Here is a 72089-nt window from a genome sequence, read left to right as displayed (position 1 = left end):
TTGGATGGAGCAAGTGATGCTAGCAAGGTAGATGGAAAGTGTCAGAACTGGCTCCTGCAGCTAGATTAAAGAAAGGGCCAGAAAATTTGGCTTCACCAGTACTTTTATTCCCAGAGAAATCTCCTGTAGCTCCCTCCCCCTTTTGGCACATGTCCTGAAATTATTCAATGAATCTTCACATATACTCAGGCCCTTTAAAAAATATTGCTTCAGTGCTGGGTATCAGGCTGAATGATACAGCTTGCTGGTCTTTTAAGAGTAGAGATGGTTTCCTATAGTCCTTTGGCCCTCCCAGAGTTAAGCCCCACTGACTTTCAAAGGCAGATGTTATGGGGGCTTCTCTTCCTGGTGCACATCCCCAGGACTGGGCCTTCCTGGTGTGAGGCTTGATCCCCCTACTCTTCCATGACTGTGTTATCTCTCCCGATTATAGGTCACTGTGTGGAGAACTGGGTTCCCAACTACATCTCCGCCCTTCCTGCCCTTTTTTTTTTCTTCCTGCCCTTCTTGATGTGACCTTCTCTCTATGTCTTTAACTCTGCCAGTTGTCAGGTTGTCTTCATAATGAATTGCATTACATGTAGTTGTTGCCTTGGTGTGTCTGTAGGAGAAGGTGAGCTCAGGATCTTTTTACTTCACCATCATCCTTTTCTCCCTCTTCCTTAAGCAGTTTGAATATATTATTTCACTCTCTTCTGGCTTGCAAAGTTTCTGTGGAGAAATCTGGTGAGATTAATATGGGGGCTCCTTTGTATGTGAGAAGTCTCTTCTCTTCCTGCTTTGAAAATTCTCTATTGTTGACTTTTGACAACATGATTATAATATGTCTTGGTTGAACTTTGGATTCTTCCTTGTTGGGTTCCATTAGGCTTCAATAATCTGGAAATTCATTTATCTTCCTCAGATTTGAGTTTTTTGAAGTTCTTAGCCATATTTCAAATAAATATTCTGCTTCTTTCTTTTCCCGTTCCTCTGAGACTTTAAAAATGCATATATTGTTTGGTTTTATGGTATCCTATAATCCCTTCAGTCTTCTTTCTGTCTTTCTCATTCATTTTTGTTTTTGCTCTTCTGACTGAATAATTTCAAATGACCTGTCCTCACATTTGCAGATTCTTTATACTTATTGATCCAGTTTCCTGTTGAACTTCTCTATTGAATTTTTCTATTCAGTTGTGTTCTTCAGGTCTAAAATTTCAGTTTAGTTCTTTTGACATATTTTCTATATCTTTGCTGATATTCTTATTTTGTTGATGGACTGTTTCCTGAACTCATTGTCCATCTTTATGATAGTTTGTATTCTTTGTGAGATGAATCATATACTTCTGTTTCATTAGGGCTGGTTTCTGGAGATTTATTTCATTTCTTTGATTGAGCCATGTTTCCCTGTTTCTTTATGTAGCTTGTAACTTTGTTTCAGGTCTGCATATTTGAAAAATGACCATCTCTTCTACTATACCTGGACCAGCTTTGCACAGGAAAAGATAATCTCAAATAGCTTTGTGAGAGATTCTTGGGAATCTTGATCCTTTTCTGTAGATACATCTTCTCTTGACATGCATAGTCAAATTCCCAGTTAAAGGTATTTGCTTGCCTTTTTTTTCAGGAGTTTTAAATTTTTTGGTCCCTGTGGTTTTTATCTGCAGCATTGCAGATTCTCTTGAGCTACCACAAACTGCTCACCCTCCAGGTTTCTAGAGGATGCTAGATCCTATCAACTTTCTGTGTCAGGTAAGACAAAAACAAGTCCCATGGGAAGTTCCTCAAAAAGTCAGAATGTTGGATGCATGCTTCACTATTCTTTCCCCACTGAGGAAGAGGCTACTGAACTGCACTGGACTTCATCTGCTTTACCTTGGGTCTCCTAGAGCAGCATGAAGACTTTTAGCTTTCTTGTTCTTAGTAGCACCTAGATAATCTAGAGTATGTAGGTCCCTTTCAGTGATCTGAGACAAGTGAGACAGAGTCTAATCCCTGAGGCAGGTCCCTGAAAGATCAGAACATTGGATGCATGCTCCAATTCTTTTTCTTCCCTGGGAGAAATTAGGAGTTGGGAATTTTCTCTTACTTATTCAATGCTGAGTTGGGAAGAGAGATTATGATGTATGAGTGCCCCAAATCATTGCCTTTGTTCTCAATGGCCCCTAACCTGGCACCCTTTCCTTTCAATGCTTAGATTCAGACAGAACAGAAACTGGTTCCTTGGGTAGCCCCCCCAAATTTGAACATTGGATGAATGTTTCAGTTTTCTCTTTTCTTTCCCAAGGAGAAGCAGGATCTGGGAGTTTTTCCTAATTGTGCCATGCTAGACTATGAGAAGGGGCAATGTTGAATGAGTGTTACAAATTTTCCTACCAGGTTTGATGCAGCTATTTTCATGCTCACCTGGGTTGTGTGAGGCTCTTAACTGCTATCTGGATTTATCACAAAGGGAACTGGTTTGTGTATTATTGTTGAGTCATAGTCTCTGTGGGAGCAGGAGGGCCTGGAGATTCCTATTCCACCATCTTGTTGATGTCACTTCTCAGGACAGATCATTCTGGTTACAAAGAATTAGACATCAATTTGGTTAAGCAGATACAATTTAATAGACCAACAAGTGACCATCAATGATATAGTGAGTTGTTTTCAACTGTAAATCCTAAAACTAAAATATCATGGTTGATTAAAACTTGGTCTAAAGGAAGCACTTTCTGTGCTGAAAACAACTTAGAAGTAAAAATGCTACTTCTAAATGATTTATGCTATATTAGGATAGCTGGGGATCTAGAACAGGGGCATAAAGTGCCTAATGGGAAGATCAAAGCAGTAGCTAGTTATCAATTGATATAGACGTATTTCAGCATTCTAACAATCAGATGCATGTCGGCTGAAAATCAAGCCTCTGACTGCAAATTCTTGAGGGAGAATGGACAAAGATAGAAAACTATCTTATTGGCTGCTTTTGCTAGATGGATTCCCCCCCACTCCCACCACCCCACACCTTAAACTTTCACTGAGGGTATAAACTCTGGATATTCCAACTCTAACAAGGGTCTTAGCATCAGTTCCTCCACTTTGCTCAGACCTAAAGCCTAGTCTCTCATCCTTCCCCAACCAATGTTAGCCCTCAGAGTAGTTGACTCCTGACGTCAGCATTTCGTACCAAGGCAATCTCAACTTCTATGTTTGCCACTCTAGATTCAATTTATTCATTTTTCTTTATTTTTTAAAAATATTTTATTTATTTATTCATCACACACACACACACACACACACACACACACACACACACACAGGCAGAGACACAGGCAAAGGGAGAAGCAGGCTCCATGCAGGGAGTCCAATGTGAGACTCGATCCCAGGACTCCAGGATCATGCCCTGGGCAGAAGGCTAAACCACTGAACCACTCAGGTGTCCATATTCATTTTTTTTTAACAAATTTTATTTTTATTTGTCCTTGGTAATTGCCCCATTTTCTTGTGAGGATAATAATGCATTTAAATATTATTTGTGTAATTACTGTAGCATCTGATTTTTTTTTTTTTTTGTGTGTGTGTGTGGATAAAGAATGTTTCAGAATAATGGATCCACAATATTATAGTTGTGGAGGTCTCTCTTTAAGTACTCTTTGTAATACGGTGTGTTTTCTGACACTTGGAGTCTTAGTGAGGTTTAACTAAAATCTTGGTAAAAGGTCATCCATCATTGATGCTGGTATCCATGTTGTTACTAGTATTCTTTACAGAGAATTCCCAGAGGAGCAGGGACCTCTTGCTACTTTCCTAGTCTGGTACAAAATAAAACTAAATAAGTATTTGTTGAAAGGCATTCCTGGCTGTATTCTTTTCTGTCATACCTTTCAGTGCTCCAAAGATATATCCTTATTTTTAGAGAAGCAACCTTAGTTCAATAGGACTTTCCTACCACCATGTCTTTATACATGTTTCCTCCCACCCAGAACCTTACTATATAGCTCAGGGTCCAGTTACAGTTCTTTTTTATTTTTTATCACTAACTCTTTAGTATTCACTCAACTCATTTTCTCTTTTTAATAGATTTAAGGAAAGACCATCAACATAAGGTCACTGGGTATAGCAAATCTGTCAATCTACCAACCACAAATCTTGAATTTTTCAGGACAGTTTCATTTGAATCATTCTATTGCATTGTCAAGCCATAGGTTCTTATGCATAATTTAGAAATTGTTTTCATATTTCCCTGACCTCAATGTCTTCATGTAAAAAAAAAATCAAAGAATGTCATCTTTAAGGATATACAAGGAGAGAAAGCTTGTAAAATGATAGTGATTTCTTGGCACATAGTAGAGAAGACACAAGCTAGTTTTCTTCCCTTGCTAGCCTGTAGTGATTATATTGTTACAATTATGCTGCCACTTAATTAAATATTGCCTTTCATTTTAGTACCATTCTGCAACCTCCTGTGAGTCCTTTTTTCTTAAGCAGTTTGTAAACTCAATCTAGTCTTCCACTTTAGTGGGTACTCTCTAGTTTCAGTGTAGTGCTGTGAACAGTGTTCAAAACATACGTACTGATTTAAATTTAATATGTGTTCTGGAATTGGAAGTTAATATTCCTTTTCTTTGTTGCTGCCATTGTTGAGGGTTACCATGTGCTTGGCACTCTGCTAAGCGTTTTATATACAGGAGCTCCTTTAATCTTTGTAATGTTCTGAGGTGGGTCTTTTTATAAACTTTTAATTTTCAAATAATTTCTAACTTACAGAAGAACTTTAGAATAGTAGAAAGAGTTCCTATTTACCCTTCACCCAGAGATCCTGTTCAGGATTCTCCAACTGTCCCAGTAATGTCATTTGTAGCAGGAGAAAATATAAGATCACACATTGCATTCAGTTTTCATATCACTTTATCTCTTTTAATCTGAAACACTTCTTCAAATGTTCCTTGACTTTCATGGCCCTGACATTTTTGAAGTGCATTGGTCGGGTCAATCATTTTGTAGAATGTCTCTCAATTTCAGTTTATTTTAAATTTCTACATGATTGGATCTTGATGCAATCAAGATGTAGATACTGTCTTGAGACAGGATCCCTTGTCTCCTCTTTGTTTTGGGGGAGGGGGCCAGAATCATAGAAATGAAATTGTGTTCTTCTCATTGTCATGTGATTTGCCTCATCACTAGTGGCATCAATTTTGCTCTCTTGTTAATGTTGTGTCTTACAGGTTTTCCACTGTAAAGTAACTTTTTCCTATTTCATAGTTAGTAAGTATTTTGTGGGTGGAGAAATGCTAAATGCACTTTTGGGCAATGTAAAATGCTGGTTCTCATTCCACTGTTACTTATTAGCTTGCACACCCATTGATTTTTTTTTACATGAATTATAGAATGGTTATTAAATGGTGATTTTAAAAGTTCCATTATTCTGTCTACATTTATTACTTGGCATTCTACTGTGAGAGAGGCTTTGTCTTTTTCATATGTATGTATGTATGTATGTATGTATGTATGTATATGAGTGTGAACTCATGAATTGCTATTTTATTCAATGTGGCTTAATCTATTATTATCATTTTTTATTTTGATGCTTACATTTTCTCAGTAAGGCCAGTCCCTGTTTCCTTATGACATGTCTCTATTATTCTCTGAGCACTTTATTACTTTCTGCCACAACAAATTTCTCCAGGCTTATCTTATTTTATTCTTTCCCTGTCCTAGACTTGCAAGCCATTTCTTCAAGAATCTCTCCTTTTGTTTGGTGGAAACTGGTATTTAGAAGCCAAGATCTGGGTACTAGATGTGCTCATTATTATTTAAGTGCTCTTTGTCCAGACCCCGTCAGTGAACTTAGCTAAGATATATATATATACAACACACATACCATACATATACACCACTTTTTATTTTTATTATCTTTAATTCTAACACAGTAATTCTAGTATTCATTCTAGTTTTCCTCTTGCCGTGTTTTTGTATGATAGGCATATTTTAATTCATAGTTAAGGGTTGAGGAAATTGATGCTTGGGAAGATGAGATATAATCAAAAGATCTGTGACTTGAACCAAAGTGACCTGACTCTAAAGTTAACACTCTTATCCATAAACTGCTATTATTCTCTGCTACAGAGGTTGGCCTCCTGTTAGAAATATCTGTCTGGGTCTTCAACCTACCTAAGGAAAAGAGAAGATTTTTAAGACAAATAAGGGATTTAAAAAAGGCAAAATAATAACGAAGCCATAATCTTTGCATCAGAGGCATGAGGACTGTGCTATGCCAGTGCTTGACTTCCAGGAACTAAGACTGAATTAGTAGGAAAGTTCAAAGAAGATTCATTGTGTGTAGGGCCCATGGTCAGATACTTAAGTGAAGGCATCCAATGTAATAAATGAGATAGAATGGTCTTTTTTTGTAATTGCCAAAACTTTTCTAACAATGTTCCATTGAAGGAGGCCATATGGTACAATGGAAAGAACATAAATCTTGGCTTCTGTTAGATTTAGATGGGCAGCTGGGCTCTGTTACTTGTGAGTTATGTGTTATTGGATAAATTACCAAATTTCTCTGCATATTTCTCTGCATAGGATTATTTATTTTCAAAATAAATACAAATATACCTCTTTATGAGGTTATCATATGGATAAAGACTTGGAATTGGCAAGTATAAAAAAAAAAAAAAACACACCACACCTGTGGGCTCTTGGTAATTGTTAGTTCTGCTTCTTCCTCTCCTTATCATGAAAAGAGAAGGGGCTTGACTATATTGGTATACTCCTATAAGTCAAAAGAATTGTGTGAGGAGAGGGATAGGAAAAGAACAGGAGAGACTCAGGCAAGGTGGTGCTTCCTCAATGCACTTGTCTTTCTTCAGACTTGTAGAACTTGGGCCCCTCTGCCAATTTCCTCCCTTTTCCAATATCCCTGTGGGCTACATTTTCCAAATCCTGATGGAATTACCAAGAGCCTGATTTTTCTAGCAGACTTATCACTTTTCTTTTAGTGAAATTTCAGATAAGGGTCAGATACGAATATTCAGCCAATATGTACCCGGTTACTAAAAAACGTTGGAATACTTCCATATCAATTGACAACTAGTTCCTCTTTTGATCCTCCCATTAGGTGCTTTATATCCCTGTTCCCAATCCTCAGCCATCCCACAGTCTAACATGAACCATTTTAGAAGTAGTATTTTTGGTAACCAGTTTTCAGACAGAATTTTAACCAACTGTGGTATTTTATTTTTAGGATTTAATGTTGGAAACAACTCACTATACCATTAGGTCACTCATTGGCCTTTATTAAATTAAATCTCCGCTATAGAACTGATGAGGGAACCCACTGATGTTGGATGGTAAGAGTACATTCCTGCCTGCTCCTTAACAACTGGAGGTCTTCAGGCCAGAGCAATGAAGGGCCTGAGCACAACAATCCTAATTACCAGGAAAACTTGACTTAAATTTTGACTCATCTGCAGCACAGTCCAGAACACTCTACAGTCTGAAAGATGACTTCAGACCAAACCCAAAATCAAACTCAAGCAGGAAGAATCCAGATGGTTACACATAACAGCTACTTCAACACAATGATAATAAAGAAATCACTCTCTGCACCTGCAGAAGTTCAGAAAGAGAAATGAGACCTGGTTGTTCCAAGTGATCAAGAGACACATCTGCCTGGAAGGGGCTGTGTAATCAGGTGAATCCATTTATTACCTTCAGCAAAATTTGATTATGCTTGGAGTCTTAGGACATTCTGTGAGGAGATGTTGGCTTGGAACTGGTCCCTCGCTACACACAGGGAAGAAAGGCTTCAATGCTTGCTTTCAAGATCAGATGCCCTAATACCACTGGGACTAGTGCCCAGAAGTCCCCAGGGATAGCTAGCTTTCTTCCTTAGTATCTGCCAGATTGTTTACAAAACATGATTTTCCCCTTGAACAATTAAGTCTCTTCCTCTTCCTCAAATTTCTTGGCACAATTGTTAAAAACTGGGCTATCCTTATCTCCATGGGTTTCTGTAAGGCACTGTGGAGAAAGGCACTTCTGCAACACTGATCAAGAATCTGGCATGTGACAAATCTTCAGCCTTGCTTATAACTGTGAGCAAATCCTCAGCCCACCTTTCCTTTTCTCACTTATTTCTGTAAGAAGTGAGGCACAAACCAATGTGACTGTAAAAGAGAAATTCAGTACATCCATCTATTTCCAGTATGGAGATAGAGGGCTCCAGAGAGCAGAAAAAAGGGGAAATTCAGTTCAGTTAATGTGAACATTTGGGGTACTCTACTTCATGTCAGGCCCCATGTGGCATTCCAGGGATTTACAGTATAGGGAAGATTCTTGCCCTCATAGTCACATGGGTCATAAGGTTATAGTTTTAATATAATGAGATAAAAGCTATAGTAGTTAATATACAGGATGTTATGGAAACTTGGGGCATAAACTGAGCTTTGAGGAAAACAGAAAAAGATTCCTGGAGAAGATGATATCCTGGAGTAGAATCTTGGAGGGTAAATGGAAATTAACCAGGAAGCATAGGAAAGGGGTTCTAGAAAAGCTCAACAGAGTTACAGGATCAGGGCACAAAGGTATAGAAGAATGCATTGTGTGCAGATATAAACACATATTTATGTATTGTTAAAGTGTGGGCATGGTTAAGATGAAGCTAAAGAGGGAGGAAGAGCCAAGTTACAAAAGACCATGAGTGAAATTTTCACAGACGTAGACTCAATATGTTATAGAGGCACTACTAAAGGGAGTACAAGGAAATGATAAGGTCTGATATGCCTTTTGGATAAATCCATTCAGCAGCCTTGTGCAGGATGGACTTACGGAGTGAGATTAGAGTTAAGGAAGTTAGAAGCCTTTAACTTTTGACAGTTCTTTAGGCAAAACCTCTTTTGGCCTACCCTTTACACTGAAACATCACTCAAGCAGGTAATATCCACTATAGAAATATTAATAAGAAAGTGATTTTATACAAGCAAAGCTATGTAGAGGTTAAGGGGAAAGGTAATGTTAGTATCTGAGGAAGAGTGGTCTAACTCTAGGGTTGTCACTAATCCTGTGAAATTACATAATCCAAAGTCTATCTCCTGGTTTTCCAGTTTCCAAAAGCATATCTGATACCCCCCAGGGTCAGATTCACATAAAACATGCTCATAAGATTTATCTATGAAACAAATATCATGATACATTAATTTGTGATGATTGTGTTCTCTCTGTCAAATAAATAAAGACTCTCTGCTCAGTGGGACCCCTGCTTCTTCCTCTCCTTCTACCTGCCACTCCACCTCTTGTGCTCTTTATCTCTCTGTGTCAAATAAATAAATAAACAAAATCTTTAAAAATATATTAATTTGTAATGCAAAACAGTCATCATGGATTTGAAATATTCTTTAAATTTTTTAAAAATTTAAATTAAATTTAGTAAACATGTAAAGTATTATTAGTTTCAGGGGTAGAATTTAGTGATTCATCAGTTGCATATAAAACCGGGTGCTCATTACATCAAGTGCCCTCGTTAATGCTCATCACCCAGTTACCCCATCCCCGCTCCCTTCCAGCCATCCTGTTTGTTTCCTATAGTCAAGAGTCTTTTATTGTTTGTCTCCCTCTCTGTTTTTATCTTATTTTATTATTCCTTCCCTTCCCCTATGTTCATCTCTTTTGTTTCTTAAATTCCACATATGAGTGAAATCATATGGTATTTGTCTTTCTCTGACTTATTTCACTTAGTATAATACCTTTTTAGTTCCACCCACATTCTTGCAAATGGCAAGATTTCATTCTTTTTAAAAATTTTTTATTTTATTTAAATTCAATTAATAATTAACATACAGTGTATTATTAGTTTCAGAGGTAGAGTTCAGTGATTCATCAGTTGTATGTAATACCTAGTGTTCATTATATCATATGCCCTCCTTCATGCCCATCATCCAATTACTCCTTCCCTCCCCCCACCTCCCCTCCAGCCTCAGTTTGTTTCCTATGATTAAGAGTCTCTTATGGTTTGTCTCCCTCTCTGATTTTGTCCTGTTTTATTTTTTCCTCTCTTCCTCTATGCTCCCCTGTTTTGTTTCTTAAATTCCACACATGAATGAGAGCATATGATAATTGTCTTCCTCTGATTGACTTATTTCACTGGGTATAATACCCTCTGGTTCCATTCACATTATTGCAAATGGCAAGGTTTCATTTTTTTTGATTGCTGAGTAATATTACATTATATATATATATATATATATATATAATGGAAATGTGTGTGTGTATATATATATATATATATATATATATATACACACACACACACAACACATCTTCTTTATCCATTCATCTGTTGATGGACATCTGGGCTCTTTCCATAGTTTAGCTATTGCGTACATTGCTGCTATAAACATTGGGGTGCAGCTGCCCCTTCGGATCACTACATTTGTATCTTTGATGTAAGTACCCAGGTGCACAATTGCTATGTCATAGGGTAGCTCTATTTTCAATTTTTTGAGGTACCTACAAACTGTTTTCCAGAGTCGCTATATCAGCTTGCATTCCCATCAACAGTATAAGAGGGTTCCCCTTTCTCTGCATTCTTGCCAACATCTATTGTTTCCTGACCTGTTAATTTTAGCCATTCTGACTGGTGTGAGGTGGTATCTCATTGTAGTTTTGATTTGTATTTCCCTGATGCCAAGTGATATTGAACATTTTTTCATGTGTCTATTGGCCATTTATATGTCTTCTTTGGAGAAATATCTATTTATGTCTTCTGCCCATTTCTTGACTGGATTATTCATTTTTTTGGGTGTTGAGTTTGATAAATTCTTTAGATTTTGGATAGCCCTTTATCTGATATGTCATTTGCAAGTACCTTCTCTCATTCTGTCAGTTGTCTTTTGGTTTTGTTGACTGTTTCCTTTGCTGTGTAGAAACTTTTTATCTTAATGAACTCCCAATAGTTTATTTTTGCTTTTGTTTCCCTTGGCTTTAGAGATGTGTCCAGCAAGAAGTTGCTGCAGCTGAGGTCACAGAGGTTGCTCCCTGTGGTCTCCTTAGGATTTTGATGGATTCCTGTCTCACATTGAGGTCTTTCAGCCATTTTGAGTCTATTTTTGTGTATGGAGTGAGGAAATGGTGCAGTTTCATTCTTCTGCATGTGGCTGTCTAATTTTCCCAACATCATTTGTTGAAGAGACTGTCTTATTTCCATTGGGTATTATTTCCTACTTGTTGAAGATGAGTTGACCATAGAATTGAGGGTCCATTTCTGGGTTCTCTACTCTGTTGCATTGATCTATGTGTCTGTTTTTGTGCCAGTATCACACTGTCTTGATGATTACAGCTTTGTCATGTAGCTTGAAGTCCAGAATTGTGATGCCATCAGTTTTGGTTTTCTCTTTAAACATTCCTTGGCTATTTAGGGTCTTTTCTGATTCAGTAGGATTATTTGTTCCAGCTCTGTAAAATAATTGATGGTATTTTGATAGGGATTGCACTGAATATATAGATTGCTCTAGGTAGCATAGACATTTTAACAATATTTGTTCTTCCAATCCATTAGCATGGAACTTTTTTCCATCTCTTTGTGTCTTATTCAATTTCTTTCATAAGTGTTCTGTAGTTTTCAGAGTATGGATCCTTTGCCTCTTTGGTTAGGTTTATTCCTAGGTATCTTATGGTTTTGGGCACAATTGTAAATAGGATTGATTCCTTAATTTCTCTTTCTTCAGTCTCATTATTACTGTATAGAATGCAACTGATTCCTGTCCATTGATTTTATATCCTTCTATTTTGCTGGATTCCCATATGAGTTTTAGCAATTTTCAGGTAAAGTCTTTGGGGTTTTCCACATAGAATATCATGTCATCTGCAAAGAATGAGAGTTTGACTTCTTTGTCTATTCAGATGCCTTTTATTTCTTTTTGTTGCCTGATTGCTGAGGCTAGGACTTCTAGTACAGCAGTGGTGAGAGTGGACATCCCTAAAAGTCTAAAGAATAAAAATGTAAAGAACGCTATATATCATTTTCCCCTAGACCTGAAGCTTTTCCGCCATCTATGATCAGTAAACTTTGTGTGAGAGTTGTTTGTGCTGGACTTTTGGGGGAGGGGTCTGTTGCACTGATTCTCAGGTGAACTTGCCTAGTGGAAACGCTTTTCCATGCTACAGGGAGGTAGGGCTCAGTGTAGGCAGCTCTGGACCCCATTCTGACAAGCAGGAAGAATATGGCAGGGGCTCTGCTTTCTAGCCCTAGAGCTGAAAATCCATGCCCCCCCACTCTTCAGTGAGCCTTCACAGAAAAGTAATCAATCACTCTTGTCTCCCTGGTTTCTTTCAGAACTCTGTGTTCACCCACCCTCTGACCAGCTTTTTTTAATTTTTATTTTTTATCTTGGGCATATGACTGAGTTTCAAAACTCCAAATTTTTGGAACTCCTGCAGCACAGACATCAGCTGTTATTAGGGTGGGGGGATCTCCCCACACTTCTGCCTTTTGCTGAACTTGTCAGAGGAAAGCAATTGCACAAACGTGCAGTACTTTGCAGTTTATGGCAACACCAAGCAGAATGGTGGCACCTAGACTTACTGTTCTCAGTTGGCTTCCCTGCTCCCTGCTCCTATGCCTGAGAACTGCCACACTCAGGCACCCCCTGTTCTTCTTGCAACCCCAGGGATTCTTAGATGCCACTGTCACACCTGGGTTCCTCCACTCTTTGCCACCCGAGCACCTTTATTAAACCAGGCATGTTCCGCACTGTAGCAGATTTCTAAAAGTTCTGATTCTACACTCTGTTGCTTATAATACTTTGTAGTAGCCTCCTTAAACAGGATCCCTCAGCTCTATCACACCAGATTCAAATTTCTGAAACTCCTACCTTCCAAATGGTGGTCACTTTTCTACTTGTAGACTTACAGCATTTGTTTTCTTTGATCTCTGATTAATTTCTCAGGTGTTTGGAATGATTTGATAATTATTGTATTCGAGGGATGAGACAAACTTAGGGTCCCCCTACTCTTCTACCATCTTAAGTCCTCCAGGTTTAGAATATTCTATGTCAGTTTGGTTGTGGCAAGGGTGACTGTATGAGAGCCCCTTATGTCCTGCTGGAGTATAGACACAGGTGGAATCTTTTATGCTCATAATTACATTGGTGAGGGTTTGTCCAGAGGGTAATGTTTCTAATTGATATGAGCCTGAAGTCCACATATCTCACACTGATTTTCCTTGGTTTGTGGCCTAATACATGGTTCCCAAAGTTGAAATAATATTAATGTTGAGACTTACTTGGTGGATGGAGTACAAATCCATGCTGAGATATCTTATCATCCTTAAAGTCAGGAAGCTCCTCATGGTATCCAAGAATGCCTTTATCATAGGGTGCTCTGAGATACAGATCATATCCTCCCAGGCTGAGCTGAGCATGATTTATTGGTTTCATAGCAGTTTTTAATTATTCTTTATATTTCTGTGGCATCTGTTGTAATGTCTCCTCTTTCATTTATAATTTTATTTGAGTTCCTTGTCTTTTTCTCTTGATTATTCTAGGTAATGGCCAATTTTGTATATCTTTTAAAAAAATCAACTCTTAGTTTTATTATCTTTCCTATTGTTTTCCTAGTCCCTATTTCTGTTCTAATGTTTATAATTTCCTTTGTACTTCTGACTTTGAGCTTACTGTGTTATTCCTTATCTAACCCATTGAGGTATAAAGTTACATTGTTTATTCATACTATCACTTAGTGATCTTTTGTTTACTTAAGAAAATCCCTTTGGAATTTTTTTGGAAGGCAAATCTAGAGGTGATGAACTCCCTCAGACTTTGGTAATGTCTTTACTGTTCCTTCATTTCTGAAGGAAAGTTTTGTTTATTGCAATATTGGTTGGCTTTTTTTTTCTTTCTGCTCTTTGAACGTGTCATTCCACTCCCTCTTGGCCTGGAAGATTTTTGCTGAGAATCTCTTGATAGTCTTACGGGAATTCCCTTGTATGTCACAAGTCTTTTTTTCTCTTGCTGCTTAAAAAAATTCTCTTTGTCTTTGACTTTTGACAATTTGATACGTATGTTGGAGTACTTTTCTTTAGGTTGATTTTGTTTTAGGTCTTATAAGCCTTAACCGGCTGGATTTTCATATTCCTCTCCCCAGGCACAGATGGATGTGTCCTCTGGTGGGTTCCTGGTGTGCTAGCAGAAGGGTTTCCAGCCCATTGCTATAGGAGGCTGGAGCTGAGTTACAGTGGCATAACTTATTTCAAGATCTGCAGTTGGATTGACATTGGGAAGCTTCCCTTGGTTCATGCATGGGTGTATCTTCCATTTGGTTTAGGTAAGGGCAGTATTGGTGGCTAAGAGGGACTGGAGGTGGATCCTGAGTCACTTCAAGGCTCACAGTTGGGCCTGAAGTCAGTGGACCTGTTACTTGGGGCATGGGTATGCATGACTTCTGCTGGGCCCCTTGACAATGCTGCTGTGACAGGACCAAAGTCAAATGGAGCTGTAGCTGAGTTCCCAGGGGCATGGGGTCATTTCCAGGTCTGTTGTTGGGACTGCAGTGAGTGAACCTGCCAACTGGGCATGGACCTGCTTTCACAAAAGTAGCCCTCCTTGGTCTAGGGCTCCACTGGGGTTTCACAGTCTACCACCTGGATCCTAAAGCTCCCACAAAGGTACTTTTCTCTGTGGCTGGCTGCCAAACTATTGTTACTGTGGGACAACTACAGCAGAAGGCCTTCTGTTCCTCCATCTTGCTGATTTCACTCTCAGTTACGTGGTTCATAAGTCAGGGTATGTTGTATCAGTCTGGTTTCCATTTCAATTTGTAGTCATCTTAACAATCTAGCTATCAGTAGGGAAAATTTTCACCTTACTACCCTCTGTCTTTCTTTCCTGTTGCCCTCTTTATCATTTCAGGTCCCATATAGATTACTACAACACTCCTTCCTGAAGTCTGTGTCTTCATATAATCCTTAATGTTATCTCCCTTACTAGATAATAAGTTCCTTAAAGTCATGAAATCAGTATCTCTCTCTCTCTCTGAATATAGTATAATATGTAAAGATCAACAAAATTTTTTTAGTAGGCTCCCTGCCCAATGTGAAGCTTAAACTTATGACCCTGAGATCAAAAGTCACATCTACTGACTGAGGCAGCAAGTCACCCCAAGATAAAAAACTTTTAAAACAATATTATTATTATTATTATTAATTATTATTTTACCGGTATCAATCATTAGAATAGCTTTAGATGTCTAAAAAAGTTACAAAAATAGTTCAGAAAGTCTCTACCTATTCATTTTTCAACAACTATTTCTTGAGCTTTTATCATGTGTAAGCAATGGTTCAGAGATATCAGACTGATAGGGATAGAATAAATTAAAATATGATGTGGTAAACACATTGTTGGAGGTTTACATAACTGCTTCAGGAATATAGAAGGGCAGTCTCTAACCATGTGGGTAATAGAGCCCGGAAGGGGCAGGAGACTCTCAAAAAGCATCAGTAACCTGACACTCAAACTTGAATCTTTGTTTGTTTTTAAGATTTTACTTATTTATTCATGAGAGACACAGAGGGAGAGGCAGAGGCATAGGCAGATGGAGAAGCAGTCTCCTGCAGGGAGCCCAATGCAGGATTCGATCCCAGGACCCCAGGATTATGACCTGAGCCAAAGGCAGATGCTCAAGCACTGGCCCACCAAGGTGCCCCTCAAGCTTGAGTCTTAAGGAATTTTGTACAAGTAAAGTGATGATTGTGAGTGTAGGGAGAAAACCACTTGCAGGCAGAGACATTTTATGTGTAAATTCAGAGGATGAAGAAGGTATGGAGTATTTGAGTGAGAGAAAGTGAAGTAAGGTCAGGGATAGCTCTTGTTTATCATTCTAAAGAAGGAATTAGGCTGTGTCATATAGAGAGTAGGACACAACTGAAAGCTTCAGTAAAGGAGCAAAGTATTCAGATGTTTGAGAGGGATTGGCTGGAGAATGCACTGGAGAGGTCAAGACACTTTATTAGAGTCTGCTGTCACAATCCAGGAAACATATGGTGGCTTGGGCTAGGGACAGTGGAAATAAAAAAAAAAAACCCAAATGAACAATGTCTAGAGATATTTAAGCAATATAATGGGCTTGGGTTTGACTAACTCTGAGGAGAGTGAGGAAAAGGGCCAAGTTAGGAACAGCATTTAAGTTTCTAGCATGGGTAGTTGAGTGGATAATGGTTCATTCATTGATGTGGGAGCAAGGGGAGCAACAATTTTCAACAGGGAGAAGTTAGTTTTGTTTTGAACTTCATCCAAACCATGGTTACCATAATAGCTAACGTTAAGGGCACTGACCATGTTGAGCAATTGTGCCTCAACAACTTCATCTTCTTTAATCCTTTAACAATCATTTCTAAATAAAAATAAAATACCTGAAAGCACAGAAAGGTAAAGTGGTTTTCTTTGGAATGCAAACATTATTTTGGGGCAAGTCTTATAGTCAACATAGGTGGTCCAATGCCCATAATCTTCACTGGGAAGGGATAAAATAAAGAGCAAATGGACATAGTTCTCAGGAGTTTGCCTGTGAAAATGAAGAGCTAAGGCAAGAACAAGATTTACTATTCTATTTTATCTCTGTAAGAAAAAAAGAAGTTTTCAACTTTTCCATGTCTAGTTCTAATGTTAGAAATGTTTTCTGGACCAAGTGGTCATTATCATTATTATCAGTATTCAATTGAACAAAACAATACAAATAAAAAATCAATTTTGACAAGTAATTAATTGTACAAAGTAAAACTTGATCAGAAATTTATTTTCAATGAGATGGATAAAATAAGTTTTTTCAATTGGTTCACATATCTTTAGATAAATATTTCTTATTGTTAGAATAAGATTTTTTTTAGAATAAGATTTTATAATGAGTTCTATTCCTGTTTTTTTCAGATGAAGTGCATTTAAAAAACTCATTTGTAAAATGAGTAGATGGATATAGGAGCCTTGTGATAGCACCATCTTACAATTCCTTAATTCTGAGTTATATACCAAAAAATCATTAATGATCTATAATTTTTAAAAATACCCTATCACTTGACAAGTAATTATGTCTCCCTTCAATTTTGCTGGTATGAAAGAATTATAAATATCTGATTTATGAATTCATTTATTATCCAGGCTTTAGAGTCATTGCTTTCTTAATTTCTGAGTTTACCAAAAAGACTTTATCTTATTTTAAAGATTTTATTTATTTGTAAAAAACACACACAGAGAGGCAGAGATAAAGACAGAGGGAGGAGCAGTTTCCTTGGGGGGAGACTGATGCAGGATTCCATCCTACAGCCCCAGGATCACACCCTGAGCCAAAGGCAGATGCTTAACTGACTGAGCCACCCAGGCGTCCCTACCAAAAAGGCTTTAAATTACTTAGAATCATATCATTTAACTGCCTATTTTTTATAAAGAGTTGGGAAATTGAAATACTGTTAAGTTCTACATATGTTTGCCAATATATTTTTTAATAACTGATGTTATCTTATGTGATTTAAATGCATTTCATTAAAACTCAAAACTTCAGCTTTAGTTCATTTAATCCATGGAGAATACCCACCATAGAAACTAATCAAATGAATCAGCTTAATTAGCTTTACTTTCCATCAGAAAAGATCTGACTTTATTTTTTCACTCAAATGAGCAAATTAATTCATGGCTTCTGCCATAGTTCTTACTTTTGAATTATAATTCCAAGATATAGAAACATATAAGCATGGACTCCTGACATGACTTTGTCACTTAGATGAAACAAGGTATCACCACATTCAGTGCTTCATGGAGACTTTATTCAGGAACAGTGCATACTTTCAGCAGGTAGATAATGAAAAAGATGAGGTAGTTAAATGAAAATTGCCATCAATCCTGCGACTTATGAATATACTTGAATTTGGAACATATGAAAGGGGACCAAAGTATTTGGCATTACATTAAAGAAACTCTCCAAACCAAGTTTCAGTTGACATTCTGTTGCCTAGGAGACTTTACATCTTAAGTTGTTGCATCAGAGCAAGACTTGGGATAGGTGCTTTTGGGTATGCTTTTAATTTTACTTATTTATTTATAAAAGATTTTATTTATTTATTTGTAGCGATAGAGGGAGAGGGACAAGCAGACTCCTTGAGCTTGGAGCCCTACCTCTGGCCAATCTCACGACCAATGAGATCATGACGTGCACAGAAATCAAGAGTCAGACACTTAACAAACTGCGCCTCCCAGGCACCCTTGCTTGTCATTTATAAAGGACGATGAAATGGGGTTGTGGGAAGAACTGGCATGATTCCTCAACTCCAGAAATGCCAAAGTAGAGGAAATATGGAAGTTGAGGCTCTTTATTTCTTATTTTGTGCATTGAGTTTTATTGCTGACACCAAAACACACAGAATCACATTTGCGAAGCTGTGGTATTCAGCAAGACATGGAGGATGCAGACAGGAGGGTCCAGGGGCAAATCAAACTTGTTAGCAAGCACATCAAAGCCAAAGAATGCTCCAGCTTATCTGACTCCTCAGTGACCTTTTTCACCCGAACAAAAGTTTCAGCTGTCACTCTTGGTTGTTGCCTTTGGTAATCAGACTATGAGCTGTTGGGGAGTGAAAGTGTCCCCCATCCCCACCACCCTCCCTTCTCCAACTGCTTGGAGTCAGAACTACTGCCTTCACTCAGTGGTCTTGTTTCTTAAATCATTTCCCAATCTGAGCAATTGGGATTTCTTATACTTAGAAAAAAAAAATCCCCCATACTGTTGGAAGAAATAGCAGAAACACAAATTTCACAATTCTAGCACCCACAGTGGGGGAACTTTCTAAACATCTGGTGCCAAAATGTGTTACTCGAAATCAAAGTTACTCTCTGGAGGTGAAAAAGACACAAGAAAGGTAAGCAGGGACTCTTGGACAGATTTTGTGGGTTGATGACAAAGAAGAAAGCATCCTAAAGAAGGTGAAGTTGGGGTTTGCTGGGCACCTGCAGGGCAAGGACCATTTCTACTTCAAAGGTTTTAGGAGCCATGGGTTGGGGTTCAGGTGCCCCCACACCTACCCTTGCCCTCACCTGTTCTAGTACAAGTGCTCCATATCCAGCCCTTTTCCTGAGCATGGCTGGGGATAATGCCTATGAATGTGTCTGTCAGGGTGTTCAGGAGACCCTCCATGAAGCATCCAGCATCAACCATCCAGACCTGGCTCACAACTTGCCAGGTGCTGGCCAGCACCTTGAGGCAAGAGTGGCCAATGTCAGCTTCAGTTCTCTTAGCAGGACAGCTCCCTCCAACCCCTCAGGCTTCCTCTCTGCTCCCACCCACCTCCTTCTGCCAGAGGCCCATCCCGACCTCACTGCTTCCTGAGAGGGCCAGCCTTCCGGTAGGGCTCCACCCATCCCTCACAGACTGCCTGCAACCAGCCCTGCCTCCTCCATGTGGAAGGATGGGCCATCAAGAAAGGTGATGGGAAGCAGAAGAGGGTAGCAAGGAGATGTGCAAGCATGGGAGGCAGTAGGGCTAAGCTGCCTGAGATGAGATGGAGACAACTGGCCCTTAGGAGGTGGGGGACCCAGGGAGAGAGGATGCAGTTCCCTGCCCGGAGAAAGCAAAGAGGTGAAGAAGCAGCATCTCCAGGAGGCTGTGAGCAGAGGGGAGCCCTGAGACACCCAAGTCCTGAGCCACGAGGCCCGGAGAGAATGGGGGGCTGAGGCAAATGAAGGCCCAAAGGGGACTCGAAGCCCAGAGAGATGGTGGCAGCAGATGAGTATAAAGGGGGAGGTGGAGGGCACAGGAACTGGAGATGAGGTTGGGGGAGTAAGTGGCGGCGCGGTGTGAGGCTAGAGCTCCAGGGCGGGACTGGACAGGGGAGGAGGCCGGCAGGCTCCAGGTGGGTGGCCGGGCAGCCTGCTCTGCCTCAGCGGGCTTCCCCACGGCCGTGGTGTGAGCGCCCGGCGCCCTGCTGGATGGCACTGGAGATGCGGGCACCTGGAGCTGGGGCTGGTGCACCAGGAGACTCACTTCTTGCTTTTGAAGGTGCGCAGGATCTTGGGCATGCACGTGCCCACCTTGCTGTCCCTGGCATAGGCGTCTGCCCGGTCGTCCCCGCCCCAGGCCTCCGGCAGGCCCTTCGCTGCCGACGTCCAAGCAGCTGTAGGTGCTCCGCTTGCGCGTGCACTGCCCGGGCAGCGTGGGCTCCGCCGGCCTTAGGTCCCTAGTGCAGCATCTGTCCGTGTCACGCGTGTCAGGGGCCAGGCAGCGGGTGGTCCGTCTAGCTCGGGGCTGCGGCTGGGGCCGGGACCCCATGGGGCTCTGGCCCGGCCGCTGCGGTGCTCCCGGTAGGCTGTCCCGGCCTCCCGCAGGGAGCTGCTGTGTGAAGGCATTGGCAGCGGCGGAGGCCCCGCGCCCTCCGGCGCGCCCCCCCCCTCCCGCCTACTGCGCAGCCTGGGTGCTGTGACCCGGGCCGGCGACGCCCCGGGGGCTCTCTGGCTGCCTGTCGTCCGTGGTGCCTCCCGGGGCCGGGCCGCCTTGCGCCTCCTCCAGAAACAGGCGTGGGAGACTCTGCAGAGGAGGTAAGGGTGAGACTGCCACCACTTCGGGGTGGGGGGGCCGAGGGTCCCCTTCTGCTCAGAGAGGGGTGCCTGATGCCGCTGTCGGGCCCTTGCGGGGAGGAGGCAGGGTGCTGGGCGGGGGGGAAGCCAGAAGGTAGGAAGTCCTTGCCTCTCCCGCCCAGGCCGAGGGTGTGGAGCAGATGGAAGGCAGGAAGCAGGGGGCTCTGCTGCCCCTTGGCCTCCTGGTGCGGGCAATCGTGCAAAGGCATCTTGCTGGCTTCTGTCACCACCCAGTGTCACCACCTCCTCCCACCACACCCTGAGGCGCCTCGTTTCTGTCCTCAATGAACTTGGCAAAAAGATTTTGACCCTCAAGAACATACGTGTTCCAGTTAGAAACTGCTGACCTTGACCTTTGTTCCATGGAGATCCTGTTGGCATATTCACTGTGATAGGCAGAAGGAGACAAGGAAGGGGTTCACACCCGAGGTGTGTAGACTGAGGGTTGGATCTGGAGATGCAGGAGGCCTTGTTGCCAATTGGAAGGGAGGATGGAGATGATGACGTGCAAGGTCTGAAGAAAGTGCAGGAACTTGGAAGGTACAGTGGCATTTGGGAGATAGTTTTGAGTAAGAAGACAGAAGAGTAGTCAGGCAGCTCTGGGCACTTCCCTGACTTGGCAGAGGTGCTAATCTACTTTTTTTGTGTGTGATTTTTCTCCACTAGTGCCCAGCAGTTCAATTGTAGAGCCCTGATTAATGCATTTGTGTGGTCCTCACCAGATTTCAAGCTCTGAGTACAGATAGAATCACCCATGGGGAGACTGCAAGGTGAATTAAGGACAATACCGAGGAAAGAATGTGGAGGAAAGAATGTGGGGGAACATTCCAGTATAAAGGAGGTGTGAAAGAAGACTTTAGGAGAAAAAGAAGGATGATAGTAACTTTATTTTGCATTTAGGGAAAAAAGCCTATAAAAAGCTAGTGATTAAACTTGGGGATTACTTTGAGAGTATTATAAAATTTCTTTATGTGTTATAGATACTAAGAGCCTCACAAGGGATTCTCAAATTTTGGGGTTAGTAGAATCTTAGGACCAAGGACTCTCCCTGGCTATACCCATTTCCTCTGCCTGTAAGTCAGTGTTTCAACACGCCATCCATGTCAAACCTCATGCTTCAGAGATTGTTAGTGCATGTGTGTATATGTGAAGATGCATCATATCATGACATAGGTATGACTGGAGGCAACTTACTGACACCTAGGGAACGCAGAATCTGAAAGATAACAGGTCTGGTAATAAGGTTTTGTATTGTATACTTGGAATTTGCTAAGAGAATCGATCTTAAGTATTGTCACCATGAAAAAGGCAAATATGTCAGGTGATAGATATGTTAATTAGCTTGATTAGAGGAATCATTTCATAATGTATATGAATATCAAAACATCACATTGTACACCTGAAATATATATAGTGTTCATTTATCAATCATACCTCAGTAAAGCCGGGAAAAAAAAAAAAAAGATAACATCTCTGGGAGTACAGATTCCTGAATTCTAGATTCCCATGGCCTTCTGTGTGACTTTGGCAGTTTTTTCAGTATCCTAGTATCTAAAATAAAGGGACTGGGAAGATTGAGTTCTAAAATTGTCTTTAACATTCTTTGAATCAAATTCTCATCTTCCCGAACAACTTTGGTTAATCTACCTGCTACTTAAATTTCTCCCCCAGTTTTACTGAGATACAATTTATAACATTTTATAAATTTAAGGTATAATCTGTATAACATATTGTGTAGTACAATAAGTGCAAGTGTGTTAGTGCAATAAGTTTAGTTAATATCTATCACCTGACATAGGTACACCTTTTTTTCCTTGTGATGAGAACTTTTAAGATCTACTCTCTTAACAAAGTTCAAAAACAGTTTTTAAAGCTATAGTTATCATGTATATTACATCTCCAGAGTTTGTTTACCTGATACAGGAAGTTTGCATCTTTTGACCACCTTTACTCACTTTCCCTCCACCTTCCACCCTCTGCCTCTGGCAAACACAAATCTGATCTCTGTTTCTGAGTCTGGTTTTTTAAGATTCCATATATAAGTGAGCTCATATAGAATTTGTCTTTTTGTTTGGCTTATTTCACTTACCATAATACATTTAAGATCCATTCATGTTTTTTACAAATGGCATGATTTTCTTTTTTTGTGCTATATATTATTCCAGTCTCTGTGTGTGTGTATGTGTGTGTGTGTGCACATGTGTGCCCCGCCCCATTTTCTTATCCATTCATCTCTTGATGGACATTTCATTTGTTTCCATGTTTGGCTATTGTGAATAATGTTGCAGTGAACATGGGAGTGCAGATATCTCTTCAGCATAATGATTTCATTTCCATTGGATATATACCCAGAAGTCGACTTGCTGGATCTTATGGGAGTTAGTGCATATCTATCTGTATATATATATATATATATATATATATAATCTTAATATATATATATATATATATATATAATCTTAATTTTTTGAGGAATCTCCATATTGTTTTCCATAGTGACTGCACCTATTTGCATTTTACCAGAAGTGTGCAAGGCTTTCGTTTTCTCCACATCCTTGCCAGCATTTGTTATCTCCTGCCTTTTTGATGATAGCCATCCTTAACTGGTGTGAACTGATAACTCATTGGGTTTAAAAAAAATTTTATTAATTTATTCATGAGAGACACAGAGAGAGGGAGAGAGAGGCAAAGACACAGGCAGAGGGAGAAGCAGGCTCCATGCAGGGAGCCCAATGTGGGACTTGATTCTTGCCCCCAGGATCAGGCCCTGGGCTGAAGGCGGTGCTAAACCGCTGAGCCACCGGGCTGCCCCTCATTGGGGTTTTGATTTGCATTTCCCTAGTGCTTGGTGATGTTGAGAACTTCCATGTACTTGCTGTTCATTTGAATATCTTCTTTGGAAAAATGTGTATTCAGGTTGTCTGCCTCTTTTTTTTTTTTTTAATTTTTTAAAAAATTTATTTATGATAGTCACACAGAGAGAGAGAGAGGCAGAGACACAGGCAGAGGGAGAAGCAGGCTCCATGCACCGGGAGCCCGACGTGGGACACGATCCTGGGTCTCCAGGATCGCGCCCTGGGCCAAAGGCAGGCGCCAAACCGCTGCGCCACCCAGGGATCCCTGCCTCTTTTTTTTTTTAAGAGTTTATTTATTTATTCATGAGAGACCCACAGAGAGGGAGAGACAGAGACACAGGCAGAGGGAGAAGCAGGCTCCATGCAGGGAGCCAATCGGCGGACGGACTCGTTCCCGGGGCCTCCAGGAGCATGCCCTAGGCTGAAGGCAGCGCTAAACTGCTGAGCCACCCGGGGTGCCCTGTCTGCCCATTTTTAAATTGGGTTATTTTATCTTATTTTTTTGCTATTGAGTTATAGCAGTTCCTTATATATTTTGGATGTTAACCCCTTGTTAGATGTGTGATTTGCAAAAATTTTTTTCTATTCTGTGGGTTTTCTTTTCATTTTGTTTGTGGAAGCTTTTTAGTTTGAAGTAGTTTTATTTGTTTGGTTTTTATTTTTTTGCTCGTGCTTTAGGTGTCATATCCAAAAATTCATGGACAAGACCTATGTGAAGAAGCTTTTTTTTTTTCCTTAGAGATTTATGGTTCTGGGGCTTACAGTTAAGTCTTTAATTCATTTCATGTTAATTTTGTGTCAGTGGCATAAGGGTCTAATTTCGTTCATTTACACATGAATATACATTTTTCACACTACTATTTGTTGAAGTGACGGTCTTGTCTCAATTGAGTATTTTGACTTCCTTGCCAAATATTAGTTGACTAAGTATGCATGGGTTTATTTCTGGACTTTTGAACGTGTTCAATTAGTCCATGTGTCTGTTTTTATACCAGTACCAAAATGTTTCAATTACTATAGCTTTGTAATAGTTTGAAATCAGGAAGTGACATGCTTCCAGCTTTGTTCTCTTTTTTCCCCTTAAAGATGGTATTTATTTATTTTAAAGAATGAACACGATAAAGAGTGAGCAAGCAGAGTGGGATGGGGGTACAGGGCAGAGGGAGAAGCAGGCTGATCCCAGGACCCTGAGATCATGACCTGAGCCGAAGGCAGATGCTCAACTGACTGAGCAAACCAGTTGTCCCTCCAGCTTTGCTCCTTTTCAAATAGCCTTCATTTGGCTATTTGAAATCTTTTGCAGTTTTGTATATGTTTCAGGATTATTTTTTCTGTTTCTGTAAAAATGCCATTGGGAATTAAAATATCACCCTTTTGCAACCTTTGATGACCAAATGGATTTAGGCTTTGAGTATCAATAGTTATTGAAAGCACAAAAAGAAAGACAAGATATTATGAGCCTTCTGATGAAAAGACACAAGAAAAATCTATAGTCCTGCTAAAGTGATTAAACTAGAATCTGATGAAAACTCGGGATCTAGCTGCCAATTTTCAGAAAATATTAGGGTAGACAGACAAGTTAAACTGCACCTGACCAAGTGTGCAATCAGCAAAATCCAGGTTGTGGGTAACTCTGCAGGTTAAATGTCCAAAGCTTGTCAACTGATAAATTTCAAGAGATTAGAAGGGAGAACACATAGATAAAAAGATACCAAAAGAATTAAATAAAAAATGGTCAAGATAAAATTTTAGTTTGTAAGGAGGCACAACTGGCTGAAAAAACTATAAAGAAATTTAGTAAAATTGGGGTAATAGTAACTTGGGGGGATTATGATTGGGATGGGAGTATGGAGGGGTTTCTGGGGTAGCTGCAAAGTTCTGTTTTATGATCTTTGTGTATTTATTGTTGGGTATAATAATTTGTGAAGCGCTACATTTGTTTTATGGGTTTTTGTAAATGTGTTGTATTTTTTACATAAAAATTTATTTTTTATTTTATTTTAAAAATTATTTATTTATTTATTCATGAGAGACACAGAGAGATAGGCAGAGACATAGGAGGAGGGAGAAGCAGGCTCCCTGCAAGGAGCCTGATGTGGGAGTCAATCCCTGGACCCGGACCCAGGGATCATGACCTGAGCCAAAGGCATCTAGATGCCCAACCACTGAGCCACCCAGGTGGCCCTATTTTAATTTTTTTTTAAAGAGGGGATTAATGAGAAAGCAATGTACCTTAAGAGATGGTAAGAATGTGCTAACAGCATGGGGAAGAAAATCAATACTTTGGGGAAGTATATTTGGGGAATAATTTGGGGGAAAAGAATCAATACTTATTTCTTAGAAGAAAGAAAAGGGGAAGGATGCATATGCATTTATAGGTGTATGCTTGCTTGTTGGGTGAGTTGGGTAGGAAACTCTGACCTCTATTTTTTCCTGAAATACAAAGAAAAACCATCTGCTGAGTGTAGGATGGGCTGTGGTGGATGATGAGATCAAATAGCATCTGAAGTTGACTAGGATAAGCAAAAGGAATGACCTAATCTTTAAACTCGGTATATCTGCAAGATTGTGCAACATTCTTTTTTTAAAATTTATTTTTATTTTTTATTTTTATTTTTTTTGTGCGACATTCTTCAACAGAATTCCAGCTTTCAGAAATCCAGGAGTAGAAGCAGTTCTATGGAGGACTTTTCTTCTGTGTAGCACGGTAGAATTAAAAATTAAAAATTAGTGTTCAAAAAAGTGTTTGATGTGATATCCTTGGGTCACAGATATTACCTAGGAATGGAAGCTTAGGGCTTATTATGGGTTGAATTGTGTTATTCCAAAAGATGTTGAAATTCTAACCTCCAGTAATTGTGATTGTGACCTTATGTGGAAATAAGGTCTCTGCAGATGATCAAAGATGAGGTCATTAGGTCATCCAATATGACTATATCCTTCTAAGAAGGGCAAAATTGGACTTAGACATAGACACATACAAAAGGAGGATGATGTAAAGACATGGAGAACACCATCTCTAAGCCATGGAATGCGTGAGGCTACTTGAAGTTAGGAGAGAGGCCTGAAACAGACCCTTTCTCCCTCAGAAGGAACCAACTGTTCACACACCTTGATTATAGACACCTGGCCTCCAGAACTTTGAGACAATACACTTCTGTTGTTTAAGCCACACAGTGTGTAGTATTTCGTTATGGCAGCCCTAGAAAACTAATACAACATCCTAGAAAAAATTTGGATTTGGTTGATGTAATATCATGTATATGTGATACACATGGTCCGTGCTGTTACTGAGCTTGTAGTCAAGTAGAAGAAAGTTCATTCTGTGAAAGAGGATGAGACCATCCCTTTAACTGAATAAATGTTGGGTGAAGATTGGGTAGGCTGATGCAGATTTCCAGGATGTGTGAATAACACGTGTAGAAGCTTTTAGGTGGGTATATTTGAAAAAAGTACAGTCCATTAGCATGGAAGAGTTAGGGAGTGGATGAATAAAAGGAGTTAGACTGGGAGAGGCAACCAGGGTCCAGATCAGGGTGGACCTTGTTGTACATGTAAGCACTTTCTATTTTAGCCCAACTGGAAGCTAGTAAAAAGTTTTATCCAAGTTCATGACCCTTTATAAAGGTTATTATGATTACTGCAGGAAGGATAAATAGTAAATATGTAAAAATAATATGGGAGACCAGTTAGGAGGTATTTAATTAGTTTAATCATGGTGGTGCCTTGAATTGATGACAGTAGTGGAGATGGAGTGAAATGGTTGGGTATGAGCTATGTGTTGGAGTAGAATTGGTAAAGATTTGGCATAGGTGGAGTGAGGGAAAGGAAGGGTAGGGGGCATACCTGGTATTGTTCTGGAAATAACATGGGGCCCTTAGAAGATTGTGAAATGCTGCTTGCCTGTCCCATGGTCTGTGGAACATCAGTCCATGAACAGTCTCCCATCATCAAAGGCTACTAGGAAGTAGTATCCTCAGAGGAGAACTCAGCACTTCACTGGGACCCAGAGGTAGAAGAGCATGTTGGGGGAGAAGACGTAAAGTAGAAGGAGCTGAGTTTCTGGAGGGCACTGTGGAAAGAGTGAAGTTAGAGGGCAGGCAGATTAGTTGGTTAAGAGAAAGTAATGGGCAGGTGGCGTGAGAGAATGCAGATCTGGCTGTAGCTAATGCTCCAGATTAGAAAGTGACCCTCAGGGGAGTGTCCCTTAGGACGCTTGTGCTCACTTGATCATTTCCCTGTGGGGTTTCTAACCTACTGTCTTCTACTTTCTGTACTTATTGATTGTTTTGCTTTGCAATTCTTTTAGGAGTCTTCCACAGATCTATAACCTTAATCACATCACAAAGTTTTCGAAGTGAGAACAATAGTCTAGTAAAGTCTAGTAAATAGTCTATATATAATATATGATATATATATAGTATCTATGTATCTAATCTATCTATAACTGTATACTCATATTATATAATACTATAATATATATAGTATATAAAGTGATACATATATACATATGTGAATATATAAATACATACACTAAATGGTGAAAAACCACGAGATTGGGATCCCTGGGTGGCGCAGCGGTTTGGCGCCTGCCTATGGCCCAGGGCGCGATCCTGGAGGCCCAGGGCGCGATCCTGGAGACCCAGGATCGAATCCCACATCGGGCTCCCGGTGCATGGAGCCTGCTTCTCCCTCTGCCTGTGTCTCTGCCTCTCTCTCTCTCTGATGACTATCATAAAATAAATAAAATTAAAAAAAAAAAAAAAAGAAAAACCACGAGATAGAATGATGGAAATATTGATTCCTGTCCTGGCTCTTCTACTCACTGGTTGGAGGGGCACAATCTACCATCTCTAGTTTCAAATGTCTTCTGTTATATGGATCTAACAGTCCCAGAAATGTACATTTTATAAAGGACTTTTCACAAGAATTGCCTATCTGGCCTCATAATAAGGGATAGGTAGCGCTGATGGTGTATGATCTACTTTACCAGTGGGAAAACTACTGTTTGAAGAGATGAAGCAAGTTGCTTTATAAAAAGCTCATCAGTCTGAGTCCAGATTGATATTCAAATTTCTAATTCTGGGTTCTGTACTCTTTGTGTAATATCAGAGCTTTTGTCAAGCTAAAAACACTTTGTGAACTGTCAAGCACTGTTGACTTTCAGGGCCTCAAAGCAGGAATTCTATCATAAATTCTTTGTGTATTTCACGTTGCCCAGGACAAAGGGTATGCTCACTGAGGAGCCACAACATGCAGTGTTCTCTCCAGATTCATGTTGTGGTATTTGAGGGATTTACCCATGCTCTTTGAGAAGCTCTTGTTTCCCTAAATAGATAATGGCTACACTAGAACTGGGCTGGGTCATACTTTAATTCTTCTCTAGTCAGGAGTCAGGAAAAATTATGTTGTTGCCATATAGAATCTGTGTCAACTTGGGAAAGTCATTTATTCCACCTGAAACTCATGTTCTTTGCTTTTAAAATGGGAAATTAATATCTTCTTGTCTGTATGTGAGAGCAAAAGGGAGAGGATTAAAAACAACTACTGAAAACATCTTGTTAACTATGTAAGGTAGCCTTACAGTTCTCTGCGCATTATAAGCACTTGTTAAGTGGATGTACAATGAAGATACAAAGATACTCACACAGCATCCTCTCAGGGCCTAGAATAGGGCTGTTCACACAGTGTGAACACAGTGTGAGTTCAGTTGCCGGCATGCAAGTGGCACTAAGGAAGTAGATTTTAATGATGAAATGTCATGTTCAAAGTTAGAGCTTTAACGTATTGGACTGCTCAATGGAGCAAGCAGATGTTCTCGTTCCTGAAAGGTTCACTAGCCATGCAGGTCCCCATGTCAAGAGAGCTACATATAGAGTGACTCCCTCTCGCCTTCCAGCTGCCTCTTTGCTGATTGGTTCAGCTATGAAGAGCTTACTCTTGGTCCTTGTGGTCCTTGTGTTACTCTCCTGTGTTCCACCAGGTAAAATGAAATCTCCTTCCTGTACTATAAATGGTGAAGGGAAACAGGGTGCGGGCTTCTACAAGAGTGAGAAGAAAGCAGAACTTGGATGAAGGAAGTTGAAACAGGAAGGGAGGTGAACAGAGATGGACACTTTGGGCTATTCCAGAAAATGGAGATGCCCTTCAAGGACACATAACAGGAGGTGGCTCTCTCCAGTGAAGAAAATGGTTCTGGACTTTGGTCTGGGGAGTCTGTGAAGTTTGAAGGGAAAATTGGTTTGATAGTATTGGCAGAAGTGGGACAGAGAAAAAGTATGAGACCTGTAGAAGACAGGTAGGATTTGGGGGTGGGAAGGGGTCATTCCTTCAGGACTCTTAGAATTTGCACTCCTAAGTCAGTTACCAGGATTACTTTCCACACATTTAGAAGCCTAGGCAAATTTGATGTTGAGCAGAATCAACAAACAGTGCGGGTTGCTCCAAAGTTTTAACTTTATGGTATGATGGGATCCTTGGGAACATTGGTGGGAGGGGTCACAATTTACTCCTCTGGACAGAAACTAGCAACCTGATAGTAAGTCACTAAAGTGGAGATTCTCAAAAGCTGTTTTGCTTGTGGTTTGTTGGGGTCTGCAGAAGGCTGCCCAGACCTTCATATTCAAGAGGTCTAAATGTTTCCACGACAGAATTCTGAGCTGGATATGCTGGGCCCTGCTGCCTGCATATAGTTGATTAGTGATTCAGGTAAATGGGGACCATGGGAACTGATGACTTATAAAAGGTTCTCTGGAAGTAAGAGCCACTGAAAAGCAGGCATTCAGCCATAACATGACTGGGATGTTTTGATACCCAATTTACCATTAAAAAGTTATAAACAATAATCTGATGCAATCTGATTTATCCATGGTATCACGACCCTGTAGTACCCTGTGCATTAACCCTCGTTTCCGTTGACAGTTAGAAGTGGACCGAATGCGTATATAAGAAGAGTCTTTTCTACATGCTGGCGAACAAAAGGTGTTTGCAAGAAATCATGTGGGAAAAGTGAAGAATATCATATTCTTTGTGATATTACACGTTTGTGCTGCATTAACAAAAAGTATTTACCTGTACAGATTGGAAAGTAGTGCCAAGTATTTGAGGTTCCTGCTGATTTCCTCTGGAGACCCAAATCCTTCTCAGTTGTACCATCCCATTAAAATGATGTTTTAGCTGGTCTGCGTTTCTGTGTCTGCTTTGTTTCTCTTTATTTAGAGGCAATTCAAGGTCTTTCCTATGGAAATAATCTCTCTCTTTTCTTTTTAAAAAGATTTTACCTATTTATTTGAGAGACAGAAAAAGAGAGAGAACACAAGTGCAGTGAATCAGGATCCTCTTGGAGCAGGGAGCCTGATGTGGGACTCGATCCCAGGACCCTGAGATCATGACCTGACCCAAAGGCAGACGCTCAACCGACTGAGCCACCCGGGCACCCCAGAAATAATCTCTTGGTTAAATTTCTTGTCTTCACTATTTTTCTTTTCGTTAATTTATTCCTTATTAAGCATTTCCTAAAAACTTTTTTTGAAGTGTATGATACAATCAGAAAAGCATACGAATAGCAAGTAAACATCTTCGTGAATTTCACAAATTTAATATGCTCACGTAAACTGCACCCAGATGGAAATGAGAATATTACAATATCTTGGTCACTACTAGTCACTATTCCACAAAGGATAATATCTAGCCTGGTTTCTAATAGCATAAACCCTGGCACCTATTTTTGAATTTTATATAAGGAGAATCATATAGAAGATAATACTTTGTGCCTGGCTTCTTCTAATCTACATTATTTTATGACATTAACTGACATTGTCAATTTATTCATTTTTAATGTTGTATAGTATTACACTGGAGAATATTTGAATATTCCTGTGTAGATGGTCATTTGTACAGTTTCTAGGTTTTGGCTCTTATAAATAGTGCTGTGATAAACATTCATGTTTTTTGAGGCTTATATACAAGCATTTCTGTGGGTATATACTCAGGATTGAAATTGCTAGTTATAAGCCATGCATATATTCCACTTTAGTAGATGTTGCTAAATTGTCTTCTAAATTGGTTATATCAATTTATACTACCAGGAAGTGTCTGACACTTCTTGCTTTTTTCCATCCTTTTTCACAACTAGTATTTTCTGTCTTTTTATTCTCTCCACTCTGAAGAGTGGTGAAGTGAAGGCATGTGGTGCCTTAATTTGCATTTTATTTTTTTATTTTTTATTTTTTTAAAATTTTCATTTATTATTGATGATAGTCACACACACACAGAGAGAGAGGCAGAGACACAGGCAGAGGGAGAAGCAGGCTCCATGCACCGGGAGCCCGACGTGGGATTCGATCCCGGGTCTCCAGGATCGTGCCCTGGGCCAAAGGCAGGCGCCAAACCACTGCGCCACCCAGGGATCCCTTTAATTTGCATTTTATTGATGACTAATGAAGCTGTGTACCTCTTTATGTATTTATTGGCCATTTAGATATCCTTATTTGTGATGGATAAAATTCAAGAGTTTTATCCATTTTTCTATTGGATTGTCTAACCTTTTCTATTTGGGAACCTCCTAAGAAACTCTCATTATTTGACATTGGAAGTAATAAAATAAAATAATGTTGAATGTATTTATGCTTAAACAAGGAGGATTTTGTAACTTGTAATGCATAGAGAAATTTTGTACTGTTTGCTATGACCAAACCATAAAAATGTTTCCATTCTTAAATATTGTTAAATTTTATCATCATAAGCGAGATAAATCCTTCAAGTTAATAGCAATTCAGCCCCCATTTAAAAAAATATTTTGTTTAAATTCAATTTGTCAACATATAACCCAGTGCTTATCCCATCAAGTGCCCTCCTTTTCACCTAGTCACCCCATCCATTCTACACCTCTCCCCTCTACAACCCTTTGTTTGTTTCCCAGATTTAGGAGTTTCTCATGGTTTGTCTTCCTCTCTAATTTTTCCCCGCTCTGTTTCCCTCCTTTCCCTTATAGTCCCTTTCACTATTTCTTATATTCCACATATGACTGAGACCATATGATGACTCTTCCTCTGATTGACTTATTTCAGTCAGCATAATACCCTTCAGTTTCATCCATGTCGAAGCAAATAGTAGGTATCAATTATATATATATATATATATATCCATTTATATATATATATATATATATATATATATATATATATATATATATAATCTTCTTTATCCATTCTTCTGTTGAAGGAAATCATGGCTCTTCCACAGTTTGGCTACTGTGGACATTGCTGCTATAAACATTGGGGTACAAATGTCTCATCATTTACTACATCTGTATCTTTGGGGTAAATACCCAATAGTGCAATTGTTGGGTCATAGGTCTATTTTTAACTTCTTGAGGAATCTCCATACTGTTTTCCAGAGTGGCTGTACCAGTTTGCATTCCCACCAACAGTGCAAGAGCAGTCCCCTATTTCTTTTTTATTTTAAAGTTTCTTTGGGTTTAGTTTTCTTTCTTTCTTTTTTAAAAATTTTTATTTATTTATTTATTTATTTATTTATTTATTTATTTATTTATTTAAAAAACATTTATTTGTTCATGAGAGATACAGAGAGAGAGAGAGAGGCAGAGACACAGGCAGAGGGAGAAACAGGTTCCATGCAGGGAGCCCAATGTGGGACTTGATCCTGGGACTCTGGGATCATGCCCTGAGCCAAAGGTAGATGCTCAACCGCTGAGCCACCCAGGCACCCCCACCCCATTTCTTGAATAGGTTTAGGAAGAATTAAGCCAATGAGAGAGAAGCAGTTCTTCCAATATGACAAGGAAAGAAGGAATAGATTTGCTCTTGATGGGCAAACTCTTGAGAGGGGACATTGTCAAAGTATGGAGCTTTGATGACTGCTTTGATGAGTCAGGTACCCACCCTTGCAGATTACTTCCTAAGACTGAATTAGAGTCTTTTGGCTCTTCTAAGAAAAGGACAAAGGTGATGATATACACAGGCAACTCATATTTTAATGTTATTAACATCACTTCTGCCATCAGTTACATCCATCCTGAGAGTGTCTTGTTCAGTTGGGAAGAGTAGGTAATATTGGTGGTTCCTTCTTTATCTACTACAACCAATAAACAGGACCTTTTCTCCTTCCTCTCCTTTCCCTTTCTCCTCCTCCACCTTCTTCTCCCTTTCTTCTTCCACTTCTTCTTTCTACAACATCTACTGCTACTTCTCCTCCTTCTTTGTCCTCTTCTTTTTTTTAAAAAAGATTTTATTTATTTATTCATGAAACACACACACACAGAGAGAGAGAGAGAGAGAGAGAGAGAGAGAGGCAGAGACACAGGCAGAGGGAGAAGCAGGCTCCATGCCAGGAGCCTGATGTGGGACTTGATCCCAGGACTCCAGGATCACGCCCTGAGCTGAAGGCAGGTGCTAAACCTCTGAGCCACCCAGAAAGTCCCTTATTTTTTTCCTTTTTACTCCCCCCTTTTCTTTTGCCTTCTTTTCCTTTTTTAGTGTTTGCTATTGTGGGTTCATTCGATCCATACATGTTTGTGGAATAGAGTAGATTAAAATAGGCTAGAATTAATTTTTCTAACTTAATAGCCATCTGTGATATATGAGTTCCACCAGGCCCCTGAATGGTGATGGAGTTATATACTAGGTTGTGCTTTTCATCTTGTCTACTTCATCTTGTCTACCAGAGCCCTAGGATATGTCTTCTGAGACCTCTCTAAAAATTCTTTCATGCTTTTCTTGTTTGAGTCCTGGTGTTGGTGTCTACTTTTGGAAATTTGGAGGTGGGATCTTCCCTTTGTAGCTGTCACAGATTGGTACTGCTCTGTTCACACTGATGTCTCTTCATATTCTGTAGGGCAAAAGAAAGGACTGCCACATTCCCTGCAGACTCCACTGAGCCAGCCTCATGCTGTAATTCATACTGAGATAGTAAGTAATGCTGTGCTGTGTTTTTGTTTTTGTTTTCATCATGTCAGCATCGGATCAATGCTACTCATGGCCTCAGGTCTCACAGAGTCCCTTTTGAAAACAGCATTTACTGCTACTTCCTGCAGACTCTGCACTGGACTCAAGCAAATGTTTATGTGGCCAAGAAAGGAAAGAGATACCATTCTACTGACTCCACATTCCTCACTCCTTCCAGGAACATTTGCAAAATATTTTCTTCACATCTCTTTCTTCACATACAACTGAATTTATGCCAACAGATGACAGCCAATATCAGGCCTTTAGCTCCACACAAAAAACTTATTTCTGTGGATGTAAAAAAGTTATCCACTGATCCATCTAACTATGGATGCATTTCAAAGTAAGTTACAAACATCAGTACACTAGTCACTAAATACTTCAAAATTATATCATTAATTAGTGTGCAATAGTTTTTTTTACATTAGAAAACTTACATACAATGAAATACACAGATCTTAAGTGGACTATTCAAAGAGCTTTGTTGCATGCATGTACCTATGTAATCTGAACCTTATCAAGATATCAAACACTTACATCACTCCAGAAAGTTTCCTCATTCCCTTTTCCAGTTATCTGCCACAACTTTCTGTTTCCTGAGGAGCAATTGCTATTATGTTTTATATTAATCATAGGTTAGGTTTACCTATTCTAGAACTTCACATATATGTATCATTAGAGTATGCACTCTAATTTTTCCCTCCATATACATAACTCTTCAGGCTCTTCTATGATGTTGCCTGTATCTATAGTCCATTCCTTTTCATTGCTGAGTACTATTCTATGGTGTGGTTTACTGCAGTTTGTTTATCCATTCTTCTCTGGATGCACATCTGGGTGGTTCTACTTTTTAACTATTGTGCTAAAGGTGCAATGAAAATCCGTTTCAAAATAGATTCTTCACAAAATCTGTTTGTGAAGATAAGCTTTTATTTCTCTTGGGTCAATACCTATGCATGGAATTTCTCAGACATAGGGTAGTTGTATGTTTAGTTTAGTTTTCTTTGAAACATTTTTACTGATGTATAATTCACACTCTACAATACCATAAAATTCACCCTCTTAATCTGAACAATTGTACAATTCAGTGCTTTTTAGCACAGTCACGGAGTTGTGCAGCTGTCACCCAACCAACTTTAGGATTTTTTTTTTTTTTTAGGATGTTTTTATCACTCCCCAAAGAAACTCTGTCACAGTCCTTCCTGTGTTAGTGTGCTGGGGCTGCTACAAGAAAGTACCACAAACCACGTGGCTTAAATGATGGAAATGTATTATATCATTGGGATATCAGCAAAGTTGGTTCCTTCTGAAGGCTGGAAGAGAGAAGATGCTTCATGCTTTTTGTCTAGCTTTTTAGAATTATTTTTTATTTTTCTAAGATTTGTATTTATTTATTCATGAGAGACACACGGAGAGAGGCAGAGACATAGGTAGAGGGAAAAGCAGGCTCTCTGCAGGGAGCCCGATGCAGGACTGGATCCCAGGATCCCAGGATCACGATCTGAGCCGAAGGCAGATGCTCAAACACTGAGCCACCTAGAAGCCCCTCACCTAGCTTTAGACGTTTTGTTGGTGTTCCTCAGTTTATGGAAACATTGCCCTAATCTCTATGTATTTTCATGTGTATTTTTCCCCCTTGTGTGCATATCTGTGTCCAAATTTGTCCTTTTTATAAGGACACCAATCATATTGGATTAGAGCCCATCCTAATGACCTCATCCTAATACCTACAACAGTCTTTTAAAAGAAGGTCAAATTCTGAGGTACTAGGAATTAGGACTTCAAAATATGAATTTTGGGAGATACAATTTGACTCCTAAGACTCTATTTCTTTACATCCTCAATCAGCACTGGCCAACCACTAGTCTTCTTTTGATTTTCCTCATTTGAACATATCATATAAATGGAATCATACAATATGGATTTTTTTCCCACTGGCTTTTTTCATTTAGTATAAGATTTTCAAGATTCATCCATGTTGTAGCATGAACCGATATTTCATTTTTAATTTTCCAAATATTCTGTTGCATGGATGTATATTTAATTGTATAAGAAAACTTGAGAGCTTTTTAAAAAATATTTTATTTATTCATGAGAGACACACAGAGAGAAAGAGGCAGAGACACAGGCAGAGGGAGAAGCAGGCTCCAGGCAGGGAGCCCGATGTGGGATTCGATTCTTGGTCTCCAGGATCATACCCTGGGCTGAAGGTGGCGCTAAACCGCTGAGCCACCAGGGCTGCCCTTGAGAGCTTTTTTTGAGGTGGCTGTACATTTTATACCTCTACCAATAATATATGACAGTTCTGGTTTTTCCACATTCTTGCCAATATTTGGTGGTATTAGCTTATTTAATTTTTAGCCTTTGCAGTGTGTATGTGCAGTGATATCTCAATGTCACCATAGTTTGCATTTACTGACCAAAAGAAAAGATTTTTTTTAATATATTTTTTTTATTTATTTATGACAGTCACAGAGAGAGAGAGAGAGAGAGAGGCAGAGACACAGGCAGAGGGAGAAGCAGGCTCCATGCACTGGGAGCCTGACGTGGGGTTCGATCCCGGGTCTCCAGGATCGCGCCCTGGGCCAAAGGCAGGCGCCAAACCGCTGCGCCACCCAGAGATCCCAAGAAAAGATTTTTAATGTGATTCTTGACAATTTCTATATTTCTTTTGCCAAGTGCATGTTTACATCTTTTGCCATTTTTATTGTTTTTTTTTTCTTTTATTATTGGCTTCTTAATCTTCATTTTTCTTCCTCTTATTTTTTGAATGGTGTGTTTTGATGTTTGGTAGTCTTAAATTTTGTTAAAAGTTAAATTCATAAATGTTTTTCCTTTTTGGGTTATTGTTTTATTATGTCCTAAGAACCTTCGCCTATCCCAAGTCATAAAAATATTCTTCTCTGTTCTCTTGTGAACTTAGATTTTATATTTACTACTATTATCTATCTAGAATTAATTTTTGAATATGGTGGGGGACAAAGTATTTCTTTTTTTCTACGTGAATATTAAGTTGCTCCAGCAGGCATGCATTGAAGATATTGCTCTTTTCCCATTTGATATCCTTGGCAACTTTGCACTAAATCAAATTTCTGGGTTCTCCATTCTGTTCCATTAGTCAATCCTTAAATAGTATCATGCTGCCTTTCATAATAAGTCTTAAATTTATATAGTGATATTTCTATAGTTTGATTTACCTATTTCAATATCATGTAAAATTCTAGGTCCTTTGTCTTTTTTTCCCTTAATTTCTTTCTTTCTTTCTTTCTTTCTTTCTTTCTTTCTTTCTTTCTTTCTTTCTTTCTTTCTTCTTTCTTTCTTTCTTTCTTTCTTTCTTTCTTTCTTTCTTTCTTTCTTCTTTCTTTCTTTCTTTCTTTCTTTCTTTCTTTCTTTCTTTCTTTCTTCTTTCTCTTTCTTTCTTTCTCTCTCTCTCTCTCTCTCTCTTTCTTTCTTTCTTTTTTTTCTTTCTTCTCTTTTAAGTGGCTCCACATCCAGTATGGAACCCATCGTGGAGCTCAAACTCATGACTCAGATGGAGACCTGAGTTGAGATCAAGAATCAGCTGCTTAACCAACTGAATCACGCAGGTGCCGCATCCTTTGCATTTCTATATCAACTTTAGAGTCAGTTTGTTGTTTTCAATAAAAAAAAATCTCCTGGGATTATGTTGCATCTATAGGTCATTTTAGAAAGAACTGACACCTTGTAACAATGTTGAGTCTTCCAATTCATGAATATAATATGTCTTCCATTTAGGTCTTCTTTTATTTATTGCTGCAATGCTTTTCATTTTTCTTTTGCTGCTAGTGTATAAAAATACAATTGATTTTATGACAACTTTGCATTCTATAACTTTGTTAAACTCACTAATTCTAATATTTCTGAGTTATGTTTTATGATTTTCTACATAAACAATTGTGTCATCTGCAAATAAAGATACGTTTACTCCTTTAAAAAAAACTTTACACTTTCTTACTTGTTTTCCTTAAGGAGTAATATGCGTCGAGTAAACATAACCTCTTTTAGAGTGTTCATCTTTAAGTGTTGACAAACAAACATAGTTGTGTGACCACACCACAACCAACGTATAGAGCAATTGTGTCATCCCCAAATATTTTTTCATATGCTTTTGTAGAAAACCTCCTGTTGCCCTCAGTTCTTGACAATCACTGACCTGTTTTCCGGCCCTATAGTTTTGCCATTTTCAGAATGGCATTGCAATGGAATCAAACAGCATGTAACCAGTGAAATTAGGCTTCTTAAATTTAACATAATGCATTTGCCATTTATCCATGTTGTATCATGTATTAACAGCTGATATATTAGTATCATTCCTTATTTTTTTTGGTATTTTAACATCTATTGTACTTGTTTATAATGGTTTTAGGTTCACTGAAAAATTCCCATTTATTCACTGCCCCCCTCTCCCCCTGCCCAGCCTCCACTATCAACATAGATTGTACTTGTTTAAAGCAGTTTTAAGTTCACCAAAAAATTCCCATTTACTGGGATCCCTGGGTGGCGCAGCGGTTTGGCGCCTGCCTTTGGCCCAGGGCGCGATCCTGGAGACCCGGGATCGAGTCCCACGTCGGGCTCCTGGTGCATGGAGCCTGCTTCTCCATCTGCCTATGTCTCTGCCTCTCTTTCTCTGTGTGACTATCATAAATAAATAACAATTAAAAAAAAATTCCCATTTACTCACTGCTCCCCCATCCCCCTGCCCAGCCTCTTCCACTTTCACCATACTGCACTAGAGTGATACATTTGTTACATTTATTGTTGGAGATAAATACCAATGAGTGTGATAGCTAGATCATATGATCAGAGTATGTTTAGTTTTTAAAGAAGCTCTCAGTCTTCTGAAAGGGCTGTACCATTTGCATTCCCACCAGCAATGATTAGAGTTCCTGTTACTCCACATCCGTGCCAGCACTGTTGCTGTCAGTGTTCTGAGTTTTGGTCATGCTAATAGATGTGTAATGGTAACCACCTGGCCTGCAGGCTCTCCTAATTTCTTGAGTGCCAAACTCATATTTCCCTACTCTGTGAATGGCTCTTTGTATGTACTTCTAAGGGTGGTGGCGAGAGTGAGCCCTGGTAGATGGGAGTGCATACAGTAGGGAAGCCAAAATCTACGACAAGGGAGAAATCAAAATTTTGGGTTGTAGTGCTACCTTTGGGAAAACAAGTTTTCTAGCAATCACTCTGGTGCATTGAATTTTGAGAGAAGACATAAAAACTTAAGAATTCTTCTAAAACTGCATATTTGAAGTATGGAGCAGTTGTATCATACAAGGTCAGAGAAAGCCCCAGATAGGCAAAATATACCAACAAAAAGTATCTCCCATCTGAATGCGGCTAGTAATGATTGGAGGAGGACATTGTTACTTGAGCTGTGAGATCAGCAACACAAGCTCCAAGGAGCATGGAGAATGAAGGAAACATGACATCACAAAAGGTCACAAAAATTCTTCAATAACTAAATCCAAAGACAAGACAATCCAAATCTGCCATTTACCTGACAATTCAAAATTGCTCTTTGAGAAACTAAAAAAGAGAATGCACTCTTTGGAGTAAAGCAAATAATTCATAGTTATTGACTCAGAAGAGCATGAGTTGCACATTTAAGCTAATATACAAATGAATGGGGGCTTCCAATATTTAGACAAGCTAACAGGATTTGAAATGCAAATCCTGAATGATAAATGTTCTGAAATAGCAAGCATCAGAAAATCAACACCCTGCTCTTTATAGGATTCCAATCCAATTAAGCAGCCCTACATGATCATTTTTATATTCTATCTGATTTTAGGACACTTTCAAACTATGGAGGCTGTCCCAACATCGCGTGACATATGAAAGGAGGAGGGAGTAGAGGATGTTTCTATCCTCCTGGCTTATGATCACAGGAAGGAATTGGTGAAGACAGTCCCTGGGAACACTAGGGAAAGCAATGGATTTTCTCTATGCTATCTTGTCTCACTCAAGATAAGCTGAGGGAAGGAGAAGATCAGGTTAAAATCTCTGTGGTTGTTGCCCTGATCTCTGAATCTTTATAGGCAATTCTAGTTCACCGGCTTCTTGGCTAATAGATACGTATCAGTTGCATTTCTTATTTAAGTCAACTCTAAGTAAAAATGAATTTCCTTAAAGACAGACCTTTAATAGTTCTTGAGTCTTCTCAGAATCTCTATTCCAACTTCTAGAATAAAAAATGTCATATCACTTTTATTCTTTCTTTAGTTTATCTTCTTATTTATTATTGTAGTTTAATTGACATACAATGTTATATTAGTTTCAGGTGCACATCATAGTGATTCAACAATTTTCCACATTACTCAATGCTCATAGCGACAAGTGTAGTCACCAGGTGTCATCTTGCAACATTATCACAATATTATTGATTCTATTCTCTATGTTGTATTTTTTATCACTGTGACTTATTTTATTTATAACTGGAGGTTTATGCTTCTTAATCCCCTTCATCTATTTCAGCATCCCCTAACCTACCTCTCCTCTGGCAACCAGTTTGTTCTGTGCATTTAAGAGTCTATTTTGTTTGTTCATTTGTTTTGTTTTTTAGATTACACATATAAGTGAAATCATATGGTATTTGTCTTTCTCTGTCTGACTTATTTCACTTACCATAATGCCCTCTAAGTCCATCCATGTTGTTACAAATAGCAAGACCTCATTGTTTTTTATGACCAATATTCCAGTGTGTGTGTGTGTGTGTGTGTGTGTGTGTGTGTATGTATGTTATTTTTTTGTTTTCTCTTTTTACTTGAAACATTCTCAGGAATAAGTTCACGCAGTCTATCTTTGAAATCCATTCATCTATTTTTTTTATAGATTTTTAAAAATTTATTTATTTTTAGGAGACACAGAAAGAGAGACAGAGACATAGGTAGAGGGAGAAGCAGGCTCTCTGCAGGAAGCCTAATGCAGAACTTGATCCTGGGACCCCAGGATCATGCCCTGAGCCAAAGGCAGACCCTTAACCGCTGAGCCACCCAGGCATCCCTCCATTCATCTATTGATCCATCCACTCATCTATTGACGAAAATCATTCAATGTGATGTATTCAGCACTGAAATTAAAGAAAATTGCTCCATATCCAGAATCTATCCTCTTTGCCAGTGGACCCTTTGTGCTGAACAGTAGGTGCAGAACTCCACACTCATGCATCTGTATGTAGATTGATGGTGTTGAGCAATTAGGCAGATATTCAATAGAATCACTATAGTTAGTAGGATAACCAGCACCACAAAGAAGTTGTAGTTTTGCCTATTACATCTTCATAAGTTTGGCTGGTAAAGAAAACAGTGAGTCCAAATGAACTTAGAAAATTTATTACTTACACATACAACAAAGCAAGATCAGCATGGTGTTACCTCCTAGTGCTACAGGATGCACCCAACAAAGGGGCCACATGATGGATAGCAGAGATTTTGGGTCACTCTGCTGCTGAGGAGTCAACTATGAACCATAGCCAAGTGGTTGGATAATCTGTAGCTGAACCTAAGGAGGTTGAGGTGGAAAGTACTATGCTTTCACTTTCTGAAACCAGGAAGGGCTGAGAACCTGGTTTATGACTGCCCTTTTCCCTTGTGTTTCATGAAGAACTACAGAGTCCAACTCAGCCAAGACTTGGGCCAGCTTGGCAGTTAAACCTTGCCTATGTAGTTTAGTGAGAAATATACAAGGTCATCAGGGGGCCAGGGCAGACCTTTTTCCTAAGATGCACAGTCCACAGAGAAGGTGAATGGGGAGCTGAAGGAATGGTAGGGTAAAGCCTAGGTGTAAAATGATGTTTCTACAATTTGAAGCCTCTATAAATAATTAAGACATCCTTTCTATGAGTAAAGAGAGAAATAGGTGCTGAGAAGAAAATAGATATCACTTTGAAGTGAGAAAATATATCCTAAGTTTTCATGAGAAGCTTAGCTGTCTTTAGGAAGGCAGCAGCTCAGCTTTTCAAACACAAGATTCTGATGGCTTATTTAAAAAATACTAAAACCCAACAGCTGTGGGCACATCACAGTGTCACAGTTTAATCTAAATTCTCTGACTGTGTAAAAGATGGTGGAGAGGATGTCAAGGATATTCAAGTTAATTGGCATTCACTGGCTTCTCCTGTCAGGGCTCCGGGTTTCCTTTGATACAGCACTCTAGTTGAAACAGACAGTAGTCAACTAACATTTCACTTGTAAAGCACTCAAGTCTGCAGATACCATTCCCATAGCATTTCCTGTGTATTTCTGATGACAGTGGATTCAAACCTGGAAAGAAAATGAATGGAAAGATAATTCACTATGAGTCTCTTTGGACTGTGGAATTAGTACCTCCATTTTTATCAAACTGGATTCCAAGGAGACTTGATTATAATGATTGTTTCTGTAACTGGAAAAAAAACCCTACAGCTTCCCTTCACCTCCCCCTCCCCCTCCATTCATATGTTAAAACCCTAAACTCCAATCTGATTATATTTGAAGAGAGGGAGTCTCAGAGGTAACTAAAGTTAATTGAGGTTGTAAGTGTAGGGTGTAGGATGGTGGAGAGGTTGACTGTCTAAAAGCCAGGAAGGTAGCTCTCATCAGAAACTGAATCAGCCTACAGTTGATTTTGGACCCTCCAGCCTCCAGGACTGTGAGAAAATAATATTTGTTTAAACCACGCAATTTGTGGCATTTTGTTATGGTAGCTGAGCTAAGATAATTGGTAATTTGGAAGTTTGCCCAAATCGGTCAGTTAATATACTCAATCAGGTTACCTATGCATGTAGTCATTCACTCATTATTTAATTATGTATTCATTACAAAACCAATTTTTATAACTCCGGGTACTGTTGGGGTACAGATTTGAGTATGATATAGACCTTAATGTCAAAGAATTTTCAGTCTAGATGAAAAAGAGAAGAAACACAAAATATCTACAAGAGAGAAGAAAACATGACAAGTCCAGTGAAGCATTTGCAGCATAGGGTGACATTATGAGTTCAGGGGAGGATGAAATATATTCTGAAGATTTACTATATCTTACTGGGGCCCAAGGCATTTTGAGCTGAGTTTATACTTTTATAGACATGCTATTCTGTAGAATTATCAAAATATGAATAACTTTATTTCTATATGTAAGAAGGTGTTAAAATGAAAAGTGTAAAATATTTGATCATCTGTAGAAATTTTGAGTCAACACATATCCTATGCATGTCATCATGCCCTGGAGGATAACCATCCTATAGGGAGAAAAGGGATTAGGGTTACTTAGCTGGCAAGATGAAAGCCTGAGAAAATGAAATGTAGAGGTTTACATAAAATGACAAGAAATTCCTATGGAAGTGATGAGCTTTGGGAATGTGTCGGGCACTAAAGGCAACATTGTAGACTACCTTGTTGGCTGTCTAGAGGCCATGAATCCATCCCCATAAACCATAGTGGAATTAGTCTCATCAACAGCTTCAAGAGGCCTGGATTGTATGGATTCTTAAATCCAGCCTATTGAGTCACCTGACCCCAAAATGTGGTTCATCTTCCTAGAGATTACTTGCAGGAGGGTGAGAAATTAAAGGGATACTATAACATATGTATTTGGACTGATTCAGTAGCACTGAGTGAAGAGAATATTCAAGAAGAGACTTCAAAAGTCAGTAATGAATATCGTCAAGCTAAAGTTTGAGACCAGCCAGTGCTCCGTGTCTCTCATGTCTCTCTACTTGCTATCTCATCTCATTAGCACATAAAGCTTATTAATTCTTTTGGAACAAGCAATTCCAAATCTGTTTCTCTGTTATCTAAGGCATCTGCAGATAATAAATTAACTATGAACAATTTCAGTAAATTAGAAAGCCTAACAAATTGTGTTATTGCTATTTGCTGGTTTTGACTATTATGCCTAGACATGTTCCTAAATTGGAGAGTAAACAATAGTGGCAAAACAGGATGGGGCATTACTAATGACAATATAATGATAGCTCTCATGAGTCAGTACTGTACATATTACATACGGGCTTATTCCAAACATTATCACATTTAATCCTTGCAAGACGCTGAGGTTGGTATTATTGCCACTTTGTGAATGAAGAAACTAAGATTCAGAGATAATTAGACTTTTGTCTCAAACTGCATGGCTAACACAAGCTGGGGAGCCAAGATTTAAGCTCAGGTCTTGCTAACATCAAACCGATTGATATTGATTCCTACTTTGAAAATAGAAGGATTCATGGTGGGAAGACGTTTATAGGTCTGCTTGGCGGAATTGCTCTTCTAGACAAATGACTCCCTCCCCGCCACACCAGTTCCCCATTTTACCTGCCAGCACTGGGTCCCAAAAGAAGAGCAAGATAAGCACAACGAGGAGAGGCTTCATGGCTGGGAGCCTCTGTTGAGGCTGGTGGCAGGATCTTACTCTGGCTGTCAGAGTATAGTAAGAGAAGGTTGAGTGCGCCCTCCCATACAAACCTCTCAGGTCACTGATCTTCCCTGAGGCAGAGGAGTTGGCAATGCTTATGTGAGGAAAAAATTGACAGCCCTTTCCCGTTTGACAGCTTTTCCTATTGACAAAGGCACTGCTCCCCCACCTGCATTTTCCAAAGGTACTCCTGGAGATCTGAGAACTGTACTTTTTCTTTTTTAAGCAAATGAAAAGAAAATATTTTTTAAAAAATATTTATTTATTTAAGAGAGAGAGAAAGAAAGAGAGCATGTGCACACACACATGGGCAGGGGGATAGGGGCAGAGGGAGAGGGAGAAAATCTCAGACTCTCCACTGAGCACAGAGCCCCATGCAGGGCTGGATCTCACCATCCCGAGATCATGACCTGAGCTGAAATGAAGAATCAGGCTTTTAACCGACTGAGCCACCCAGGTGTCCCATCCCATATCTTCTTTATCCACTTAGCATTGACAGTCTCTGAGGTTGTTTTCATATCTTTTCTTTCTGACAATTATTTAAGACCTTTATTAACAGGTGTTTGCTTTTTGTTTTTTTTTTTTTTTGAAAAAAATCAAGTTGTAAAATTTTATTACAAATTAAAAATGAGACTCTTAAAAATCTCAACTTGGCCAGATATGAAACAACTTAAAAACTTTAAAGGTATATTGAGAAAAAAGCTCAAGCTTTCTTTTTTTTTTTTTTTAAAGATTTTATTTATTTATTCATGAGAGACACAGAAAGAGAGGCAGAGACATAGGCAGAGAGAGAAGCAAGGCTCCTTGTGGTGAGCCTGATGCAGGACTCAATCCTAGGACTCCAGGATCATGATCAGAGCCAAAGGCAGACGCTCAATCACTGAGCCACCCAGGCGTCCCCCCCCCTCCCTTTTTTGAAAACACATTTGTCATTACCAAAAGAGACATCTTCAGGTAAAAATAATAAAAACCCCATGCTGCATAGATAATGCAGATAGTTCCATTTATGTGGTAAGTGGGCCAAAACAAAGCACTTAAGATCTTTAGCTTCAAACGTATTTCTTATTGCCAGAATTTCATATTCGTTTCTTCTTATTGGATGAGTAAACCAGACAATGGTATAGATGGTAGAGATGGTGAACCAGTATTTACACAGCCCTAACCTATTCAGCCTCAGAGCAGATAAATTCTCAGCTGGTGGATTGGCTATTTTTGTCTCTTTGCCATCATGTGGTTTAGGGTTTTCTGGGTAATTGAAGTTGTATTGGTACTGACATGGAGGTGGCTGTTGACCTTGGGTCTCCTCTCCTTGGTTTTCCTTTTTTCCTTCTCTTTTTCATTGCTGTCCTCTTTAGGCTGTCTTTAGCAAGGAGGACCCCTGTGGAATTGTGGTTTATAATCCTGATGCATATTCTGTCTCACTGGTCTACCTTGTTCTCCTGCACCCTGCTTGTCAGCTCCCTCCACCGCTTGTCCCTGCACAGGAGAGTTGACGCCCATAGGGTCTCCATGTCCTAAGGTGGGAACTGTGCACAGCCCTCCTTTTCCCATTCTCCCTATTCTGGTACTGCTGCAGGTACTTGTGTGAATAGCGTGGGTAATGGTTACCATCTGCTGTGTATTTATAGCCTTGCACTGGAGCTCCACCAGGAGCTGTCACATTTCCCTTTCCTCCTTCAACAACGTCAAACTCCATAGTCTCTCCATCTCAAACACTGCAGAGGAACTTCCTGGGGGTTATTTTTGTTTATGGCAGTCTGGTGTACAAATACATCTTCCTTAGTGTCATTTCTGTTGATGAAACCGTATGTTTCTTACACTGAGCCATTTTACTGTTCTCAAAACCTTCCTTGAATGACCTTCTTGTCCCCACTGGCAGGTGCTGCTGGTATGAGGAGGCCTGGGGCTGCTGGTGGTGCTGGGCTTGGTGTCGGCAGCACTGAGAGAGAGGCGGTAGGTAGCTGCTCCGTCTGGGCCTCGCTGTTCAAGGTTGCAGGTGATGGTGAGTGGGGCCGGCTGTGGCAGCTGGGCTCCTTCCACGGTGTGATGGTAAGTAAGCTGGCTGCAGTGGTGGGGCTGCTCAGTGCTCTCTTGGGGCTCTCTCACTCCTGCTGCCGATGGAACTTGGTTGTTTCCATATCCTGGCTATTGTAAATAATGCTGCAGCAAACACAAGGGTGCAGTTAACTCTTTGAGATATTGATATATTTTCCTTTGGATATGTACCTAGAAATGGGATTGCTGATCACATGTAATTTTAATTTTTTGTGGAATCTCTATACTCTTTTCCATAATGGCTGTCTCAATTTACATTCCCAGAAATAGTGCTCAACAGTTCCTTTTTTTCCACCTTTGCCAACATTTCGTATCTTTTGCCTTTAAAAAAAAAAATAGCCATTCTAGCACATGTGAGATAATATATTGCTGGATTTTGATTTGATTTTCCCTGATGATTAGTGATGTTGAAGACCTTTTATTTATCTGTTGACCATTTGAATGTCTCCATTGAGACCTGAGCTGAAGTCAGGTGCTAAACCAACTGGGTCATCTAGGTGCCTCCTTTTTTCGTAGGTTTTTAAATTCTTTTCTTCCTCTTTTGCTGTCTTTCTTTGCTAACTGATTTTTTTGTAGTGGTATTCTTTTATTATTTTCTCTTTATTATTTGTGTATTTATTACAGGTTTTTACCTTGTGATTACCATAAAGCTGTCATCATACATGTTATAGTTCTAAGTCTATTTTAAGTTGGTAATAACAACTTTATTTTTTTTTATTTTTTTATTTTTTTAATTTTTTTTTTTTTATTTATTCATGATAGGCACACAGTGAGAGAGAGAGAGGCAGAGACGCAGGCAGAGGGAGAAGCAGGCTCCATGCACCGGGAGCCCGACGTGGGATTCGATCCCGGATCTCCAGGATCACGCCCTGGGCCAAAGGCAGGCGCCAAACCGCTGCGCCACCCAGGGATCCCGGTAATAACAACTTTAATTGCATAAAAAATCCACACATTTATTTTCTTATCACTATAATTTATGTTGTTGGTGTTCCTGTTTGCATCTCTTTATATTTTGTACTCATTAACAAAATATTGTAGCAATATTTTTGACAGTTTTTTCTTTTAACCCATATGCTAGAATAGATACATTTTCTTCATTGCATCTGGGAATTTGTTTACTGTCTCTTAGTCAGCAGAAGCTTCTTTTTCTGTTATCATGACATTTTAAAAGTTAAACCTCCTTCTAAAATTATCAAACCATCCTTTGCTGGAATTAAAATTTCCAGCTTTAGATTCTTCACCTTCCTTTTGCTTTAAATTGACTTTGCTTTTTCTCTAATCACATTATAGTCTATAAGTATGCCTTCTTATAGCAATCTTACACCTGCTACATAAAAGCTGCATTTTCATTATGACCTAAAAAGTATTTTGCAGGGATGCCTGGGTGGCTCAGCCGTTGAGCATCTGCCTTGGGCTCAGGGTGTGATTCCGGGCCTGGGAATCAAGTCCCGTATTAGGTTCCCATAGGGAGCCTGCTTCTCCCTCTGCCTGTGTCTCTGCCTCTCTCTCTCTCTGTCTCTCATGAATAAATAAATAAAATCTTTAAAAAAAGTATTTTGCAAAAAAGTGCAACTTTTACACTTGCTGGTGTAGCTGCAGCAATGGGTTGATGAATTTCCTTTTTTTTTGTTTGTTTGTTTTTATTACGGTCTTATGCTGGATTTATTTATTTATGTCTGCCTGTTTCACATTTATTTTTATTTTAAAAATTGATACGACAGGTACAAAGAAATATAAAATGAAAGGAAAAGTAGATAAATGAAATAAAAGAAGAATATATTTTATCCCCTATTTGTTCCCCTGACCTAAGCAGACCCATTTTTGCCATGAATTTTGTATTTATCTTTTAATATTTGTATTTATATTTTCAATATTTGAAAAATATTTTAAGCTATATCTGACTATCTATAGATGGATATTCCATAGACTATGGTATGGAGTATTGTCTTCTTTGTTATTATTTATTTATTTATTTATTTATTTATTTATTATTAAATATTGTTTTATTTTGTTTACTCATAGGAACACAGAGAGAGAGGCAGACATACTTATATATTCATATAAATATATTATTTATAATATATTTTATAGTAGTAAGTGATAGAGTGATAGAATAGTATTTACATATGTTTTATGCATTCATGACATACTTAACTTTTTCCTATTTTTTTCTGTGTTTCTCAGCTACATGGTTCATTTGTGAGTTTTTTCAAGTTGTCACAAATCTTCAAAAAGTTTTCCTATTTTTTTATTTACTTATTTAGATTTATTTATTTTAAAGACAGAGAGAGAGCAGGGAAGTGAGAGGGCTCAATCTCACGACCCTGAGATCACAGCCTGACCTGAAACCAAGAGTTGGATGTCACCCAGGAGCCCCTCCAATATATTCATTAAAAAAAATCTGCAAGTGGAGCCATGTAGTTTAAACACACATTGTTCAAGAGTCAACTCTATACAATCCATTAGAATTGAGTGGCTCAACAGGAAAGGATTACATAAAAGCATGGATCCTAGGAGGCAGGAATCATTGGAAGCTATCTTAGAATTTGCCTACCCTCCCTACACCTGGATTTTGTTTGGGAAATTTCTTACTAATTTGTTAGATTTTGATTTTAACAATATTTTTAAAAAGCATTTCATCTTTTTCCTGTTTTCAAAAGTCTAAAACACTTAATTGACCATTACTATATTCTGAACAATGTGTACCTTTTCCTCTCAAAAAGAGAGAAACAAAGAACAGACTTCTGCATGTCAAAAGATGATGTTCACAATAGCCAAAATATGGAAAGAACTCAGATGTCCATTGACAGATGAATAGATAAAGAAAATCTGGTGTACACACACACACACACACACACACACACACAATGGAATATTACTGAGCCATCAAAAGAATGAAATCTTACCATTTGCAATGATGTGGACAGAACTAGAGGGTATTATGATAAGCAAAACAGGTCAGTCAGAGAAAACAAATATCCTATCATCTCATTCATATGTGGAATTTAAGAAATGAAACAGATAAACATAGGGGAAGGGAAGGAAAAATAAAATAAGATTAAAACAGAGAGGGAGGCAAACCATGAGACTCTTAACTATAGGGACCAAACAGGGTTGCTGGAGGGAAGATGGGTGGGATTAATTAGGTGATGAGCATTAAGGAGGGCATGTGATGTAATGAACACTGGGTGCAACTGATGAATCACTAAACTCTACCTCTGAAACTGATAATACACTATATGTTAATTTATTTTATTTTTTATTTTTAAAGATTTTGTTTATTTATTCATGAGAGACACACAGAGAGAGGCAGAGACATAAGCAGAGGGAGAAGAGGCTCCCTATGGAGAGCCTGATGTGGGACTTGATCTCAGGACCCCAGGATCACAACCTGAGCCAAAGGCAGATGCTCAACCACTGAGCCACCCAGGTGCCCCTTAATTAATAGATTTTAGATTAAAAAACACTCAAGGAAGATTAAAAAAAAAGAGTCCTAGGCTCTACTGAGACAGCCTGATCCCCCTAAAAATCCAGATTTCTATTTCCATCAAATAAACCAGAAGATATGGCAACATTCTTTTGGCATTCTCTGCATGACAAGAATCTATTAGAATTGAGTAGAAGTTACCCTTTATGTAAGGCCTGTATGCTCCATGGCTCCCCTCTCCTCATCATTCCCCACGCTTCTCCCTAATACTTAGACACACATTAATTACCACTTGTCATAATGAACTTTTTTTTCTTATAATACAGAAATACATCTCTGTGCAAGACTCTTAGAAATGGGGAAAGGAGCTCAGAGCTGCCAACTCAAGGAAGCCTCTGAGGGACTCTGACATGACAAAGACAATATATAAAGTATGGAGGCTGCCCACAGAGCTATTATGTACCATTGTGCAACTCACCTCATTGCCTCTGTGAATGATGCCCCGAGGCTTGTGCAGTGAGCAATCTGCACAGCTGTTCAGTGCATTCGGAGGCATGAGAAAGATACAGGTGTGGGACAAAGCTGTGAGAATAGAGCAGGCAGGATATGGTCCCACATGAGGTGGAGACAAACTGAGGTTACAGGAGGGGGAGTGGGGGCATGAAGTAACTGGGTAGATGGGCATTAAGGAGGGCATGATGTAATGAGTACCGAGTGTTATATGCAACTGATGAACCACTAAATTCTACCCCTGAAACTAGTAATACTCTATATGTTAACTAAACTGAATTTAAAAAAAGAGACTATGTTCACTTGGGCACTGGAAGGAACTCTTGGACTCAGATTTTATGACAGATTTTGGAGAATGCAGATGCATGAAGAGCTTATTCTTTCTCTAAACCAAGTCTTGAATAAGGTAGAGGAAGAAGGATAAAATGGGCATGAAGGAAGATGAACAGCTCAGGTAGTGGGGGGAGAAGTGTCATTGTTTTTCTCTCCAGTCCTGGATTCCACAAAGTGGGAGGGAAAGGAAACGGGAGGAGGTGATGGAGAGTAGAAACTCTGGGTAGAGTCTGATGTCATGGTGCACTCGTGTTTCCTTGTGTGAGTGGAGCTCAGCGAGGTGGCAAGACCATAACACAGCATTGATTGGTTTTCTTTGGTAGATAGATCTGAGGTAGATATTTGTCCCCCTTCCCTCATACGGGTTCCCTCAGCATGGGAAGAGAGTAGTAGTAGAATCCTGTATGACTGGGATCACCATGGATGTGGTGGAGCAATAGATACTCCCCCTGGAATTTCTGGCAAGCTCGAACGATGCTTGAGTGGCAGAGTTATCGCATAGACTAAAGAATGAGCTTCACCCAAAGAGTTTTTAAGAATTTTATCAGGAACAAGAAGCAGGGGATCCCTGGGTGGCTCAGCGGTTTGGCGCCTGCCTTTGGCCCAGGGCGCGATCCTGGAGACCCGGATCGAGTCTCGTCGGGCTCCCTGCATGGAGCCTGCTTCTCCCTCCTCCTATGTCTCTGCCTCTCTCTCTGTCTCTCTCTCTATCACAAATAAATAAATCTTTTTTTTTTTTTTTTTTTTAAAAGAACAAGAAGCAACTTAGCTGTTGTACATTGGCTGGTGACTGAAGACCAGGTAGGAATGTTGATTGTCTTAGTAATGTTAACATCATCAGTGCTTTCCCAGATGCCTCACCACTGCTTAAGTCTTGAATTTACAAATAATTTAGAGAAAACAAGCAATTCTGAATACACTGAGTTTAAGTTTCTGTGACCAGGAGGAATGAGGTTCATAATAAGAATTAGGTTCATTTATTAAAAAAATAAAGTTACATTTTTGCAAAGGTGCACAGTGGACTCATATCTATATGCCTTGCATGACTCCATTTTGCCAAAGCACCTCCTTAATGACTCTCCCTCTTTCCTTCTAACCTACTTTCTCTTCTGGCCTCTCCAGTTTAGTGAACTGCATTGCTCACCATAACTTTGCTAGCTTTGAAATCACAGTATCACCTTTCATACCTTCTTCTCATTATATCCCATTGCCACTAAATTCTGTTAATTCTACTTCTGAAATCCATTCCTGAATCTCTTCTTTCTTCTTAATCCTCACTACCACTGTTCTAGTTCTAGATCACTGAAATATAATAGCGTTGAATAAATATGTTTGTATAAGACTGTATCTCACACATAGAAAATATACCTTATTTTCAAAACCATGTGAAATTTTAACATATCAATTTTATCTCAGATCACAAGGAATGATTCAATAGATTCCAAAAAGCTATAGAAGAGATCACATTATCTGGTCTCATGAAATTACAGTTAACAAAGAGCTTACACCGGGGTCAGGCACTGCTTAAGAACTTTGCATGTACTAATATAATTCTCCTAACACCATGATGTAGGAACTATTATTATCTCACTTTGTAGATAAGGAAATTGACGTAAAGAGAGATTACAGAACTTGCCCCAGGTCAGACGGTACATTATGGGGTTGGGCTACCGTATTATAGATGAAACAACAACATGGTGGTGGATATAAATGAAGGAAGTTAATATAAAAGTGCACACATGAAAAAAGAGCATAAGCCTTTATAAAATTCATTTTTACTTTAACCTTACCATTTAAACATATATTCATTGTGAATTTCATTTATCCATCATATTAACTATCCTTAGATAGAAAATAGAGTTTTAAATACTTTCAGTTTCTTTTCCTGGAAGCCGAAGAAGATGAAGTTGGACTTTTCACCACTTCTTTTTCCTCTTAAATTTCGTATTCTTTGCTTTGCAGCAGATGGTCCAGTCAGCACAGTATTTAATTGCATGTTCGTCGGGATTGCACTTCATTCTGCAGTTCAAGTATTCTAAAGAGCATGTGTCTTTTAAAAAAAAGGTCCTGGCTTTGAAAAGAAAAAAAATTAAAAAATATTTTTAATTTGTATCTTTTAACATCTGAAGTGTTTTATAATAAATGAAAACAACATCAATCAAGAACTTGCTCAGAAAAAAAAATAACAAAAGAATTCAGGAGAGAAGAGCAGAGATATGAAAAAGAGATAAATGAAGCTCTCTTCCATAGGGTATATAAATGAGAAAGTAAGCTGAAGAGGAGAGTTTTCGATGATAACTGTTATGGCATATTTCTGTGTAAAATGGATAATTTGTTTAGGGGTGGGGAATTGTGATGCAAGAAACAATCTTTGAGTTCAGGAGTGACATTTTAAAAAAGTGAGTGGGGATAGGGGGTACCTGGGTGGTTCAATGGTTGAGTGTCTGCCTTTGGCTCAGGGTGTGATCCTGAGGTCCCAGGATCGAGTCAAGCATCAGCCTTCCACATGGAGCCTGCTTCTCTTTATCCCTGTGTCTCTGCCACTCTCTCTGTGTCTCTCATGAATAAATAAAATTTTAAAAAAGTGAGTGGGGATAAAAATCTAGTGATAAGTAGAAGGGTTAACCTTAAACCAGAAAATGGAGAGAAGACAGAGTAAGATAAAATTGGGTGAAGGCATATGGTGATGGGAAAATGAGGAAGTTATCTCTTGGTGCTTTTACTTTCTTGATGAAATAAAAGGAAATCATCAGCTGAGAATAAGAAGAGGATAGAGAAAGCTGAATCTTGGTTCTAGCTGTCCCGTACATTTAGGCTCAAAGCCATGTCTCCTTCACTGAGGAAATTCCTAAGATTGCACAAACTCCCATAAGTCATACTGTCTCACTTTGGTTTCTTCTCTCCCCTTCTCTTTCTGTGTGTGTGTGTGTGTGTGTGTGTGTGTGTGTGTGTGTGTGACATATGCATTGCCTTCTGTCCTTTGCCCCCAAAGAAATATTTTTTAAGGTTTATTTATTTATTTCAGCGAGGGAGGAGGGGAATGTCAGAGGGAGAGGGAGAGAGAAACTCAAGCAGACTCCCTGCCCCACCCAGGGCTCAATCTCACCACCCTGAGATCAGAGCTGAGCTGAAACCAAGAGTTGGAGGCTTAACTGGCTGAGCCACCCAGGCACCCTGCGTCTAAGCTCTATAGTGATCATTTCTTACTTTAAAAAATAGTTTTATTATCTGGGTTTCAGCCCTACACACCACTATAGTTCAGTTTTCTTCTCATTATAATTTTCGTTATTCCCTTTATTTTGCAGGTCCTTCCCAAATCCATCCTTCCTTCCTTCCTTTCTTTCTTCTTTCTTTCTTTCTTTCTTTCTTTCTTTCTTTCTTTCTTTCTTTCTTTCTTTCTTTCTTTCTTTCTTTCTTTCTTTCTTTCTTCTTTCCTTTCTTTCTTTCTTTCTCTCTTTCTTTCTCTTTTTTTCCTTTCTTTTTAAAAAGATTTTATTTTATTTATTCATGAGAGACAGAGAGAAAGAGGCAGAGACACAGGCAGAGGGAGAAGCAGGCTCCCAAAGGGAGCCCGATGGGGGACTCGATTCCAGGACCCCGGGATCATGCCCTGGGCTGAAGGCAGGTGCTTAACCGCTGAGCCACACAGGCGTCCCCCAAATCCTTTCTTTACAATTTTTCTATTGAAGAACCTGAGATATTTATGCTGTAGTGTTTCTCATAGTTGATATTTTTCTGACTGCATACTCTTGGAGAATTGAACCTGTTCTTGTGTCCACCATATTTCAGCATACCGGCAACTGGACTAAGAGACTGGATGAGACTCCTGTTTGATTCCTGGCATCAGCTGTACCATAGTTGGTGCTGTGTGTGTGGGCATTGTCAGGAGGGCCCATAATACCTGGTTGTCTCTCTCTTGGAGATGATAGTGACTATTGATGTTCAGTGGCTAGAGTCATTGACACCTTGGGGGTTGTGTACTGTCTAATTATATAATGTCTTTCATTGTTACAGTACTTTAATAAAGAGAAACTTTCTTTAATTTATTTTTTAACCACTTTATTATGATATGACATGTAAAATCTGCATGTAAAATCTGCACTTATTTAATATATGTAACTTGATGCATTTTGGGGCAAGTATATGCCTGTAAAACCATCGTCACCATTAAGGTCATAGATCTAACTATCGCCTACCAAAATTTCCTCCCACCTCTATTATTATCATTATTATTATTGCTATTGTTATTGCTATGGTAAGAATAGTTAGTGTAATATCTATCTTCTTAGCCAATTGTAAATAAACAATACAGTGTTGTTAGCTTAGAGGTACTATGTGTATAGTGGAACTTCAGAACTTGTTTATTTTGTGTAACTGAAACTTTGTACCATTTGACCAAGGACTCCCTATTTTCTGCACCAGACCCAGGTAATAGCCATTCTACTCTCTGTTACTATGAGGTTGATTTTTTCAGATTTCATATGTAAGTGAGATCATGCAGTAACTGTATGTCTGCCTGTTCATATCTTTTGCCCATTTCTTAACCAGATTATTTATTTTTTGGGTGTTGAATTTGATAAGTTCTTTATAGATTTTGGATACTAACCTTTTATCAGATACGTTATTTGCAAATATCTTCTCCCATTTCGTAGGTGGTCTTAGTTTTGTTGATTGTTTCCTTCGCTGTGCAAAGGCTTTTTATTTTGACAAAGTCCTAAGAGTTCATTTTTTTTTTTTTCCAAGAGTTCATTTTTGCTTTTGTTTCCCTTGCCTCTGGATACATACCTAGTAAGACAATGCTACAGCAGAGGTCAAAACATGGGTTTCCACCCATGTTCTCCTTAGGATTTTTTTCTCTTTTCTCTTTCAGAGAAAGAGGCAGAGACACAGGCAGAGGGAGAAGAAGGCTCCACGCAGGGAGCCCGACGTGGGACTCCATCCCGGGTCTCCAGGATCACGCCCTGGGCTGAAGGCAGCGCTAAACCCCTGAGCCACCCGGGCTGCCCTCTCCTTAGGATTTTGATGGTTTCCTGTCTCACATTTAGGTCTTTCATGCATTTTGAATTTACTATATTGTATGGTATAAAAAAGTGACCCAGTTTCATTCTTCTGCATGTGGCTGTCCAATTTTCCCAACACCATTTGTTGAAGAGACCTTTATCCTTAGGATATTATTTCCTACTTTGTCAAGGTTAATTGACCATAGAATTGTGGGTCTATTTCTGGATTTTCTATTCTGTTCCATTAATCTATGTTCCAGTGCCATAATGTCTTGACGACTATGGTTTTGTGATATAACTTGAAGTCTGGAATTGTGATGCCTCCAGCTTTTCTTTTCTTTTCTGAGATTGCTTTGACTATTCAAAGTCTTTTGTGGTTCCATACAACTTTGGGATTGTTTGTTCCACCTCTGTGAAAATTGCTGGTGGTATTTTGATAGTGATTACATTAAAATGTATAGACTGCTTTGGGAAGCATAGACATTTGAAGAATATTTGATTTTCTACTCCATGAGCATGAAATGTTTCTTCATTTCTTTGTGTCATCATCAATTTCTCTCATTCATGTTCTATAGTTTTCAGAGTATGATATTTTACCACTTTGGTTAGGTTTATTACTAAGTATCTTATGGTTTTTGGTGCAATTGTAAATGGGATCAATTCCTTGATTTCTCTTTCTGTTACTTCATTATTGGTGCATAGACATGCAACAGATTCCTGTATGTTGATTTTATATCCTGAGACTTTGTGGAATTCATATATCAGTTCTAGCCATATTTTGGTTTTCTTCTCTTTTTAAAAAATATCTTATCTACCTATTATCTATCTATAAATCTATCTATCTATCTATCTATCTATCTATCTATCTATCATCTATCTATTTTCTATCATCTATCTTATCTATCTATCTATCTATCTATCTATCTATCTATCATCTATCTATCATCTATCTATCTTCTATCATCTATCTATTGAGAGAATGCCAGGGGAGGGACAGAGGGAGACACAGAGAGAGAATCTCAAGGATACTGCACTGAGTGTGGAGCCCCATGCTGGGCTTGATCTCAAGACCTCGAGATCGTGACCTGAGCAAAAAAAAGAATTGGCCGCTTAACTTGCTGACCCACCCAGACACCCCTAGTCAGTTTTTCTACAGAGTATTATGTCATCTGTGAATTGTGGAAGTTTGACTTCTTCCTTGCCAATTTGCTTGTCTTTTATTTCTTTTTGTGGTCTGATTGCTGAGACTGAGACTTCTAGTACTATGTTAAATAACAGTGGTTAAGAGTGAACATCCCTTGTTTTGTACCTGACCACAGAGGAAAAGCTCTCAGTTTTTACTTATTGAGAATGATATTAGCTGTTGGTTTTTCATATATGGACTTTACGATGTTAAAGTATATTCCTTCAATCCCTACTTGTTGAGGTTTTTTTTTTTTTTTTTATCAAGAATGGATTCTTTGTAATATATTTCGAAATCAGGAAAAGTGATATGTCCATCTTTGTTCTTTCTCAAAACTGTTTCAGCTATTCAGAGACTTTTGTGGTTCCATATGAATTTTAGGAATTTTTTCTTCTTTCTTTCCTTCTTACATTTTTATATTCTTAAAATTTTAATCTTTGTTATAAATATTTCCTTGAACAATGTTTTAGTGTTGTTTTTTCTACTTTTTTGTTTTTTCTATTTCTAAAAAAATTACGTTGCAATTTTCATAAAGATTTTATTGAATTTGTAGATTGTTTTGGGTGGTATGCATAATTTAACAATATTTTTTACACCCATGAACATGGGTTATCCTTCCATTTATTTGTGTCTTCTTTAAATTTCTTTTATCAATAGTTTTTAGTGTACAAATAGTTTTTAGTGTACAAATCTTTCATTCCTTGGTTAATTTATATTCCTAAGTATTTATTTTTATTTATTTATTTATTTATTTATTTATTTATTTATTTATTTATTTATTTTATTCCTAAGTATTTAATCCTTTGATGTTATTTTAAATGGGATTGGTTTCAAAATTTCTTTTATGAATACTTTGTTGTTAGTGTGTAGAAATACAACTGGTTTTTGTATGTTGATTTTGTGTTCTGTAGCTTATTGAATTATTTTATTACTTCTAACAGTTTTTGGTTGTGTCTTAGGGTTTTCTACATACAAAGTCATGTCATTTGTGCATGAAGATAAAATTTTTAAAAATTTTTGAATAATTTTTATTTCTTTTACTTGCCTAATTGCCCTGGTTAGGACTTCTAGTACTATGTCAAATAGAAATGGCAAGGGTAAGCATTCTTGCCTTGTTCCTTATCTTACAGAAAAAACTTGAACGTAAGTGAAGTTTTTTACCATTGAATATAAGTGAAGAATTTCTTTTTTGTTGTTGTTGTTGTTTTGTTTTTTAAGTAGGTTCCACACCCAGCGTGGAGTCCAATGGGGACTCCACTGTGAGATTGAGACGTGAGCTGTGATCATAAGTCAGGCACTCAACCCACTCAGCCACCTAGGCACCCCTGAAGAATTTCTTTCAACATTTTTTGTAAGGCATTTCTACTGGTGACATAGTCCTTCATGTTTGTCTTAGAAAATTTTAACTTCATAAATGAGACAGAGAAAGGCAAATAATATATTATCATTTATATGTGGAATCTCAAGAAAGCTGATATTTTTAAAAAGGATTTAAAAAATTCATTCATTCATTCATTCATTCATTCATTCGAGACACACACACACACAGAGGCAGAGACACAGGCAGAGGAAGAAGCAGGCTCCCCATGGGGAGCTTGAGGCGGGTCCTGATCCCAGTGGGATCATGCTCTGACCCAAAGGCAGATGCTCAACCACTGAGCCACCCAGGCATCCCTAAAGAAAGCTGATCTTATAGAAGCAGTGTAAAGTGGTGATTATTAGAGGCTGAGGGTGTAAGGGAAATGGGGAAATGTAGGTCAAAGTGTACAAACTTCCAGTTATAAGATGAACAAGTTCTAATGATCTAATGTACAACATGGTAATTCTAGTTCATAATACTGGATTATATACTTGAAAGGTGCTAACGGGGTAATTTTTTAAGAAAGATTTTATTTATTTATTCATGAGAGACACAGAAAGAGATGCAGAGACATAGGCAGAGGGAAAAGCAGGATCCCTGCAGGGAGCCCAATGCAGGATTTGATCTCAGGACCCCAGGATCTCAACCTGAGCCAAAGGCAGACACTCCATCACTGAGCCACCCAGGTGCCCCCCAGAGTAAATCTTAAATGTTCTCACCACACACATACACAAAAGGTAATCATAGCTGTGATGTAGATATTAATAAACATTATGATGGTAAGAATTTGTAATGCATAAGTGTATCAAATCAACATATAGTATACCTTAAACTTACACATTGCTATATGTCAATTATATAACAATAAACCTGGAAAAAATAAAACAAAATTATACTTAAAGACGATAAAACAAAAACAAGACCCAGTTTTCTGCTAGTTTCTTAGTAAGTTGTTCTCAGAGATGTGATTGGGTTTTGTGTAAAGAAATACAAAACAAAAAAAACATTTGTAATTAAATAAAATTGAAGTCTTTGTAAGAAAAAAGGAAATTATTTCTCCTTCAGTTTTAAGGGGTTATTTATCTGGAAAGAGAAATTCTAGGTTGATAGAGTATTTTTTCTTTCAACACTACAAATGTTTCACTTCACTTTCTTTTTGCTTGCATGATATCTGAGGAGAAGCCTGTTGTAATTCTTATTCTTATTTATCTATAGGTCAGATTATTTTCTATTGCTTTTTTCAATATTTTGTCTTTTCTTTTTCTTCGGATTGAATATGATATTGCTAGGTTTAGATATTGGTTTTTGTGTTTTTTTTTTTGGTTTTGTTTTGTTTTTGTATTTATCCTTGGGATTCTCTGAGTTTACTGGATCTGTATTGTGTCTACTGTAAATCTTGGGAAATTCCCAGTCTTTATTGCTTCATTGATATCTTTTTTACTTTTGTCTCTCTCTTTTCTTCCTGGTATTCCCATTAGACATATTTTATACCTTTTGCAATATTCCACAGTTATTGGATATTCTGTTCATTTTCATTCTGTTTTTGCTTTTCCATTTTGGAAAATTCTACTGACATTTATTAAGCTCACCACTCTTGCAAGTGTGTCCAGCCTATTGATGAGCCCATTGCTATCACCTGAACTGTGTTCTCCCAAAATCTGTTTTCATATTCCAACACCTAGAACTGAATGTAGCCATATTTGGAGATAAGTTTTAAAATAGATTAAAGTAAAATGAGACCATTATGCTAATCTTGGACATTTAGTTTTCAGAATTTCAAGAAAATAAATAAATAAATAAATAGATAGATAGATAAATAAATAAATAAATAAATAAATAAATAATTTTTTTTAGCCACCAATCTGTGATATTTTGTTACGCAGCCCTAGCAAACTAATATACTTATCAAAGGCATTCTTCATGTCTGCTATAGTGCTTTGATTTCCAGCATTTTCTTTGAATCCTTCTTATAGTCTCCATTTCTCTACTTATATTATCCATTGGCTCTTGCTTATTTGTCCATCCTTCCATTAGGGACCTTAGTGATAGTTGTTTTAAATAAGTGGGAAATATCAGAAAGTGAGACAGAACATGGAAGACCCCTAACTCTGGGAAACAAACTAGGGGTGGTGGAGGGGGAGGAGGGCGGGGGGTGGGGGTGACTAGGTGGCGGGCACTGAGGTGGGCACTTGATGGGATGAGCACTGGGTGTTATTCTCTATGTTGGCAAATTGAACACCAATAAAAAATAAATTTATTATTAAAAAAATAAATCCCCAGTTTGATAATCCAACATCTGTGCCACATCTGTGTCTGGTTTTGATGCTTGTCTCATCTCTCCAAATTGTGGTTTTGGTCTTTTACTGTGTCTAATATATATATTTTTAAAGCTAGGATGATGTAGTGTGTTAAAGGAGCTGAGATAAAGAAATCTTTAGTGTGAGTTTTTTTTCTTATATATTTTATTTATTTATTCATGAAAGACACAGAGAGAGGCAGAGACACAGGCAGAGGGAGAAGCAGGCTCCCCCATGGGAAGCCCGATGCAAGACTTGATCCCAGGACCCCAGGATCACACCCTGAGCCAAAGGCAGATGCTCAACCTCTCAGGTGTCCCTTTACTGTGAGGTTTTATGTTTCTCTTGCTAGGGGTTAAGCTGTGTTGACTTATTGCTTCAGCAATTGCTATTAGAAGTTAAAAGTTCTTTGGATTTCTTTGCTTTTGTATTTCCAGTTGCCTTTGGATTTCCCTGAGATGACTTCTTGAATTAAGTCTGAGACATGTGGTTCTTTCAGTTGTATTCCCCCTATTGTAGTATTTTGGAGTGGGGGCAAAGAAATCATTTTAGAGTCCAATGATTAGTTATCAGTCTTTTAGTGAACCTGTGCCCCTTTAAAGGGCTATGGCCTTCACAATTTTTTTCTCAGTCCCGCTCACCTCCTCACCCCCACTTAGGTGAGATAAAAAGTCTGGAGGAGACTGGAGTTGGGTACTTTCTTTCCCCTGCATGGAAGGCTAGATCAGGTTAGAGTTGGGTGTTTCACTTTCACCTGGTCACTGAGACCCTGGTAAACCCCCAGTTGGTTAGGTTCTAGTAAAATAGTTCCTTTTGAGGGCAGGCTTTGTTAAGAACAAATTGCTCCAGGTATATTTCAAAGTGACTAATTTTGCTTCCTTCCCCTGGAAATACAAAAGGATTTTCTTTCCAGTAATCATTGTGGAAACCTGTTAGTGCTCTGGAAGGTAAAACTCACAGTAGTGTGAGAGCACCACTAAGCCTGTTTTTTTTTTTTAAATCCCTGGAGTTTTAACTTTCAAATTTATATTGAACTTTCTATAATTTGTTAATTACTCTGGTATTGATTCTCATGGATGTTGCATCAGGGGTTCTGCTCTGGTAAATTTTGACACTCTTTGTATCCACCTGTTTATCTGTCTAATTTTGGGAACTGCTGTTTGCCCTGTGACTTCAGTTCTCTGAGGGATATAAGAAGAGTTGCTGGTTTTGTTCAGCTTTTCTCTTGCTATGAAAATGATGGAGGTATGGTTCTAAGACGATAAACCAGAAACCAGATGAAAGTCTCTATAGCAATTTTAAATTGTTTATATTGAATTTGGAATTATAGTTAAGAGCCTAATGTTGTCTTAAAAGAACTCTTCAGAAACTCAAGTAATGTAATTTACATATGCACTTTTTCAGTGGACTGATATCTAAAATTTATATAAGTTGCTGCAATGAATTTATAGAATACATTTTAAGGTATTATTTCTGTCTACTATACATAAAATAATTAAACACTTAGGCTTTTAGCAAGTATTTGATGATGAAGTATGCTATGTTTGATTCACCCATTTCATAAATAATTAGAGCACAGAGGTAATATGCTTGCTATATTTATGGACACTGGAGCATACAATGAAAAAAAGTTCTTACTGTCCTGGAAAGGTGGTAAAAATAGGTAGAAAGGAGTAGGAGGAGTAAATCTCAAGCATGCAACTTAAACATGATGATTTACTTTGAAGAATAATAAAGTTTTTAACTTCTTTCTACTAATGGAATATTCTGACAAACATATGTAGGAAGGAAAATAAATCTTCCAATAATCAGTTTTAAATATACTTGAATGTTGGAATGAAAATTCTGTTGACTTGCTGGATCAGGGAAGACTGCTGTAGAAAGTTTTTCAGCCCTTCCTTTTAGTCTGTATGTCTCTTTCAGTCTGAAGGGAGTCTTCTAGGCAGCATATAGATGAATTTCTTAAAAATCCATTTAGACATCTTATGTCTTTTGATTGGAGCATTTAGTCCATTTACATTTAAAGTGATCATTATAGGTATGCACTTATTGTCATTTTATTAATTATTTTGTGGTGTTTTGTAGTTCTCTTTTCCTTTCTTCTTTTGTTGCTCTTTTTCATTTGTCACTTGATGACATTTTAGTGTTATGTTTGATTTCCTTTTGCTTTATTTTTTCTTATCTATTATAGGTTTTTGGTTTGTGGTTACCATGAGGTTCGCATATAACATCCTATGTGTACACATCATTCTATTTAAAGTTGGTGTTTGCGTAAGTTCAAGTATATTCTGAAAGAACTACATTTTTACTACCTCCTCCATGTTTTGTGTATATGATGTCACATTTTACACCTTTTCATTTTGTGTGTCACTTAAGTAATTATTGTAGATGTTATTGATTACTACTTTTGTCTTTTAATATTCATACTAGTTTATAAGTGATTGATTTATGCTTTTACTATATATTTACTTTTACCAGTGAAGTTTTTTCCATTCATAATTTTCTTTTCATTATGACTTTTTTCTTTCCACTTACAGAAGAATCTTTAACACTTCTTTTAAGTCTGATTTAGTGGTGATGGACCCCTTTAGTTTTTGCTTGTCTGTGGAATTCTTTATCTCTCTTTCAGTTATCTCTCTTTCAGCTATAAACTTGCAATGTAGGGAACCCTTGGTTGGAACTTTTTTCCTCCAGCACTGTGAATGGTTGTGCCACTTTCTTCTGGCGTACAAAGTTTCTGCTGAAAAGTTTGCTTATAGCCTTATGAGGTTTCCTTTGTATATAATAAGTTGTTGCTGCTTTTAATATTCTTTTTTTTCTAACTTCAACTTTTACCATTTTAATTATAACGTGTCTTAGTGTGGTTCTCTTCAGGTTCATTTTATTTAGAAATTTCTTGAAATCTGTATGTATGTTTCTTTCCTAGGATTAGGGAACTTTTTAGCCATTATTTCTTCATATAAGTTTTCTTGTCCTTTCTTCTCTATCTCGTCCCTTATAATGCAAATGTTATTACACTTGATGTTCCAAAGGTCTCAAGTTATTTTCATTAATTTATTAATGAAATAAATTCATTAATTGCTCTGTCTGGATGAATTCTATTGCTTGTCTTCTAGCTAACGATTGGATTTTCAGCTTCACCCAGACTGTTATTGAATCCCCTAGTCTATTTTTTAGTTCACTTATTGTATTCTTTATCTCTGTAACTTCTACTTGAAACTTTCTTTTATTTTTAAACTCTTTGTTGACAATCTCACTGTATTTACCCATTCTTCTCCTGAGTTCATCAAGTATCATTATTACCATTACTTTCAAGTCTTTACCAAATAGATTTCTCATCTTTGTTTTATTACTGCTTTTTCCCCTCCTTTTTGGTGTTTAGTTCTATCATTTGGAATATATTTCTTGTCTTCTCAGTTTGCCTAACTCTGTGTTTGTTTCTATTTATTAGGTAAATTAAGTACCTTTCCCAGTCCTGAGGAGCAGTTTTTTGTAGGAGAGGTCATGTGGAGCCCTGGAGTGCAATCCCCTCTGACTGCTGGAGTTGTATGCTCAAAGGGTGTCTCCTGTGTGGGGTGCACACAGTTGTCTGCTGTGGTGGGATATGTATGTGGTGGAAGGGCCAACAGTGTATGAAGGTTCCTTTTTTCCATATCCTTGCCAAGACTTGTTATTTCTTATCTTTTTTGTTTTACTAATTTTGACAGGTATAAGTTGATATCTCATTGTGGCTTTGATTCGCATTTCCCTGATGATTAGTGCTATTGAGCATCTTTTCATGTGTCTGTTGGCCATTTGTATGTCTTCTTTGGAAAAATGTCTATTCAGGTCCTCTGCCCATTTTTAAGTGGATTATTTGTCTTTTTGATGTTGAGTTATATAAGTTCTTTATATATTTTGCATATTAACCCCTTATCAATATATCATTTGCAAATGTCTTCTCTTATTTAGTAGGTTGCCTTTTTATTTTGTTGATAGTTTCCTTAACCGTGCAAAAGCTTTTCATTTTGATGCAGTCTCAATAGTTTATTTTTACTTTTGCTTTCCTGGTTTTAGGAAACATATATAGAAAAATGTTGCTCTGGCTGATGTGAAAGAAATTACTGCCTGTGCTCCTTTGTAGGATTTTTATGATTTCAGGTTTCACATTTAGGTCCTTAATCTCTTTTGAGTTTATTCTTGTGTGTGGTGTCAGAAAGTGTTAGTTTCATTCTTTTGTGTGTAGTTGTCCAGTTTTCTTAGCATCATTTATCGATGAGACTGTCTCTTCCCTGTTGTGTATTCATGTATCTTTTGTCACAAATTAATGGACCATATAAGTGTAAGTTTATTTCTGGGCTCTCTATTTTGTTCTATTCATCTATTTTTGTGCCAGTACCATACTGTTTTGATTACTACAGCTTTGAGATATATATTGAAATCTAGAACTATAATATCTCTAGTTTTATTTTTCTTTCTCAAGATTGCTTTGGCTATTTGGGTTGTTTTGTGGTTCCACGCACATTTTAGGATTAGTTTTTCTAGTTCTGTGAAAAATGCTGTTGGTATTTTGATATGTATTGCATTAAATCTGTGGATTACCTTGGGTAGTATGGATATTTTAATAATATTAATTCCAATCCATAAGCACAGAATATCTTTCCATTTGTTTGTGTAGTCTTCAATTTCTTTCATCAATGTTTTATAGTTTTCAGAATACAGATCTTTCATCTCCTTGGTTAAGTTTATTCCTAGATATTTTATTCTTTTTGGTGCAATTGTAAATGAGGTTGTTTTCTTAATTTCTCTTTCTGCTGCTTTATTAAAGATCGCAATTTAAGGAATATATCAATTTCTTCTAAGTTGTACAATTTCTTGGCATGTATTTTTTCATAGTATTCCCTTATAATCCTTTGTATTTCTGTGATGTCAGTTATTAAATTGCCTCTTTAGTGTCTAATTTTATTATTTGGATCCTTTCTCATTTTTTTTCTTGATGAGTCTAGATAAGGGCTTATCCATTTTGTTTATATTTTCAAATAACCAGTTTTTGGTTTCATTGATTTTTTCCCTTTTCTTTTCTCTTTTTTAGTCTTTATGTCAATTATTTTTGCTCATATGGAACCTCAAAAGACTTTGAACAGCCAAATCAACTTTGGGAAAGACAAACAAAGCTGGAGGCATTCCACTTTCTGATTTCAAAGTATTACAAAGCTGTAGGAAGATTTAGTTTTGTAATGATGTCAGCTCTCCAAATGGATCTCAAGATTCACTGCAATCTTAATAAAAATTCTCATTGAATATGTATGTAGGTGTACTTGAATATATTATTATAAAATTTATATGGAAATTTGAAATGGCAAGAATATTCAAAACACTCTTTGAAAAAAGAAAATGTAGATATATTTATCATATATGTAGACATCATAAACTGTCATTAATTAGAATAGTGTATTATTTTTGCTAAAAGAGACAAGTAAAACAATGGAACAAAGTAGATCCCCTAAGATATACACTAGATTTATGACAAAAGGACACTGTAAGCCATTGAGAAAAAAAAATTCTTTTCCAAGAAGAGTTATTGGTCAATTAGCTACATACAAGGTAAAAACAAATTTAAGAATAAATTTTGACCTCAATTTCATGAAAATCAATACAAGGTGGAGAGTTACAATTTAAATTTGACAGGCAAAATAATTAAATTTTGGAAGATAAAGAAATCATTTTGAAGAAGATGTTCAGAGAATATCTTTATGACCTTTAGGTGAGAAAGAAATACAAAAAACCTAAATTAAAACAAAGTCTGATGAATTGGACTGTTTTGATATTAAAAATCTCTTTTTATAAAATGAGGTGTAAAGGAGGTAAAAAGGCAAGCCATAGATCAGGAGATATTTGCAAGACATAGTTTATAGTGAAATCCTGCAGATTGCTGAGAAAATAACAATTCAATGGGATAATAGACAAAATATTTGAAAGGTACTCTGAAAATTGATATTAAAATGGCCAAAGTGATAAATTAAAATATTTTCAATCTTATTACTAATATAGGAATTTGAATGTAATGTACATTCAGTTACTACCGTACATCTGCTGAAGTGGCTATAATTTAGCACCTTGATCAGATAAACTATTAGTGAAGAGGTGGACCAATAAAAGCTGTTTTTCACTGCTGAAGATAATGTAAATTTGCTCAACTGCTTGGGAAACTATTTGGCATTCTTTCCTAAAGTTGATGATACACATGTTCTATGACAAAACTTTAGTTTCTAGATATATACCTGATAAATATGTGTTCAGATATACAACAGGAATCATTTAGCAAAAATTCATAGCAGTAATAGTATTTATAGCAGCCAACTCCTAGAAACAATCTACATGTTCATCAATGATAAAATGAATGAATATACTGTGGCATATTACAACAATGGAAAACTATTTAGGAATAAAAACTAATAAACTACAATTGTACACAGCAACACAGTTGAATTTCATGAATGTTGTATGGAGTAAAGTAAGCCAGATACAAAATGTACATAGTATATTGTTTCATTTATATAAATTTTAAAGTAAGATGAGAAAACTAAACAATAGTGTATAGATATATGTGCCTAGGCATCAAAATCCTAATATATGTTCTTGTAGCCAGAATCCTAAGGTTTGGTTGTCTACCATTCTAGATATCCTAGGCATAAATCTGTATTAGTTTAAGCCAGTGATAGTGTTCTCTATTTCTTTGCTGGTGATTAGTTTGGGGGTCAGTATGCAATTCATTTCTGAGAAAGTATTCCTTTGTCAGTATAAGAAGAAATGTCCTCCTTTCACTCTGATATAATGTAGTGGATCTGGATATGATGTCTAGAGCAGTGACAGCTATCTTGAGACCATAGGAAAAGCTAGTCAAAGATAAATTTGACTCTTTTCCAACATTGACGGTGTGGATGATCTGCCGCGTTAGCCAATTTCAGGATTGTTTTTTGGACTTATGTGTTATAATATATTTTCTTTATTATTCAAGCTGGTTGAATCTGAGTTGTTTGTAGCTTGAACCTGAAAACATACTCATTAGTACGGCAAGCATTTACAGTATAATGTTTTAAAAAGCCCTCACAGAATGGAAGAGAATATTTCCAAACCCATTCTGATAAAGGTTTAGTGTCCAGTCACAATAATAAAAGACAACCTAATTTAAAAATGAGTAAAGGGGACACCTGAGTGGCTCAGCGGTTGAGTGTCTGCCTTCAGATCCAGGCGTGATCCCGGAGTCCCAGATTGAGTCCTGCATCGGGCTCCTTGCAGGGAGCCTGCTTCTCCCTCTGCCTATGTCTCTACCTCTCTCTTTGTGTCTCTCATGAATAAATAAATAAAATCTTAAAAAAAAATGAGTAAAGGATTTGAATAGACATCTCTACAAAGAAGATATGAAAATGGCCAATAAAACATGAAAAGATGATCAACATCATTAAGTTGCAAATTAAATGCAAATTAAACTAAAATGAGATATTGCTACAGCAACTAGGATGATAATAACAAAAAAGACAATAGCAAATGTTGGTGAAGACGTGGAGAAATTGGACCTTCATGCACAGCTGGCGGGATTGTAAATGAAGCTGTGGGAAATTGACAATTCCTTAGAAAGTTAAACATAGTTATTGTATAATACAGCAATTGTATTCCAAGTTTTATACTCAAGAGAGCTGAAAATATGTCCACACAAACACTTGGATATAAATCTCATAGCAGTATCATTCATAATAGCTCCAAAGTACCAAAGTAGAAAGGATCCAAATGTCCATTAACCGATGAATGGATGAATAAAAGGTAGTGTATCCATTCAGTTGAATACCATTCATCAATGGAAAGAAATTAAGCATTGATGCATGCTACAACATAGATGAACTTTGAAAAACATGCCAAATGAAAGAAAACAGACTTTATTGGTCACATATTGTATGATTATATTAAATATCCAGAATAGATAAATTGATAGAGACAGAAAGTAGATTAGTAGCTGCCAGGATCTGAGGGGAGGGGAGGATGAGGAATGACTGCTAATGAACATGGAGTTTCTTTATGGGGTGGTGAAATGTTCTGGAATTAGATAGTGATGATGGTTGCACAACTTTTTGAATATGTAGGAAACCACTGAAATGGAACACTTTAAAAGAGTGAATTATATATCGTTATGAATACATAAAAAATAAGAACTATAAGGGCAGTCTTGAATTGCAAGCTATTAAAATGTGCTCTAAGGTAGTAGGTGCATCAGAAAAGATAGATAAGTCCACAGATAATAATATAAATCCCAGTTATAAATCCAATGATTAATATATTTTATTATATAGTACTTGTGGATTTAAAAATTAACTTGGGAAGGTTAGATTGATTATTCAATAAATATGTCTGTATAATTGGTCATTTGGGTAAGTGTTAAGATGGAATCTTAATTCCCATCACACACAGAGTAATTTCCACTGAGGTCCTTACCTAGATTGGTGATCAGAGTTCTATGAACCACAGATTATGATGGAGCAGCCTCCTCTTCACCCTTGGCCATTCCATTCACCACTCACTTTCCATTGTTTCAATTCCACAAGTTTCCTGTGTTATGTGAACATCCTCTCACCATTTTGGATCAAACAAAAGTCCTCAAGTTAGAATTTAAAATAACAAAATCACTGAAGGGACCACCTTATTAAATTTGTCATTGGTGTTAACCCTCCATTCCTGTGAGGGCCAATGCTCTCCTCTCACATTTTTCATTGGGTGGTATGATCTGCACCTGCCTAATTTATTTTCAAACTCTTGGAAGACCTTTTATGCTCTTTCATTTATATTTTCATATCTCTGGAATGAAAGATTTCTGTCTTACCTTGAGGAACTACAGACAGCAAGGCCAGTGCTCCAAGGATGGAATACAAGACCCTCATTGTTGAATAACTGGAGAGAATCAGTAGCTTGGATGAAGAGAACCTTGTATATTTAGTACTCAAGAGATGAGTTGCTGTATGATTATTGAACCCTTTAATAGCAAGAACATTTCTGTGTTCCAATGAGCCTTCATATCAGGAGATAGCATGCATGGACATGCCTATCAGTCATTCAAAGTACATTTGTCAAATGCCGACAGGGTGTAGGCAAAGACAGGAGGATGCACAGCACTTACACAGTAGGAGCAGCCATACCAAAGGAAGAAGAGATAATTTGTGAAAAATTATTGTCTTATGGTTCCTGGCAGAACTGTAAAGGTTAAGGCATTTCCAGAGTTAAAGTATTTAATTTATTTCCCCAATAACAGGAGAAGAAGCACTATTATAACAGTATGTCTATTTATTCATATTTTTTGGACTGTATCTTAGCAGACTTAAGCAATGAAATTACATTTGACACCATACACAGGCTATTGAGGCCTAGAAAAGCTTCTGTTTGATTGCCTCTCTGTCCCACTACCTGAATGAAATCTACTAAGTTTTATATCAAAAGTCTTGGCACAAATAGTGTACATATCAGAATTTTGTGTAATGTGAAAGGAAACAAAAAGGAAGAGTGGACCTTTGATGCACTTAGGAAGGCAACTAATATAGAAAAATCTAATCATAGTGCAACAGGAGCATATGTTTGACCAAGTGGCACAAATCAACCTCACAGACACAAATGAAATGAACATAGGGACATGAGTAGTTTGGGTGGCTTAGGGCAATGCTTAAAGAGGCATGGTAAAAATACCAATTTTAGAAACTGCCAAGTGCATTCACGTTCATGATCTTATTTGATGTTATATTTTCTTAGATGGTCTTACTCCAGTGCCTTTCTGCTGTGGGTTCCTCTAGGTACTGCTTCTACTTCAGGATTTCAGTAAATGGGACACATAGTTCCATTATTGAAAGGTCCTCCCAAGCTCTTGAGGCTTTGAAAATGACATCTGGAGCTGACTTAGGATGCGAGATTGATGGAAGCTTGTGGTGCTATCACTGGAGGTCCTGAAAGAGGTGAACCTCAAAAGCCTTAGACTAAGCCAGTGAGGGTGCTGAAAGCTCTGGGATGGCTTTCCCTAAATCTAAGTTCATGTTTTTTTCTCATCTGAAATTTCTCGGGCAGTGCTACCTGGGAATAAGCATCTCCCAGCACTCTAAAAATGCACAGTGGGATTTTAGGGTTTTTGGGATGTGTGTTGGTTATAGATGACTGCTCCATTTACTTAAACTTGAATGATGTGGAGTCTTTAGCATATCTGATTGGAAATTCAGAAGTTACTGATTTTTCTTATGTGTCTTGGAATTCTTGCGTTCTTAATCATGAAGAAAAGCTTTGGAAGTCTAGCTTACATTGCAAAGCAATCAAATTTATGAACACAAATCATCAAGTTCCCTTATGGAACACTGAGGGCAGAATTTGCATTGTTACTTTGACATTTTCTATAAATATTTATTTCCCATCCAGGTAGATTGGGAGCCAGGAGGTGGGCCTGAAATGCTGCCCAGGAGGCCCAAGAACATTGTGTGATCCATGGGCAGGCAATCAGGGACACTGAAGGAAGGAGGAAGAAGGTTCACTGCTTTCTGGGAGTGGGTTGTTGTGTATCAGGTGAGTGTTGAAGGTAGCTTATTGCCAAATTGCTTACGGCCTCAAAAAAAAAAAAAAGGCACATTGACAAATGCCTTTCCTTAAAAGAACACAGAGAAGAAAATAACATAGCCATCAAGTTGTCAAAGTACAAATTGTCACAGCAGAAGGAGAAAGGAGTTAATTTACCATGAGATAGTAAATTAGAACTAGGAATTACTGGGTTTTATTGGACATAGCTCTCCAGAAAGGCACTAAATACTCAATAAATAGTTTATAAACAAGTGTTTATTATTTGCCTTCTCTTCCTCTACTTAGTAGTATTGAAAGCTTTGCAGTCCTTAATGCATCAATTATTTCTTTTCCTTCTTGTTGCCACAATCTTTCTAAATTAAAATTTTCCTTACCTTTAACCTATAAACATCTTCAAGTTCCTGTTCTTTAAAAACAAAACATAAAATTACTTTTCCTGTCTTTAGTTTACTTTTTATGTAAGATTCTAACTTTTCCCCCCTTCCTCTCAGGAAAATAGTAGTATATGCTGTTTCCAATTCTTTTCATTCACTTCCTACCTTACAGGTTTCTGACA

At 38.0% G+C, this 72089-nt stretch overlaps 3 protein-coding genes and 1 pseudogene across 3 annotated transcripts; 1 reads left to right on the top strand and 3 right to left on the bottom strand.

Moving 5' to 3' along the window:
- Positions 1-29256: 29256 nt before the first annotated feature.
- Positions 29257-30599, top strand: DEFB135 (defensin beta 135). The gene is made up of 2 exons (XM_072797131.1): positions 29257-29402; positions 30341-30599. Exons 1-2 carry the CDS (start codon positions 29345-29347, stop codon positions 30508-30510), a joined length of 228 nt encoding a protein of 75 aa, XP_072653232.1. The 5' UTR covers positions 29257-29344; the 3' UTR covers positions 30511-30599.
- Positions 30600-41719: 11120 nt separating this feature from the next.
- On the bottom strand, positions 41720-44836 carry DEFB134 (defensin beta 134). Its single transcript, XM_072797130.1, has 2 exons — positions 44694-44836; positions 41720-42665 (listed from the first exon to the last, which is right to left on the bottom strand). Exons 1-2 carry the CDS (start codon positions 44749-44751, stop codon positions 42523-42525), a joined length of 201 nt encoding a protein of 66 aa, XP_072653231.1. The 5' UTR covers positions 44752-44836; the 3' UTR covers positions 41720-42522.
- A 52-nt stretch (positions 44837-44888) lies between these two features.
- On the bottom strand, positions 44889-47512 carry LOC140616593 (Y-box-binding protein 1-like; annotated as a pseudogene).
- Positions 47513-52909: 5397 nt separating this feature from the next.
- Positions 52910-69867, bottom strand: LOC140616589 (beta-defensin 43-like). The gene is made up of 2 exons (XM_072797196.1): positions 69810-69867; positions 52910-53189 (listed from the first exon to the last, which is right to left on the bottom strand). Exons 1-2 carry the CDS (start codon positions 69865-69867, stop codon positions 53035-53037), a joined length of 213 nt encoding a protein of 70 aa, XP_072653297.1. The 3' UTR covers positions 52910-53034.
- Between the last annotated feature and the right edge of the window lie 2222 nt (positions 69868-72089).

The sequence above is a fragment of the Canis lupus genome, chromosome 24, assembly GCF_048164855.1.
Source record: "Canis lupus baileyi chromosome 24, mCanLup2.hap1, whole genome shotgun sequence".
NCBI classification, from domain to species: domain Eukaryota; kingdom Metazoa; phylum Chordata; class Mammalia; order Carnivora; family Canidae; genus Canis; species Canis lupus.
The sequence above is the reverse complement of the archived record's forward strand: the minus strand, read 5'-3'. Positions and strand labels throughout refer to the sequence as shown.

What these genes read in the sequence shown, in the direction of transcription:
- DEFB135 (XM_072797131.1), top strand. Translation starts at nt 29,345, where the DNA reads ATGAAGAGCTTACTCTTGGTCCTTGTGGTCCTTGTGTTACTCTCCTGT. An exon ending in ACTCTCCTGTGTTCCACCAG is followed by an intron (nt 29,403 to 30,340) that starts GTAAAATGAAAT and finishes TTCCGTTGACAG; the next exon opens with TTAGAAGTGGACCGAATGCG.
- DEFB134 (XM_072797130.1), bottom strand. Translation starts at nt 44,751, where the DNA reads ATGAAGCCTCTCCTCGTTGTGCTTATCTTGCTCTTCTTTTGGGACCCA. An exon ending in TTGGGACCCAGTGCTGGCAG is followed by an intron (nt 42,666 to 44,693) that starts GTAAAATGGGGA and finishes TTTTCTTTCCAG; the next exon opens with GTTTGAATCCACTGTCATCA.
- LOC140616589 (XM_072797196.1), bottom strand. Translation starts at nt 69,867, where the DNA reads ATGAGGGTCTTGTATTCCATCCTTGGAGCACTGGCCTTGCTGTCTGTA. An exon ending in GCTGTCTGTAGTTCCTCAAG is followed by an intron (nt 53,190 to 69,809) that starts GTAAGACAGAAA and finishes TTCTTTTCAAAG; the next exon opens with CCAGGACCTTTTTTTTAAAA.